We start from the raw sequence: 72,089 nt of genomic DNA, 5'->3' as shown, positions 1-72,089 counted from the left end.
TAGGGTACACCATCCTGGGTATCGTGTCGCTGTTCTTCCAACTCGTGGATTACAACGACGTCCCCAGGGTGGTCTTCGAGGACTTTTTGGAGTTCCTCGTTTTCCCCCTGGACGACGCCGTTGAGGAGGCCCTCAACACCATCCTCCTCGCCTATTACAGGGTGGAATGGGAGGGCAGGGGTCTACATCGCCACCCGTTATACCAGAACCTTGTGTCAGTGCCCAGGAGCCTGGTGGATGACCTCACCGACCTCGATGTCGATGAGGCCATCCCCCTATCCACTGGAATGATCGAGGAGATTATGCACTCACTGATCTTCCAGTGGAATACCTGCGCGCACAGGCGAAGCGGACCCCAATTCGTAATCCAGTAAGCTCTTTATTATTTTATTTTTGACAAGATAATCACTCTCGTGATTCTATATTAGCAGGTTGATAGTGCACGACCCGGAGGATGATGCGGGGGACGTAGGGCGAGGACGCTAGGTTAGGATACTCGTTAAAGAAAAGTTGTCTTCCTAACGGTGCTTTTGATTTCATCCTAGACCCTCCCTTCTTTTTTTTTTTTTTTTTGCACGTGGTAACGTGCTTCGAAACAACGGTTACAACAACCACAAGCAACGTGATGAAAACAGGAGGCTGGACACGAACCCTCATCTTCTGTGTTCCAGCCTGAGAACATCAATTGCCTTCATGTACAAGCAACGAGCTTCGAAACAATGGTTACGGTGACAACAACAACAACAAGACAACAAAAATCAAGGAGCATCGAAACGACGGTTACGACAGAAAAAAAAAAAGGTGGAGCTTGGAACGCAAGTGTCGATTTCACTCCGGTAAGACTGAGAGGGGGAGAGAAAGAGGAGAGCGGTGTCAACTATAAAAAGACAGTCTTCGCAGGAATTATTGCAAGCCCGCAAGGGCCATCCCTCAACGACGTGGACCGTTTCGTTGAAAACAAACATGTAAGTCGAATGTGTTTGATGATTGCTCTGTTTGTTCTAAATTTTGTACTTTTAGGGGATGATAGTCGCTGACACAATCTTTCATCACGCACAAGTTCTACAGGGGCACCGTTAACTGTGTCCATCCTTTCCCCAACAACCACAACATCAACAGAAACAACTACTACCTCAAGTGTTTCTTATCAAGAAGGAAGAGTGAGTATTTTTTTTTTTTTTTTTTAGAGGGGGAATCTCGTATTGATTGTGCTTGGTCGCAGTGCCACGCTGTCTCGTATGCCAGTACGACCCCATCGACGCCATGCTCGTGGCCGTAGAAAGAGAACACGAGGATAGAATAGAGAATCTCGGTAACAGCCCGATAGTCATTTCAGATGATAATGATGATGATGATGATGATGATGACGAAACACTTATCAGTCCGTCTTTTGTAATGAATCAAACAGATGATGAAAACGACGACGACGACGACGACGAGCCCCTAGATGGGCACGACAATGCAGACGAACTACTCATGTGGGAAGGGGATCAGTCGTATGCAGATTTCATTCCTCTGTCTGGGTGGGTGGGAGTTGAAACACCAGATGCAAGCCCAGAATTTCGATGGGAAGATGTCCCCGTGGAGGGTCGCAGAATCGTAGAATTACGAGAACACGTCGTAGAGAATCATCCCTCCGTCACGGAGAGACGATTCCTTCCTTTTTTTGTCACAGATGAGGCATTTGACGGAACGGCTACTAGGTACACGCTTCTCTGTTCCCCGCACGACGACAACGTTGACGATTTGCGACTCTATCTACCGAGCATAGCTCCTGTAATCATGCGCGTCCTGGAAGCTTATCCCATGCCTTTCAAATTTTGTCTGTGCTCGAAGGCGCTCATGGTTAAGGACGGAGCCGACGGGATAACTTCGCACCTCCTTCACGTAAATCTTCACATGAGAGTGGTTTATAACCGTCAAGAAATCGAAGGCGCGTTAAATGCTGCCATCGCAGAGTCCTCGCAGCGCGTCGAAAACTATTCGAGAGAAGGGTCGGGCTTCACTTCCAGAGACGTTCAATGTGTCGACCTAAAAATAATACGTTTGAAACCGAAGCGGATTGGGTGCACTATCGAACTTCCCGCGTCCTTAAAGAAAAAAAGAAGGATCCTGACAAACGTCAAGCTACCGTGGAACCACGAAAATGAGTGTTTCAAGTATAGCGTGCTGGCGCTCTTACATCCGCTAAAAAATAACCCCAACGATTTCGTCAGATACAGAAAATACACGGATCCTACGAATCCGGAGACGCGCGTAACGTACTGGCCGCCCTGCTTCCCAGTCACTTACGAAGACATTTCCCTGTGGGAGAGAAAAAACAAAATCTCCGTGTACATCTACGTGTTCGACGAGCAAACGTCGACGGTGAGCACGGGGAGGGTTCCCTCTATGCTGTATACGGATAAAGTACATTTGCTCGAGGTTAGGGGTCATTTCTATGGAATCAGAAAATTTAGCACTTTCATGGGACGAAGTGACTATTTTTATTGCGAGAAATGCACCAAGGGGCATCTAACGAGAGAGGCGTTGGAGCGCCACGAACGCCTATGCCGGGACCTAAATGAAACGATTTTGGAAATGCCAAAAGCGGGAGAAAGCGTCTCCTTCACCAAGATACAGCACATGCATCCCTACCCCTATTTCGCGGTACTGGACACGGAAAGCGTTTTGGAAAAGGATGCGCTCGTTAAGGACGCAGTGAGTGTGCACAGGATGAGCTCGTACTGCATCGTTCTAGTGCGAAGTTGCGATGGAAAAATAATGGACGCAGATGGGTATTTGGGACCTAACGCGCCAGAAAAATGCTTGCTCGCACTCAAGGGATTTAGCGAACAAATTGATAGGTTGAACCGCCTCCCCTCTCCGTTGGTCATGAGTCCGGAAGACCACCTTTGTCACCAATGCGCAACACACTGTAAATATTGTGGGGTAGAATTTAACCGTGACACGCGGAAGGTGTCGCACCATGACCACACCCGTTTCGTAGAGCCCGGATCCTCGAATTTTGTCGCGACGCTGTGTGATACGTGTAACCTTACGTGTCGTAACACCAAAGAACTCGTCGTGTTAGTGCACAACCTGCAATACGATTTGAGCTCCCTTCTCCGCCACATGCACGTTCTAAATCTGGGTGAACCGTGGATCTTAGCGTCTACCACAGAAAAAATACGAGGGTTCAGCATTGGCGATCTCCATTTCCGCGATACCACTCAGTTTTTCAACCTCTCCTTGTCGAACCTGGTGGAAACGCTACTTACGAGCGGTGGCGAAAGCGCCTTCCTTTGTACGCGCCAAATGTTTGATGAGCGTTTCCGCTGTCTCCTAAGGAAAGGCGTTTATCCGTACACCTTCGTCGACAGTTTCGAAGCGTACGATTTGCCCGCGCTACCGCCAAAGGAAGCTTTCAAAAATGACCTGAACGATGAAGATATCTCGGACGAGGACTATCAGTACGCCCGTGATATTTTTGAATATTTTGAATGTAGCAACCTTGGCGATTACACGCGTCTCTACGTCACGCTCGACACCTGTCAGCTCTGCGACGTCGTGCTGTATTTCAGGAAGATTACGCTAGAGACGGATGGGATAGATATCTTACGCACCGTATCCCTCGCCAGTTACGCGTGGAGCAGCGCACTGAAGCTCACCAAAGTCAAACTCGAGCTCATGAGCGATCGTGAGATGTACGAAACGATCGAGAAGGGAATCAGGGGAGGCATTTGTAACAGCTTCCACAGATATTGTCGGGCTAATCACGAGGGATGCGACGATTACGACCCTCAACAAGAGAAAAAATTTATTCAGTACTTAGATGTAAACAGTTTGTACGCTTATGCCATGACTTTCCATCTTCCGACAGGTGGTTTTGAGTGGGTCGATCCTTCCAGCTGGGGCGATATCGATTTTCTCAAAATTCCTCACGATTCAGAAGTGGGATACGTGTACGTGGTAGACCTGTCCTATCCCGAAGAACTGCACGCGCTCACGAGGGACTTCCCTCTGGCACCCGAACACAGAACCGTGGACGAGGGTCAACTATCCCCCTACCAAAGGAACTTGAAGGAGGCATTGGCACTGAACGCGCCACCCACGAGGAAATTGTTACTGACATGTTACGACAAAGAAAGTTACGTCGTGCACTATTATCTGCTCGCTCTCTACGTGAGGTTGGGCATGAAAATAAAACACATTCACGCCATCCTCTCGTTCCGCCAAGACAATTTTTTGTCCGCCTTCGTGCATAGAAACCTCGCATTGAGGAATGCCTCAACCACGAAATTCGAGCGTTTACTGTATAAGACCATAACAAATAGCACGTTCGGGAAAACGATTCAAAATGTGAGACGCATGAAGAGGTACACCATAGCCTACGACAAAGAAAGCGCGCTCAGAAAAGCTAGTTCCGTCGACTTCCAGCATTTCCACATCCTGAGTGACAAGTGCATCTTGTACGAGATGAAACAGCGTCGTATCAAATGCACGCACCCCCTTTACGTGGGCTTTGCCATTTTAGAGATATCCAAAGTCCGAATGTACAGCTTCATTTACGAGTCGCTCTTTTCTCGCTTAACCTGTCCAGTGCAGTTGATCTATGGAGATACGGACAGTATAATTTTTGCTCTCACGTGCGAGAGCCTCGTAGAGCAGCTGATGAAAATTCAGCACGAGCTAGATCTCTCCTCCTATCCACCGGACCATCCACTTTTCAACGCCGAGCACGCGAACCAGATGGGGTACTTCAAAGACGAAACGGGAGGAGGAGTTATTCAGGAAGTCGTAGCCATCCGAGCCAAAATGTACAGCATTCTCTTGGCCGGAACACACAAACAGATCGCGAGAGCGAAAGGAGTTAAGAAAGACGTGGTGAGGAGACACTTATTGCACGAAGTGTACCGAGATTCTCTGTTCAATGAAAGGACAGTCTCTCAGAAGCAGTGCACCATCCAGAGCATAAAGCAAACAATGTACACCATTTCGAGAGTCAAGAAGAGCTTGGTCCCCTACGATGACAAGCGCTATCTGGTCGACGCCGTACGTTCCTTTCCTTACGGCAGCTGCGAATACGAGGGTAATTTCCGCTCTGTGTGTCTCAATGCATTGTAACAAAACACTCTCGTTTTTTGCAGCACCGGAAAACCCGGAAGAGAGCCCTCGAACGTCATCGGGGATTGAGTAATACAACAAAGGACCAAGTCTGTGCACGCGTTGTCATAATAATCGAGAGAGTCTAAAAAATAATAAAATTGTAGCTCAGAAATATAGCTTCTGTCTTTCGCGCGACGCAGGAAGAGAAGGTGGTTGGTCATCGTGCTAGCACGATGGTGAAATTGACGTATAAACGACTGTCTATTGCACCATCCCTCTAGCCCGGTAGTCAAGCGTAAAGTCGACACTGCGATAAAAAGACGAAGACGGGAGGAGCACGGGTCATCGTGGCAGTGTGGTGGCGGAATGGATGTATAAAAAGAATGACCATTCCGACATCGTGCTGGTTCAGTGACCCGCGCAATGACGTCGCTGCGATGAAGATTACCCGTACCTTTTTTGGCATGTCCGATCTTCTCGTAATGTTCTGTTCGTGTGGATCGAGCAAGTCAGGGAGAGTGCGAGCATCTATCGACGTGCTCAAGGGAAGAGTATATGTTTAGATTCAATAAAGATGTTTCCATGAAAAAAACAACAGAGTCTCGTCAAAGTTATTCAGACTGTTTAATGCGTTCCATTTCGATGACTAAACGGTATTTCAATAAATCAGTGACAAAATTGACAATGTAGACTGCTTGCAGATGATGTTGGTTCCGCAGTGAATACTTAATATGAGCAACGGCGCGAGCGAGGAGGTCCACGATGTCTGCAGACACGTAGTTGAATTCGGTGTTCGTCGACTTCAAAAATTCACTGATCACTCCGAAGGGTCCATCCAGAACGCTTATAGAGACGTTCTTGTAACGGGCGTATATCCGACGCACCATTTCCTGTAGGGGGCCTGGGGATATCTTTCCTATATTGCCAAAAGCCACCATGTCTATGACGTAGCGAAAAGCAGAGATGACAAGCTCGTTTCGGGGACTCTCCTTGCTGAAACAGTCATTCTCCAGCTCTTCCCAAGAAGCGTGGATACGAGGACAAGTTTGCAAAGCGTGGTAACTGAACATTTCCAAGTATTGGTCTGAATGATAACGCGCGGATAGCGCGCTCTCCCTTTATACGGCGCTTCCAAATAAAAAACGTAAAGAAATGGGCGTCAGAACGAAAGCGAATCCTCCACCACCACCCACCACCGTGCTCGAAGCGCATGCGCGAGACGTGAAGGGCGACGAGACCAAAACCGAAACGTCCGACGGCAGACGTGGTGGCGCTGCGAGCGCGCGAGACGTGAAGGGCGACGAGACCAAAACCGAAACGTCCGACGGCAGACGTGGTGGCGCTGCGAGCGCGCGAGACGTGAAGGGCGACGAGACCAAAACCGAAACGTCCGACGGCAGACGTGGTGGCGCTGCGAGCGCGCGCGCGCGCGTGTGACGTATGCTCCGCGGAGAGGGCGCCAGATTCAGTTTTCTGTTTGCCTCTCGTCGGGTGCGGACGTCTGGCGCGTCGCTCGTATCGTGACCGTTGATGTGCTGGTGAACTCTTTAGTCATGTAAAGAAGATGGAGGGCGGTGTGTGTGCACACAGATATGCTTGGATGTCGGTGAGTTGTCGTTTTAATACTTCCTCTTCTGTTGACGCGTTTACCTACCCCCTAACTGCGATTACTTGTCAGCGTGTATTGGAGTAGTGTATGTTTGTCGATTTACCTTGTTGCGATTAGCAGAAAGTCTTCCCCTTGTTGTTATTATTCTTGTCCGTGCATGCCCAAACATGTTCGCAATTCCCTTGTACGCCATTCTGTCAATGACCCTTGTTGCTATACTCGTCGGTGCATGCCCGCACATATTCGCGATGGTGAAAATTTTGTGTGTGTGTGTGCCTGTTTTCGCGCGTGTTTTCCCCTCGTTAGCACTTTTTTTGTTTTGTTTCTTTCTGCATTCCACGGAAGTCCCCATGATGACAGCGGTGCTGCCACCTGACGTGATGCTTTCCGACCTGCCTGGTGTGACGCTTTGCAAATGGCGGCGCCCATGGGCTGATGCTGTTACCGAACCTGGACTGACACATTAATGAATTGAATGTGTATAGTAATGACTTGAATTATTAAATGAGTTTAGAAAGTGCATTTATGCGTATGTGCGCTTCTTTTCGTGTGTCTCATTATAGAATAACACGACTTAACGATAATTTGATATTTTCCTCCTCTCTCTCTCTCTCGTTGGAATGAATAGTAATTGAATTTATTAATTGAAAATTATATTCTACGCTCTATTATCACATTCTTATGCGTGTATGAGCGATTTTAAGTGAAAAAATTGAAAAAAAAATTTTAAAAAAATTTGGTGGGCGTGCAAATTGCAAAATTGGGGGTAACAGGGGGGGTGAGAGAGGAGGAAGGTGTCATGTTGCTCGTTAAGTCGTGTTTATCCAATACTACTATTAATACCTGAAGACAATTATGATACAGCTATAGGATGTCAGGCTTCCTCGCGAACGCAGGAGCCTCTCTCTAGGGAGGAAAGCGCAATTGTAAAAGGCAGTCACGTGTTCCGTTTGTATTATAACACATTACTCTGCTCCCTTTTGATCACAGTAATGCTCGTTGCCTTGTCAATGTCATCTGCATTTTTTAGATACTGTAGATATGTCGTTCACCTCGAAACTGCAAAAAAAGTTAAGAAGTCACGACTTCTGTTGTTCGAGTTTCATTTGCGATTTTGTGGCGACTTTCGGTTCTATCTATCAAAATGAGCACAATTTCAGACAACGAAAAAAAAAAACGTATCGTGCTGCGTTCCTGTCTTTTATTTTCCATACTTAATACAGCTAACGCCGTAGTGGCTCAAACCCATCCCTATTGCAGCCTAATGCCGGGTGCTTTTCGACAGGCGTACTATGGTGGGCTAGAAAGACTGGTGTGCTTACCGCCATACTCAATACATGGAATGCGCGATGCCCCTGTTTTGAAGCCAAGCTCCTGAGCTCCGGCGCTATGCGCTCGCTGCGAACCAAGCGGGTTCTCGTTGAACTAGTCCAACATGTGCCGTGTGTGGCGGTGTATGTGTGCTCGACTATTTTTATAGTGAATATATTTGGACCAGCACTGCGTTGGTTTGCCGCACTGACTGTTTACTAGCATCCGCAGTTCTTTGCAACTAAACCACGTGACTTTTGCTACCATCACGTCTGCCTAGCCGACGATCCCTGCAAGCGAAAGATATCGGAATGTTGCGAAACACGTGGCCGCATGTCTTATCTTCCTTGGATGACAGACGGGTCGAAAAACAAAATAAAGATCGGCTACTGCGTCCGAGAGCTCGCCTCCTTGATGGTTTCTTTCTCTTCACTCTTTCTTGTCAGCCTAGATTATCGAGTTGCTGTGTACAGGAAGCTGGGAACACTTTGTCACGGAACATAGGCCGATGGTAGATTGTTCAACTAAATTGTCATTTAGCTAAACTATGGCGCTTTCTATACAGTGTACCTCACCGCACATCTTAGTTATGTAATTCTTTTGCTCCCTATGTAACTATAAAGGAACATGGTATCGGCCATAAAAAACGAAATTGTAGCACCGCAGTAGTATTCTCTCTGCACACACGGTTTTACTGTTGACCAGTAGAACGACCGAGTCATATATATATATATGTAACATAGCCATCCCCAAAACCTCATCATCTCCACCCCACAGCTGTGTCACACGAAGGGCGACCCCTCAGTTCCAAGAAATGGGGGAGAGGACTCCTTCCAAGAACAATTTGGGAGCGACGCTTCGACTGTCCCAAGCAGTCCGGACTCAGCCATCGTCCCAGCCAGTTCATTTCCGTTATAGCTTGTATCCATTGTAAATAGTAATGTAAATAAACCTGCAGTGCCCTCATCATCCAATCACTCATCATCTCACCCCTTCCATACCAAGCCACCGCCACGCGAGAGTTACACGAGTCGACAGGATATACCTTCAATCAGTGCCGCAATGCCGGGAAAGAAGCATCTCAACATCGCCAAGTTCTCTGGGTCACCGGACGACGTCCCAATCGAAAAATGGCTTCGTCTATTTCAAAAGAAGACAACAGAGCTCGAGTGGTCACATCAAGACAGACATATGGGCCTTCAGTCACAAGAGCGAAACATCGGACGCATACGTGTCATGCATCCAACAAATAATGACAGTCGGGAAACCAAACAAGTTTCTATCAGACAGAGGTACCGGATTCCTTGGCAGTAGATTCAAACGATTTTTGAAAAACAACGGCATTCATCAACTGACAACGTCCACACAACGACCACAGTGCAACGGAATGAACGAAAGAACCAATCAGACCATCATGACAAGACTAAAATGCAAAATGGATGAAAATCCTCGAACTCCATGGCCAAAACTTTTGGAACAAGTTGTGTGTGAGTACAACAACACACCCCATGAAGTTACCGGCTATTCTCCATCGTTTCTCCTCTTTGGGAAACTTCCATATCCAGACCTGATTAACAACCCGAGACCCAGCCTAGAAGAAGCACGACGGGAAGCGCTTGAAAACACAGAGAGCTACCACACCAAAAACAAGATCGCCTACGACAAAAGATTTGTGCAAGGAGAATTTTCCCCCGGCGAGCGAGTTCTTCTCGAGACAATGTGGCACCCCAATAAAGGGAAGCTCTCCCCTGTCATGGAGGGTCCTTTTACAATCCTACGGAAAGTGTCAAACGTCAATTACGAGATTGACCGACCTGTGCTTCCCCTCAACCGCTCAACGGACATAGTGCATATTAGCAAGCTTCGACGGTACTTCGACCCCCGTAACTGCAGTTTGGCGGCGGGGGACGTGTAACATAGCCATCCCCAAAACCTCATCATCTCCACCCCACAGCTGTGTCACACGAAGGGCGACCCCTCAGTTCCAAGAAATGGGGGAGAGGACTCCTTCCAAGAACAATTTGGGAGCGACGCTTCGACTGTCCCAAGCAGTCCGGACTCAGCCATCGTCCCAGCCAGTTCATTTCCGTTATAGCTTGTATCCATTGTAAATAGTAATGTAAATAAACCTGTAGTGCCCTCATCATCCAATCACTCATCATCTCACCCCTTCCATACCAAGCCACCGCCACGCGAGAGTTATATATATACATATAGCGTGAAAAATATATTCCTTATTTCCTTGCTCCTTCTTCCTTGCTCTTTATTTTGTCGCCACACTTGTATTATTAACCGGAAATGCTTGAATGGAATTGATGTTATACAGAGGGCTCCTAGAACATCATGTTAAACTCACTTTATCCACTGATTGAGCGGCCTAAGAGCGCTGCTAGCGTGACATTATACAATAACAACGAATGGGGAAATTCGCCTCCTGGGTTTGTGGCCCACAACCGACAGCCTTAATGTCGTCATTATAGATTATAAAGATTCAAGTTGAAAAGCGTAATATACATCTGCCCTATCACTTGCGAAGTGCCCGCTTGGTGTGCCCCCCCCCCCCCCACCGCCATATCACTTGTGTCATACTATCCTCACTCGTTCTAAGACCTTTGTCCTACATTTTGTAATTGATCCGTTCACCGTATGTGCATCTGTTTGCATTTTCGTCGCTTGTAGGCGTCTTGGGGTGGCCCCGACTCTGTCGCGACTCATATCCCCATCTTTTTCTGTTACCTCACCACCGCCATCATCAGGTTATATTAAAAAGGGTGTAACATAGTTACAAATGAAACCTATTGACATTGAACACGGTTAAGGATATAATGTCATGATTGTTCAGTATATGGTCCCATGTTGAAGTGTAAATTAGGAAACCCCAACCGGAGTTTGAGACTTCATAAATGAAAATGCACTACTTGATATTGCCTTTTGCTATGAGGTACACTAGAAGTCAAGAGTCTTCTCCTTCAATACGTGATCTGTTCCTGGTGCCTAACACCCTTCACTGGAAATGGGACTGCCAAGTACTTGGTTGACATTCGGATCACAAGATGGTTCTTGAGATGCACCATATAAAATTTAAGCATGACAGACCTAAAATCCAGATATTCCACGATATTCCTTGGACAGATCCTTGTACAAATTTTAACTGGATCTGTAGCATCCCGAGAAATGTTAATATGGCCTGAAAATTTTTCAAGGCCACTGTACACATGTCCACAAGAAAGTTCGTGTCCAAGAAGCCTTACAGTGGGAGGGGGGTAATATGTTTATTAAGAAGAGAAAAAGAAGGAAAGGCTAGCCATGCGAAGAGCCGGCTTGCTATTCCAAAAAAAATGGGAAAAACGAAAAGAGTAGGAAGGAAAGATAAAGGAAAAAACGGGGAAAACGAAAAAGACAAGGTTTACACTCAAAGACCATGGCTGACACGCGAAGCTTAGCATCTTAAACGTCGCATAAACAAAATTAGACGGCGATGGAAACTAACCCTCGTTTCAGGTTTGACGAAGGCACTGAAGGAGGAAATGAGGAAATTAAGTGAGACTAAAAAGAAATATTATAGCTACGTCTTTGTTGCGTACTCCCAGCAAATTTGTCATATGACTACTCAAAGCATCGAGCAAAAGAGGAACAAAATGACGCACAGCAGAGAACAGATTATATAGAAGATGTGGGAAACTCCTAATAGATGTATCACCGTTGTCGCACAACTTAAACTCCCGAATTATTATTATTATGACATTACTTTAAAGCAGCACTTGTATATCTATTTCTTATTATGCCACTGTGAGAGGTAAATATGAAGAAGTCCTCTGCGGGTAGATTGGCAAAGGAAAAAAGTGGATACGCTAGTCCAAAAAGTCTCGGGACTGATTACTTGAGGACGCGATATTGTGGTCTTCTGGGCAAGACAATATTCCGAATGATTTTCTTAGAAGGTACGCCGAGTAAGCTGCGCAATTCCTCAAAATTATTTTCCAGATATCGCTGGACGAAGGGACTGTCCCGAACGAATGGAAATGCGCTCGTATAAAACCGATACGTAAGGCAGGAGTCCCGACTTTGGTATCGAATTTTCTCTTCTTTCCAGCTTTTGTGAATTGCTAAAGCACATCTTTTCCAAACAATTAACATCATGATCAAGTAACAGCATTCCTTGCAGCATATCTTTCGTGGGGGCTACTCCGCTGTCATGGCCCTGTTTGATTTCATCCACGACTTTGCATTTGCTTTATATAATAACCTACAAATTGAAATATTGGTTTTGCATCTCTCCAAGGCATTTGACCGTGTACGTACCCTATAGAAAGCTGACACATAATACCAAGATCATGGATTGGCTTCGGGACTGATTCCCTGTCTGATCGAACCCCATACACCTGGGGTATACGACAGGAGTCAGTCTTGAGACTTTTGCTGTTTCTTGCCTATATGCGCGATATGTTAAGTAACATTAATTGTAAAGCATGTTTATTCGCTGATGACTGCGTAACATATCGCGCGATATATGCCGAAAAATATAGGGATGTCTGAACGTGCGTTCTCAATATGCCGATCGTTCTCTCTCTCTCTCTCTCTCTTTCTTTTTTTTTTCTGTGTGCTTTGCTTATGGCTCACCTTGCTCGCCTTATATTACGCACCTTTGCAAAGCAGTTCAGAACACATCAACGAGTGGTGTTACAAATTGCAAATCAATTTGAACACCGACAAAACTGTGTCTATGCTGTTATATGTAGAACAAAGGCTTTGCCAACATCATAGTATACTTGCAAGGGAGCTTAGTACAAATATTTTGAGGTCGCCGTCCCGTCCGATTTTAGATGGAATTTTCACGTGCGCTTAAGAGGCATCACAGTCAAGAGAATGCCTCTTTTATCTCAGAACACTTCATTATGCTACTGCTTAGGTCAAACTACCGGAATATAGAACACTCGTGTTACCGATTGTCACGTTCGCGAAGGTAAGTTGGGACCCCTTTGCTGCGCCTCTTTTGCGGGTTTCTTTCGGATTGTCGCCACTATACGAGTGTATTATGTGTATATATTATATAATGAATGTACGTTCCCTACTCCTTCCCAGGTTCCTTCTGGGACCAGTATTCGGAAATAAGTGTATAAATCGTTATATTTTCGTGTCGTCCCCTATGTCTTCCGGATTCCTTCCCTCTACTGACTGCTCATATGCAGACTGTAATGAGCAATTCTATCGCTTCCGTTGGTTAGCTGGAGTTAACGTATATCTCACGCTTATAGCCCACCACCGACTTAAACATTTCTATCACAATCCCTCGTCACCGAAGCTCGCAACCTGGAAGGTAAAGGTCGCTCAGATGAAGGGAACGATGAGCACATATCACGAATATCACTACCCAAAGCCAGAACCGGCTGCTCGAACACGTCTTTATCGTTATCAAAGTACACGTGTCCCAGACCCGAGGGCTGGTAGGGACCCAAGCCGCACAATGTACTGAATGTTGAGTGCAATAGGGGTGGACGGTATGTGTCTTATCAATATTCTTTAGTTTCACGGGTCTGTTCAAGGCCTTCCACCTACCCGTCCACCCCTATTGCACTCGACTTTCAGTACATTTTGCTACTTGGGGACGCGCCGACGAATGTCAGCACTGATGTCTGGGTGTGCCATTCGTTTGCTCCTTGCAGGTGACACTGAAGGGGCACTTTGCATGCAGAGCAAAGAAAAGGCACGCTCATGGGTTAACGGCAGGTGTGTAATCACGTGACGAGTAGCACTGAAATAAGCCGCGAGAGGCGATTAGATCGCATAGCGCCGAGATACGCTTGGCGCCATCTCTCGGCAGGAACATCGGCGGGTACATATGACAACCGCCGAACGGCTCACCAGTCCTTCTAGCCCACCATAGCCGTACTCCTGGCTTTTCTTTTCGTCAGTGGAGAGGGTTCTAGCGGGTGTGCTGTCTCATCAGCGTATTTCTTCTGAAGATTTACTATCTTGATCCAGCCGTCGTACATGCTCGCGCTTTCAGCAGACTGCTTGGGGCTGTGTTGTTCGCTGTCGCGTCTTTTTTCATTCGATCATCTTTGTTTCTGTAGGTGTGAAGAAAAATTTATTAACTAGTTGATAAGCAACTGCGTGCACCACGTACAAGTCAGTTGTGTAGCATCGATTGCTAGCACGTATGAGTTGAATAAATATGAATGAAGCACTTGATTTACACATAAGAGTTAGTGACGTCTTCATGTTGGGAAAAACTTCGCATGGCTGCATATGCGATCACAATGTCCTCCTTTTAACGTTGAAGCCAAAATAATCGGGGGCACTTCAAACCATGTTACTGAAGCTGTGACGCAACATTTGCCTCAGCTTGCCGTCGTCTGGATCTTTGGACGTCGTTCCCGATTTCCGTTCTTAGCACACCTCGCGTCATAGAGTCCACATCTAACATGCGTGACACGCGCTGGTTGAGTTCGACACTTAAACCTGGCCTCTTTCCTCTTGGATGCCATCTTCTTCCCAGTACATGACGTCACGTTTCTGATATCTCCGAGCCTGTAGCGCAGACGAATTTTCTTCCAACTTTAACATATTTTCGCCCATCCCATGCTGCGTCCCATTTGTTTGTTCGCCGATGATGTAGGTTCTCTAAGACGCAATTTATCTTTTCTAGTCCTTGGCTAGAAGGCCATCCTAGTCAGCGCTGCTGCATGTGGGTCATCGCGGCGTGATGCGAAAAAACATGTATATACGGTGTCACGCCCTACTGTCCGACCTCTTGCATTTGTTTCCCAGATCTAGAAACATAGTTAGGACGTTTAACGTCTCCTGACGCAGATCCTTCCCTGCAGTATATTGCTCAATTCTTTTACCACACCTCTGAAAAGACCCCATAACTGTGCTAGCTCATCTCTGGTGTCCGAGGACTGGGCTGGGGTCGCAAGGCGTAGTAGATTCTCAAGAAGTAAATCGTCATTCTTCCCTGTTAATGATGTGAATTTAGCAACTTCCGTTTTGCTGTCAGTGAGCAGTCTGACGTTCGCACCGGATCCCTTTATAATCTCTGCCAGCTTTCTCACGGACGTGTAATATATTCCTTGTATATTCCCTTACAGATTATTGAATACCCTTTTAGCAATTATTCGTTCTATGGCGTACAGGCAGTCTGAAGACATATAGGAAGGCCCATCTGTTCGTACTCCCGTCGCAGACTCCCAGAATTCTCAGCCGCAGAAAATAGGGGCACAAAAGCTCTTGCATACAGGAACAATAGCAAGAACGCGCGCAGAGCGAATAGGCTTTGGCAACGTCCTAGCATACTTCCTACTCAAGACAAGACCGCAGTGCTATCAGGTCCAGTAGATATCTTGATGAACAAGGAATGATTTCATTAGATGAAGTATGGAAGGGAAAAAAAAGTCACTAAAATCAAAGAAAACAATAAATCGGTCGTTATACTTTTGTGCACGGGTTTCGTTGATAACTGCTGTAATCGCCCTCGCCTTTCTGTCTGTCGTGTGGTTAATGCAGAAGTCGTGATGAAGCGGGCAACTCAACAAGATACAGATAAAATAATAATTCCGCACTTGATGCCCCGGTACGAGTACATCATGAGCCATGCAGCAGTGGCCGGTCCGCAACCGCTGTAAGAAATAAAAGAAAAGAAAAAAAAACAAAGAGAGAGAGAGAAACTTCAGCGAGTCCCGCAAAAGAAGCTGATTATCGCTCTCAAAGCATGTACGCGGAAGGTGGACGGTTGTTTTGCTGTGAGAACTACAGACTCTTGTATTTATTTCCCCTGGCGGCCATGGAGGCAATACAACCGGGAGGTTAGCATTTCGTAGCATAATGTTAACATAGCAGCATACAACCACATGAACAAAATGTGCAGATACGTGGAGGTAAATAAAGAAGTACATGAAACATTTTGGTCAACTGGAGCAAAGAATGACAACACGTACAAAGTGGAGATTGAAAAACGGCAATGCAGCGCAATGGTCATGCCAGCCAGACACGTGAGCCTTCCTCTTCATCTCCCCCTCTTCGTCCCTTCACCGAGCAAAGTGCCGGCAGTGTAGGCATGCAGATCGCTCCAATTTCCACGTCACCCCTCCGCCCGCAATGGTCGCATAAGCATTTCTTAAATTGTTTGGCATCGGTAATGGAATGCATATAAGCTCTTGAATTAACGATACTCTTAGGTATTATTATGATAATCAATTTTGTGAAACAAACACTCACAAGTTATTATTCCGCCAATGGAAAGCAGACGGAGATGTACGGCAACATGAAAAACTCAATGCGGCACCCCTAATTGTTCTCTATAGAACTCCGCTTCATTGTCCCTGATGTTTCGCACATGAAGATACGAATAGTCGAGCAGCTTCTTGAAAACCTGCTCTGGAAATGCAGGACGCAGACACTGCTAATAGAGTGCGCGATCGAAAAGGAAAAGACACGTCCGTGAGAAAACTGGTGGACATTATAAAGGAAACTGGCGCGAACGTCAGACTGGTCACTGACAGCAAAACGGAAGTTGCTAAATTCACATCATTAACAGGAAAGGATGTCGATTTACTTCTTGATAATCTACCACGCCTTGTGACTCCAGTCTTTTCCTCAGACACCAGAGATGAACTAGTACAGTTATGGGATCTTTTTAGACGTGTGGTAAAAGAATTTGAGCAAGATACTGCAGGGAAAGATCTGCGTCAGGAGACGTTAAACGTGCTAACTATGTTTCTATATCTGGGAAACAAATGCAAGGGGTACGGACAGTAGAGCGTGACCCCGTATATACATGTTTTTTCGCATCACGCCGCGATAAGCCACATGCAGCAGCGCTGACTAGGATGGCATTCCAGCCAAGGACTAATAAAGAAAAAAATGTGTCTTAGAGAACCTACATCATCGGCGAACAAACAAATGGGACGCAGCATGGGATGGGCTAAAATATGTTAAAGGATAGAAGAAAATTCATCTGCGCTACAGGCTAGGAGATATCAGAAACGTGACGTCATGTACTGGGAAGAAGATGGCATCCAAGAGGAAAGAGGCCACGTATAAGTATCGAACTCAACCAGCGTGTGTCACGCATGTTAGATGTGGACTCTATGACGCGAGGTGAGCTAAGAACGGAAATCGGGAACGACGTCCAAAGATCCAGACGACGGCAAGCTGAGGCAAATCTTGCGTCACAGCTTGAGTAACGTGGTTTGGACTGCCCCCGATTATTTTGGCTTCGACGTTAAAAGGAGGACATTGTGGTCGCATATGCACCCATGCGAAGTTTTTCCCAACATGAAGACGTCACTAACTCTTATGTGTAAATCAATTGTTCGTCGTGCTTCATTCGTATTTATTCACCTTATACGTATTAGCTATCGATGCTACACAACTGACTTTTACGTGTTGCACGCAGTTGCTTATCAACCGGTCAATAAACTTTTCTTCACGCCTACAGAAACAAAGATGATCGAAAGAAAGAAGACGAGATAGTGAACAACACAGTCCCAAGCAGTCTGCTGAAAGCGCGAGCAAGTACGTCTGGATCAAGATTGTAAATCTTCAGAAGAACTACGCTGATAAGACCCTTAGAATATTGTAGCGCGGTGTGGGATCCCACTGAAATAAATCTTCGGAAAAAACTAGAAAAACTACAAAACCAAGCGGCTAGATTTGTTTGTAATAATTACTCTCCTCAGGTTAGATCAGCATATCTGAGATCCATGCTGGGATGGCCTTCACTAGAATGCCGTAGGAGGCAATCTCGATTAAAACTTTTTTATCACATATATCACGGACATACAGGCATTCCTCGAGGGCATTATCTTTTCCCACCGAGTTACATTTCAGAACGTGTAGACCATGAGTATAAGGTTGAACCCTATCGTTTTCATATGTCCATTTTTAGAAATTCTTTTTTTCCTAAAACAGTTGAGGAATGGAATAGACTTCCACGAGATCTTGTTTCTTCCCCAAGTGCCACTTTTGGTGAAAAGTTATCCATGTACGTGTTAGAGTAATTGAACTTTTTGTGATTGTGTTGTTAAGTTGTCTCCTCTCCCCTACACAATGCCACTTAGGTGGAGCAGTAGGGTAGTGTAAATAAATAAATCAATAAATAAGACAGCACACCTGCTAGAACCCTCTCCACTGACGAAAAGAAAAGCCAGGAATACGGCTGTCGAAAAGCACGCGGCATTAGGCTGCAGTAGGGATAGATTTGAGCCACTACGGCTTTTGCTGTGTTAAGTATGGAAAATAAAAGACAGGAAAGCAGAATGATATATTTTCTTTACTATTTTGAGAGATTTTGAGAGATGACGACAACAGAAAGTCGCCAGATAATCGCAAATCAAACAAAAACAGCAGAAAGTCGTGGTTTCTTAAGTTTTTTTGTAGTTTCGAGGTGAACGACATATCTACAGTGTCTAAAAAATGCAGATGACATTGACAAGGCAACGAGCATTATTGTGGTCAAAAGAGAGCAGAGTAATCTGTTGTAATACAAACCGACCACGTGACCGCCTTTGCGCTTTCCTCGCTAGAGAGGCTCCTGCGTTAGCGAGCACCCTGACATCCTATTGCTGTATCATAAATTGTCTTCAGGTATTAATAAGCCCCCCACCCCCACCCCCAAAAAAAAACAAAAAAAGGAAAAAGGAGAGAGCGAGAAAGAAGAAACGAAACCGGCAGTCTATACAAACGGTGTGTTCAGCCACTCGGAGTTTCGGAATATATAGATCGGTTTTATAGTTCAGCGTCATGCGCGTGCGTGCATGGTTGTCCTACTTCCCTCATCTTACATGCGTATCCGTAGGTTCTCTGCACTGCCGCGCCTTCAGCCTTCAGCATTTTTTTCGTCTACACGACACCATCTACGTCACCGCGACATATCCACGCCAACATTCACTCAACTTATAGATCTATCGTGCCTCAAAATACCTTGTTTCTACAATCAAACTGAATGTTGGTTCGTTAGTCAATTTTAGTCAAATCTTTTATTTGTGTATGTCTCAAATTTTACAACCATGTCATTTTTTCAGTTTCCTTTTTTTGTGCGCTATTTCATAAATACGATTGTACATTCGGTCTACTCGAACGAGCCTCGAATTCTTCCGGGAGTCAGTATGGAAACACATGAGGATATACAGGTTGTCCTTTGTTAGGTGCCACAGTTGTTATTAAAAATTTATGAGAGCCCCGGACGTGCCGTTTGGGCGCCTAACGTACTTGACCTCACGGATATCTTTCCTAGCCGGTCGCATCAGTGTTCGATGGCTAACTGAAATGGTATGCTTAATTAGCTTCACTAATTTTCAAAGATAAGAGATTGACCGAATGACAGCATCGAATCCCTTGGAGTCATTGTACATTCTCTATGACCGACGCATTGGTGTCTATAATTATTAACCTATCCTCGATAAACTTGGTTTGACAACCCTAGCATATCGTAGAACCTCAGATATCACATTTTCCTGTGCAAAGTAGTACATGTCGTCTTAAGCTGTCGTTGGTTCATTTTCTGCTGTTCATTTTAGTTCTTTCTCGTGTTTTCATCCTTCCTTCATCATCTTCACATAATGTTCCACGTGCAGTGGAGTAGGGTACGCACCTCCGCGGTGAAACACACCATCTCATCGTCATCATTTATTGTTGTCTTTGTTGTGCCGTTCACTCCGACCACACCTGTATTTTATGTTTTGTTTGATTTCTCACAGTTTAGCAGATACCAACAGACTTCGTAACAGCCATAATGTACACACGTTTGCTCTTTATAACCTCAACGATGTTAGTTCTCCTAACCGCTGTCAAGTTTTTAGCTTTTTATATCCTGTACCTTTACCACGTGAAGTAACACACAAATCTTTGCTCCTCGTATTGTTACTTATTGTTTGTGTTCTTTATCTGTTGTAGTCTCTTCTGCAGCGAGCCATTTCCCAAACCTGTGGTTGCGCGTGGCCTTGAACGTAGGCTTCGCCGCTACGCGTTCATGCGGCGATTGAAGGCTCCTTTACATGTTCAAAATTTGGAACCCGAATGGAACCTTGAAGATGCCACTATTCATGCCCAAAAGAACGCTCAAAAGTTTTGTCTTGGCAGAGGCAACATGCCATTAGAGAACGAATGCAAAGCGCTGCCAGAAGAATATGCAGCACGCGCTTTTCGTTCCAGAATACACAGGCTCTATGGAAGCCGTTTAAGGTGAAGCCTGCTTTACGTTTTGTCCCTAATTCCTGGGCATGAATAAACCATAAGTTGTACTGTATATGTGTTGCTGAACTTTCTCGATGGCTGTGGGGGGTAGAGTACATAACATTGTGTTAGTATAGTGGTTTGGTATTCAGTGTTGCATGAGAGGGAGAATGCAGTATGCCGCAAATAGTCGCACTTTGCTACTCCGGCAATGAGGGTTCGCAGGTTATAATAGGCCGTACAGACCCACCAATTTCCACATAATTACGAGCACACGCACAAAGCCACACGTTTTTTCACGTAAAGTCAGAGATAACAGAACTGCAGATAGCAATCAGTATTTCAGATCTAACGCTGCCATCTGTTAGTTTACATGAATGTATTACAATGTCGAAAGCAATGTTGGAAGCACATATATTCCACCACCACATTCTCTCTCTTTATGTGTGTGTGTCAAAGTTCATTTCCTTACTCACGATAACCAAAAAAGAAGAAACCACACCCAGTTACTCTGGGAAGAAAAGGTCACTCGGGAAAAGGCCCCTGAAGGAAACGCCGCACGAAACCTAGCGATCGGCACGAATATCAAATGCTTGCATTATGCAAGATGTTCGGAACCTAACCTCAGTATCTTATTTGCATGATGCGCAGCAATGTGATGTATCATTTGTGAGAAATCATAATCAATAAGCATTTTCCAATGCCTGATACGCCAAAGCTTGCTGTTAACTATTCTTTTATTAGTGTATATTATTTTACTGTTTGTTACAATTTTCGTCTAATCACCTTATTTTTAACCACGGGTTGAATTGTCCAATGAACAACCGTCCGCACCACCACTGACGATCCCACTTTCATTTACGATTTGCACTTCTGGATTAGAAATTAATCGTCCAACTTGGGAACGTGTTACTATGCACAATACGGTACAAAATTTCGATTATGCCCTTCGATTTTGCGCGATCTCAGTCCGCTAACAAAGAAAAAACGGAAATGTTAGCCTCCAAATGAGGGACTAACACACAAAGCCCTGGACCGATAATCCAGAAAATGTGGGTTCGGGTCCTAGAGCTGGCTAACCTTTTCAGTGACTCCCTTCTCTCAAAGGTTAGCCTGCGCTACGGCGGCTTGCTATTCCCGGCAAAGGAACAATGAAAAAGGAAGGAAGAAACAAATAAATAGGAGAAAAAGGAAATATAACAAACACAGAAGGAAAATAAACACGAAATTGGTCACGGTTCATCCAGAATGCCACAGACTCGCACGAACACAACAAGTGCCTTTGTCACTTCACTGTGTTGTGTAGAGCCTAGCAACGTTGCTGGCTCATGACAAGACCGACGGGAACCACGCACATCTCCAGTATTTTCTCCATTATACAGCCTCGAGGATCGTGGGCCACGTGCATGCTCGTACTATTACACACGATAAGCCTACGCTACTTATAAGAATGATAGGAAGATGATACTCATAAGAAATAGCCAGATAACATTTATTTACTGTAGTTTATTTTTCAATGATGACTTCGATCACGTTATTTTGAGATACGGCCAATTTTTCGATACCGGTTCCCTGGATTTTCCATCTTTCGACAATCCTTGCTAGTTGCACGTTGGTGACCCAAAACCTGTACCCGTCTGTCTTTGCACGGCGAACAAAGGGAGGCCTTCTGAGGAAGATAAGGAAAAGCTCATCTTCCCCAGAATCCCCAGTGACCCGGCACTGGGGATTCTATAGTGTCTACGCTGAACGAAAGGTCTGGTGTAATGTGAAGTACCCTGTGAAAACCAAGGAGTGTCTAAAAATATAGTACTGAAGTTTCCGGGTAATAATCACCGCAACTATGAGACGGAAATCGTGCTCCGAGACCTCGTCGCGCGTCAAGTTCCTCTGATTTATCTTGTTCATTTATGCATAAAGATGGAGTTCAAGGAGTTATTCCGAAATCCTAAGCTGTTTGGAGAAGGCGTTTGATCGAAAGCCGGTTGATCGACGCCGTTTGTTCGAAAGACGTTTTTTCGAAGGGAGTTCGAAGCTCGCAGCGTGTCCTTAGCACCTCTTTTTCTGTAACTTTTGACTCGAACATGTGGAGCATGAGGCAATCAGTAATCAGTGTCCTATCCTTTTTGTTCAGCTAAAGAGGGGAGACCACTGGTTATTTGCAGACCTTTGTCATTCACGAACAGCACAGTCTTCTGGCTTTTTACTCTCTCCATCCGAAAGGAAATAAAATCGAATAAAATTGAATTGAATTGAATAGAACAATGCGGAAGTATCCCGCGTAGCAGTAGGACACATATCGAAGAAAATGTCTTCAAGTTGGGAGCAGCCAATAGTCTGTGCTTCTTCTGGGCACCCTTTTCATTGCTGGGATGCGAAATGGGACAGTGATATGTGCACGAAAGGCACTCGAAGTTTGAATGCTAAGAAGGAAATTTCGCCATAGTCTAAAATACAGATATTGTATTAATAGCCATATAAAACTTTAGTTCAATCTTGTATAGAGTATGCATCTGCTCCAAACGAAGCAATAAAAAAATCAATCAAACGACCGCTGCCGTTTCGATCAAACGGTGTTCGATCAAATGACGTTCGACCAAATGTCCCGCGTTCGATCAAACGGCTTTCGTTCTTGCGGAGGCGATTTCTCCGGGGGACATTTTTCCCTGGGACGGTCCTTCCTGAGGACATTTTTTTGGGGGGGAGGAAAATCGGGCGAGCTTTGATTATATGAAACAACTTCTCCGTGATCATTCCTTCCTTTGGCAACGAGCGCTCACATTCATCTCTGGAAACCCCAATTTTGTAATTGCATCTGTGTTGCCCTTCAATAATAGTGATTTTCCTAAAATACGCATAAATTTGGCTCACATGGTGTCCAGTTCTTCAGCTTTTCCACGACCGAATTTCACGTTTTCAAGTTTGGATTGAATTAACTGAGACCTCAGCATCCAACACAACGAAATCTGGAGTAAAAATTTACGCTTCAGAAGTTCTTCTAAAAAAATAAAAGAAATCATATATTATCCTGTCCACATAATAAGGAGGCCGAACTGCACGTTTTTGCAACACTCAAACAAAAACCTGTTATGTTGTCAGGTGACCATTGTTATTACTCTTCTACTCTGTGTCATTCTATTTTTTTGTCGAATCGTTCCTCTTGGCGTCCAGAAAAAAAAGAAAAAAAAAAAAGACTGCGTTGGGAATATCGCGACTCCCGCTGCGAGGCCTTGCCGCTCGACCATTCCATATCTTCTTTGGTTGGTTTCCGTGTGTGGACCCGAAGCCTTTATCGCCCTTCACCTCCTTTGTACGGTTTTGCAAACTGGCCCACCAGAAGAAAGGGAGTCCCCTGTCACTGGGGTTGTCGACTGACATCACTTTTCTGAGCGGGTGTAAGGTGAAAGAAAAAGAAGGGACAACATGAGGGAAAGGAGCCTTTCAAATATATTACTGAAATTTCCGGGTAATAATAAGAAGTCTGTTCTACGACGGAAATTTTGAAAAGTCTTTTGCACCAACGCCTTGTAAACGAATTCAGATATTTGATAATGCTTACTCACCAGAAATATACATATCAAAACGTCATTTTTGCATGAATAGTAGAGTTATTATCAAGTAGAGTTATTATCAATGTAAATTGCATGTAAGCGAGTGCAGAAAAAAAAAAAGAATACCGTTTCGAGCACTAGATTTTCCGGACAGGCATTGTAAGCGCTGTGTGCAGGCAATGTTTATCGCCTAATTTACAGCCGCTGGTAGATCCAGTTGAGAGCCTCCGAGATACCGGCATCCGTACTATCCGATCACACTTGTACGTCAGCATACAGTAAGTATGCACTAGTAAAACAATACGAAGAGCAACTAAAAATTCCATAGTCAGTCAGTACCGGCGCCAGTAACTTGTGAAAACAATAATTGTAGCATAAATATATAACAACAAAGTAAAAATAAAGTACTCATATAGCAATAGGAGACAAGCAAAAAGACATGAATGTCTGGAATCGAACTGCGGACCTTTCGTGGCAAAGTCCGACACTTTACCCTAGACAAACAGCGCAGATGGCGCGGGCCGCCTTATACCCGCGAGGTCAACCATGCACAATGGGGATTATTTCGGGAGTCGGAGGCGAACGGCGTGATAAGGGCGGCGAGCGTGGCGCCATCTAGAATCGGGAAAATCGTGAATCGGAGTTGCTCCCCGACTGGCATGGCCTCTTAAGTGCTTTTGGGAGTAACTTGGTATCTTACAAATACTTTTAAAAGGCAGTATTTAGTATCTTGACTTGAATACTTTTTTAGTATCTTCAACAAGCTTGCAGCAGTGAAAGTCCACTCCATTCCTCCCTTCTATTTATTTATTTATTTTTTTCCCTTGAGTCATATATGGCTAGGCGAACACCCTCCCGAAGAAAGTATGTAAGTACAAGGTCACTAATTACCTAAAATTTATTAATTAACCTGTTTAATTAGGGATTTCGCGCAGAAGCGATGTAGCAGAACCAGAGATATTCCTTATCCCCCGAAGAAAATTATCTCCCGATTATCCCAAGAAGGAATCGAAAGGCATTGAAACACTGCTTTTACCACAACATTCCAAAACGCGAATTCCTCCGTCCGTCGTAATCATATCTCTGAAGTGTGACTTATCAGCACGCCCACATTTTTTTCTCTCTCCCCCTGTACCTGCCAGATTGCTTAAATTTCGGCCATCCCGGGAGCTCCCTGGCGCTCCCAGGTGCTCTTTGCGCATGCGGTCACGTGGCCTTGAAGGCGCAGGAAGCGGCAGCGGGCCGAGCCCTCGGTAGCCACCTATCGGCAGGCCCGTCGTCACGACCCGGTTTCAGTCGCCGTTCAGCACACCATTCATTCTAGCTCACCATAGCTGAACGAAAGAGCGCATTGGTACGCTGCTCCGCGCAACAAATATGTAAACGCATACCAATTCATTACTCTTTTACTTCTGGTGTTCTTTTTTTTTCTTGAACATTTTGCGGTGAAGGTGGTGGTCGTAAAAACAAATGTTCCGAAAGAGTCCAAAGTAAACTTTAGAAAAGCAATGAGGTGACATTTAACGTCGCTCAAAATACTGCCTCATCTATCAACCTGTCCACCAAGTGTAACCATGCAAAAGATGTTCGCTCTGCGGCGCCTTATAGCTGTGCAATCGAATTTGCAAAGAAAAAAAAAAACTGTGAGAGAAAGCAGCCGCAGACGGCAGACACGATTCTCGCGTGACGTGATGATAGGATGAAAAAAAAGAAAAAGAAAGATGTGAGCCAGCTTACTGCGGGACAAGCTACTCTCGCGTGACGTATTGGAGGCTCCGTGCCTTGTCTCTTTATTTTTTCGTCGCAGCTCGTGTATACATGCTTGAGCTGTGCCACTGTACGTCACTCACAGTAGGGGAGTAGAATACGTCACGACGTCCTCTCGTTCTGCGATGCGCTCTTTTCAGGAGGAGAATAATTTTTCAAAGGTGAGGTGAACAGAGCCCTTGGGCTCGCTCTGTAGGTCACCTACGCTCATTGTTCTTTCGCAGGAACTCATTTCATTCGTTTGAGAACACTCTGCACCGAAAACCGAAAAACAATTTTGGGGTTCACCTCAGTACCCTTTTAAAGGTTGGAAGTTTGATTGATTTAGTTAATGAGCGTATGCAAATGAGCCCCTGACTGCACAGTTGTTGTCCGATGTCTCAGGGATGCTCAGTGAAAAGAACGCTTTTCAATAGCGGCACCTGTTTACAAATTGTTCTGCCGGGCGGCCTTCGTGAAACACCCGGGAGAAGCTGATCTGCATTATTCATTTTTGTTCTTCGATGAGCCATCGTGTTTGAGCTAAGAGAATCTGTTTTTGACCCAGAAGAGCCCTGGTGTGGGCGAGTCGGTTAGGATCTACAAAAATCGTGGCGAAAGAGAGGGAAGAAACGCCTTTTTAGTGAGGCATCAAGAAAGGAAATATAATTTATAGGTCAGGTCAGAGCTGCGTATAAAAAGGGGAATTTTGCCATTAATGAAACATGCCTACACCTGAAGCTCCACCCACTTTTTGAGCTCTCTGTTCAATTTCACCTGTATTCACTGAATGCCACTGGACTGGGTAGTATTGAAATGGATATCCCCAGCGTCCTACCAACACAATGCATTTTGCTGACACTTTTATCGCTGCCATTTGGATGGAGAGGGGCATGTTGGGAAGACGCTGAATGGCAGAAGCGCTCGATTGCAGAACTGACTGGCCGACACAAGCGTTTTTCGGGACAGGCACGGTTGCCGGAATGACCTTTAAATTGCGAATCACAGGTATATGAGATAAACGACGGGCAACGATGTATCGTATATCGATAAAATTCAGTAATGCAAAGCGAAATTTTACGCACCAGTGGGCTTTTTCTTGCGATTTTCCTGACATCGCCGGTCATGGTGGGTATAACAACGACACGAAACATTGTTTTCACGTAAATATCCACACTGGGGCGTAATGCTTAGGTAATTTTCAAGATAGTTACAAAATAGCCTCTACTCGCAGAAGAAAATTAAAGTAATCTAAAAAAATGTCATAAAATTCTCCAAACTCGTCCGCCATTTTGGGGAATTTTGGTGTTATGGCAGACCCCATAGAAAACAGCCATGCATGGAACGTGCTCAATTAAGTTTCCATCAGATGGCAAGATCTCCTTGATTTTGACGAGAAACTTACACACACGGAAGGAAGAAAAAACAGGAGAGATGAACGTTTAGTTTACAGACTAAGCCTTTTTTTTATGCTTCTCCAAATAGCCAGACTTCCGTTTCTATACAGGGTTCTGGTTCATATGGGGTTACAGCGCCTCTGACATCACTCGAAACTCGGACCAATTAAAGCCAGTTGTTAGAAGGTGATGATTGTCTTGCCTGTGTCATCCATGTTTTTTCCTGCTTTTCGCAGTTACATTTATTGTTTGAGAGTTTTTTTTTTTTTCCTACTGCTGTCTTTCCGCTGCAGAAGTAGTGTCCTCACCGCTGATAGAACATGTCGTTTTACAGTTCACAGCTTTTTCTCTGAACTTCGGATATTAACAGAGATATGATAAATACAAGACGAAAAACTCCGAATCTTCGGAACACAACGAACTCCGAGAAACGTCTTCCAAATATAGCAAAAACAAAAACAGAAAAAAAGAAACCGACAACCGAAATCCGAAAACCCGAAACCCATCCCATGAAGCAAAAAGAGAGAACAAGTAGGTCTATGGACACCATGCTGGTTCTCTTGCGTTCGCCACGCAGTCGAACAGAGCAATAAAAGGATGAATATATACGACTGCAATATCTACATATAGTGAACATAGCAATGGGAACCTATTCTGTATGATGGCCAACGACTCTCTTTTTAACCGACCACAATAGCACTAGTCTATAATAAGTAATGTGTAATGAATTACCTTACTGTATTGCCTCACCTGTTCACAGTGCAGAGCAAGTCGAATAGTGATTCATAGTACTCCGTTTCCCACACAATAACGGGTTCTTCTTCGTGAACACTTATGTTGATATTCTTGAAAACGTTCTTTACGATATCCTGCAATGGAAACTAAATTAATGAAATCATACAAATGAAGAGTGGTCTCCTCTCGCGATTACCGAGAAAGAGCATTGATTATACAGCATTGATCGAAAACTCTTTGGCGCCGTACAAGAAGCATAGGTTGAGCAACTGGATGAGAGATATACAGGGTGTTTCACGAAAATCCCCCGGCTGAATAATTCGTGAACAGGGGGCGCCATCGAAGAAATTTCTTTTTGGTAGAGACCCTTGGGACATCGACCATGAACTCAGTAGTGAGCGGCTCATTTGCATACGCTCACTAATTAAACAAACATGCTAACTTTTAACTTTTACTTCGCACGCTTACGGAACTTCTGTTTTACGCATCGGGACCTTCGGCGAAAAATATTCCAAGAAAGAAACCGCATCGACACTTAGTGATTTTTCCGAGTAATTAATCAGTTTCGGTTTACATATTTCTTGCGCGGAGCAGTGCACCAATGCGATCTTTGGATCGGCTATCCGGCTGTCAATTTCGTGTTCATCCGCCTGGTTGACACACGGGGTTGACGGAAGGTTAGGAACAGCCGCAAGGGACACGTTGATATTCCTTCTCAAAGCGATTGACAAACAGCGCTGCCGGTTCTGTCGTTCCGTAGGTTAGATAGCAGGCTGTTATCATGGATGATGACGAATGCGCCGCGAGCGCTGTGAGCTAGTCGGTACACTCTTAACAATTAACCACACCACATAGCACCCTCCTAGCAACCATCATCCCGAATAGCAACGTTCTCTCCCTTGATACAAATGACACAAATACACACACCTGACATACATACGTACACATACTTGACACAAATACAACACCCTGTATATGCAGAGAATGACATGCAAGTGATGTACTAAAGATTAATTCAAATAGAAAACTGAAGTAAATGTGATCGTATATAAGTTGCCTTACCTTCGAATTGTTCTGATTGTTCTGCAGTTCACCCACAGTTACTTTATTGTACCTAGCCATATAATTACGCCTCTTTTCTTGTGATCGGGTTCTCTGTAAACACACATGCTCTGCTATCGAGATCACTTTACCATAACTCAAGTACACTTTTCTTTCTTATGGAGGCGTTTTTGTCTTACGTTTGCAATCTGTACTTCGAAGTCAACCATTTCGTCTGCCAAAGCACTAGGATCCTTCTGGTCCGTGTTGCCGCCTCTCATTATTGTTGTTATATTCATGATGTACTGTTTATATGCTTCGATTATTTTGCGGTTGTGCTCATTAGACTGATTCAGAAGCTGGTTTCGGCCAACAGTGCCAAAAACGTGCTGGGCCATCTGAAAAGTGTTTCATAACGCTATTTTCATCAGGTCATGCTTATATGGGAGATGAGTGTCTATGAAAAGGGAAGATGATGATTCGGCCCTTGACTATTAAACCCTGTCTTCTATTTTTACGATGCAGTCCAAATGTTTAACGTTTGTTACACTAACCCTGCAAAGTAGTCTCCAACATGTGTTGGTAAGTTTGAGGAAGTAATATTCAAATTCCATTACGCCTACATAACAAAGGGGACACAATTACGTAACTACAATAGTATATGCTGTGTAAGCGCAACTGCGGCGTTCCGTGACGAGCAGCACCAGGTGATCAACAAGGGAGTATGTTCTGGAGAGCTTTTGGCGCAAGGGAACTCTCAGGTCACTTCGGCGAGAACAATCGAGAAAGATGTAGGAGAGGGTTGCTGCACAATCCTTGTTTGGAAGTGGCTTTTTGTTTTGTCTAGTGTGTTCTTGATGCACTCACATGTAATTGGAATTTCGATGTAACGGGTTGGCATATTGACCCTGCTCCACCTTGGCGCACGGCACCACTTGATGATAGGTATCCTGTAGCCTAAACGGACTCCACCATGGGCAGGGGCGAATGCTCCCATACAACAAGACACCGTTCCTCCCTGAGATTCACTTACCTGTAGCGCATAGTTGGTGACATTTCGCAGGTCCTGTAACACATACAAGTTGACTACTGGCGTTAGACCAAGTTTGAGCACGAGTTTATTGAACGTCTTATTCCAGTCAGGGATGTCGGTATCTGTATATGAGACGGGCCATTTTGCGATGCCCACATTGCTCATTATTTCTCGTAGCGCCTTCATGCTTTCCTCTTCCGATATATCTGCAACGGGAGTAACGAAATGCCTTTTTGGCACACAGATAGGTGTACAGATATGTTCATTCGTTTCGTAAGCTCTCGCTCTGACTAGAGCGAAGCATAGTTTATGCGCTGAACTCTCATTTAAGGGCAGCTTGGCATGTACAGAAATTATAGATCGTCAGTAGCGAGCGCCACAGCTCTTTCTCGTGTTTATGGGACTCAGATGGTCTAACACAGTGGTCGCCAAAGTGTGGTCCGCGGACCCCTCTGGGTCCCCGAGAGTGTTCGAGTGTTCGTGGGGGTCCGCGATGATCGAAGACAACCCGAAGACGTGTCTTGGCGACTGCCAGTTTTTCAGGTGAGACACGCTAAAGAAGGCAGAAATATAGTACCTTCTCATTTCCTGCCTGGCGGTGCCTTGCTTGTTTGTTGGTTTTTACTTGTTCTTTCTTCACGTCCCTTATTTATGTCAAATGAGTCGTACTTAACGGGGATCCTTGGATGGATTCTAAATGGCTGTGGGGGTTCAACACAAAGAGAAGTTTGGGAAACGCTGGTCTAACAGACAGCAAATGAGGAATAGACAGTTGCACTTGCGTATGTTTCTGCCAAGCTTAAATTTCTATGACATTTGGTACGGAGTCAATATTGGAAAGGGATTATGCTACCGAAGAAATTGGTCACAACACAGAGAACGCTGTAAGCCTACACTTGTGTGAGCTGTAATCGTTTACAATGAACTAATAATTGTCTCGCTTTCATTTAAGTTTGTAATACATACTGAAACCCAATACGCACTCTCATTCGTGCACGACTGGTACGCTTGCAGTATCTTGTGCGTTATGTTGACGTTTCCCGTGGGCTTGAAAGACAACGTCGCGTTCCCAAGGGTATCTGTAACAGAATTAACATAGAACTTTTTGTGAGTCCTCGTAATATAGCAAATGACCCTGCTTTGACAATTCCAGCCATTACTACAACGCACTTTTATAACAAAGAAGATATCCATTTCGCTACATAGAGAAACTTCTATTCAACTATGTTCCGTGATCCGGGCCTTCTGAGTTTTCTTCGAGGCATCTCAGTCTTCCAGCAGACATTTCGGGTACAAAGGCTTCGCGAAAGGTCTTCGCTCTCCCGTTCTTACGTACATTGTACAAGTCTATCTTATTGTAACAATCATCCCTACGCTTATGCTGCTCCGACATACAGGGTGTCCCAAAAAACGTGTCATTGAATTCTAAAAAAAAAAAAAAAAAAACTACGCCACCTAGAATCATGCGGTCAACGGCATTTGTTCTTACTAAGTTTTTGTCACCTCCTGATGTGCATGTTATGTAACCTAAGCTTAATTATGTACATTTTTGTGAACTGAACTCGGAAATTTGCCAAGTAAAGGTTACCTTTTTACCCCACCATTGTGAAGAGCGTGCCAAATTTACTCACATTCATGATAATTGACAGGAATATTGAGGAGCTATCGTAACGGAAAAAACAGCCGAAAATCGTGCTCTACGGAGCTCGCACAGGATATCGCGCGACGAATTTTTCAGCGAAATCATTGTCAGCCTGACGAAAGGAGGTTGGAAACCCAGCCCACACCGGCACGGCAGAGTGAAATAACACAGACATAGCTTATCGCGTGCGGACTCGGCTGTGACCATACCTTCCGTTTCCCAATTTCAAGAGCTGTCACTTCTTCTACTATCACTCTGTGGGCTGGGTTTCCAATCTTTCGTCGGACTGACAGCGATTGTGCTCAAAAAGTCCTCGCGCGTTATACTGAAATGCCCCGAGAAGCGTCATCTTCGGCTATTTTTCCCTATAGGATTGATCCTGAATATCACTGTGAATTATCATGAATTAGAGTAAAATCGGCACGCTCTTCATGTTGGTGAGGTAAAAAAAGTGACCTTTATTTGGCTAATATCCGAGTTGACTTCACAAAAATTTATATAATTAAACTTAGGTTACATGACATGCACATCAGAAGGTGGCAAAAACCTAGTAAGAACAAATGGCGTTAACCGCATGATCCTAGGTGACGTCGTTTTTTTTAAATTATAATTTAATGACACGTTCTCTGGGACACCCTGCAGATATCGTTAGGACTAGCGCATTTTAGATTTCGTTTTTTTTTAGCAGAACAGTTTCTAAATGCTGCATGGGACACACAGTGGGTCCTTGTTCAATTCATTTAGCGGTGCTACACTATCTTGAACGGGTCGTGTTCATACCTCTTTTCTAAATTAGTCAGCCTCTAATCACCCTAGCTACGTACCTTTCAGTTCTGTTTCGAGATCTGATTTAAGTTGAGTAAACACTCCATAAGAACTCTGGTCGGCAGGAATGGGATGCGCGGCAAGCCACTTCCTACACACGTACTGGTCGAAGTCGTTGCATGGATCAGAGCTGTTATCGAGAATACTCAGGAGAAATTCCGCTGAAAATGTAAGCGATCAGTAATATAGATTTGCAAGAATGAAACATACATTTTTATTGATAATTATTTACCACACTTATATTAGATACACTACATTATGTACAGTCGGGTGGGGTGGATGGACGAAAAATAAGATGGAGATGGTGGTTCCACAGACGCCAAGCTCAAAACTACGCAATGCTGACTAGAGCCCGACCCGGCCCGGACGCATTGAAAAATGGCCCGGCGCGACCAGGGCCCGGACCTCCATATTTTTGTGCGGCCCAGCTCGGACCGGCCCGGTGACTCGGCGAGTAGATCCCGGCCTAGTATTTCCAGCCGTGACGTACGCGTTTCTGGCGCTTAACAAACAAATTTATAAGAAGGGAAAACAAGGTCACAAACATACAAGAGCTGGCGGTTTAACACCGTAACAGCACGAGACCAAATTAAATCCAGAACGCACGCGGGCATGGCCGTTATCGTTACATTGTCATGTTTTGCGGAGGTAGAGGATGCTGTCGACAAACTCTTTCTTCCAGTCCCTACCCCTCTCTCCAAGCTTTGCCAACGTGATTGTGTAATACGTGAGGAGTGATACGTGAGGGCAATGTGAAATGACCTTGAGAATGTTTTAGAGGGTCGGATCATACGCATAATGCAGTGTCCTTTGCTTGTCTTTCCAACATATGCACAGCAATGACGCTAGTGCGTGATGATATGAACTCCTCCATTGTGTGGAATTAGCTGCGTGACCCGGCCGAGTCTGACTCTCGGAAACACGTTTGTCGGCCCGGACCGCGGGGGTGGCGTATTTTGACGGCCCGGGCCCAACATGACCCGCAGTGCCACCGCGTTTTGTCGGCCCAGGCTCGGCTCGGCCCGGCCCGCGGGCCAGGTCGTGCCGGGGCCTGTGCAGGGCTCTAATGCTGACTGCTCAGAGGGGTTGTGGGTTTGGGTAAACGAAGGAACCACAGGGGAGAAAATGAGAAAGCGAAAACGGTCAAAGAATGATGAACTAGCTTATTAAATTTGTGAGGCTACAAAGCGAGTTCGGTAAGTTTCAATTCCTTCTCGTTGTACAGCACAAGTCAAGACTTCCAGTTTCCCGGGATGTCTTGGAAATATGGTAGAAAAGCACACTCTTAGAAGAAAAGAAAAAGGTCCAGCATTACACCTTTTAAGAGGTAACCGTTCTCGCATATGTTGTGCCTAAAATGTTGGGAGGTTCTACCTGCTACCTCACTCTCAAAACAGAATTTCACCGCATGGCACGTTGTCCGCTAACCATTGACACGAATGATAGGGTTATACCCAGACAACCATCAACGTCCCGAGGACATCCATGTTTTGTCATAACGTCCAGATCCATGATGGATGTCCAGGTGACATTCCATGGATATCCAAAAATATCCATAAATTTCCTACATTCATCCAGGGGTGACGTGGCAAGAGGGACGTCCCCTGGATGTCCTGTAGATATATATTTTGGACGTGTCCTGAAATTGACAACGAGGCTAACAGTTTTATGTTATGTATGCTAACAGTTAACAGTGGTGCATTCTGGTCACAGCTAATATTAACTACATGCCTGAAATTACATAATGTAACATTTTGTTGCCCATATTAGCAGCTATGTTCAGCTTGGATTGGCGTCGTGCGAGAAATATTACTCCAGCTTCATTTATTCAATACCTCCATAAATGAATGTGCATATAACTGCGACAGTATCAAATCGGAATACACGCTAGGTTCGCTGGAATCAAAGAGCAAGAAATGTTGCCTGCTGTCCACTGCTGAGCGTCGTCTGCTATACTAACTGCACCGCCGCGACCGAGGCAGAAAGCGCCATGGATATCGACAATAGCGCCTACATTCATCATCATCATCCGCTCGCCTGTGCCGGCGTGCTTTCTCCAGTAGCTCTTTCCGTTGTGCTGTTCCAAGTTTGAAGGTGGGCTTATTAAATGTGCACGAAGTTGCCGTGATGAAAGTTAAGGGTAAAAGGTGTGTGTACATGAAGGCACTATACGGGCTGAAAAAAAAAAGGCTCCATGCGATTTCGGCTGACGCCCTGAATACGCTACGCGAGCAACACAAGTGTCGTGCGTCTTGTTCACGGGATCAAGATCAAGACCTTTGTGTACATGGTGATTGAAAGTGATGAGAATTGTGTTCTCAGCAGTCCCTCCAGTCGCCAAGGAGATTGAGGAAACTTATTCGTCGACGTCAGAGAGTGCTGAACAACAACTTGATTGTGAGATGATGAATGGCGTCCGAACAGTTTGCTGTTCAACAGTTTGAAACACAAAGTACTCAATGTGATTTCCAAGGCAGAAGAGAATCGAGCCCGGCTGTACATGGTACGTTCACGCCAAATGTAAATGAAAAACCGCATATTTTGACTTCTTTGAGGAAGTGGGCCGTTGAGTGTATAGCAACATGCTTTACATTAAAGGGACTATCGCATCCGGGAACGTGTGTATGAGACCCATACCATAATGTTCGGTATCATTTCACAATCTACTTGGCCAAATTTCTCTTTCGAGAACGCCGTACATATTGAGTAAACGAATTTTAAATATTCCCGCCGCCTCTGAAGCTAAGGAAGCCCAGCGATAGTAACATCATGATGACGTAACGCAGCCGCACGAATGGGAGGGCTGCGCAGACGACAGTCTCCGAGCTCGTCTGCTTCGGGTTTGAGTCGCCATCGTCGCCATTTACCTCGCGAAAAGTCATCGATAAATACGCCGACTTCCGCTTGTGATTGCGAGTTCTGACGCGACCATGTCGCGTGAAACACGGTGTTACGTTCCTGGGTGTACGAACACTTCGGGCTCTAACCCAGAAGTGACATTCCACAAGCCGAGGGACAGTGACACGAAGCGAAAATGGGAGGCAGTAGTCGCCAGCAGACATCCTGACGTACAAGGAGAAATACATGTGTCCCGCGTTTGTTCTTCACACTTTGCGGAGGATGCGTACATGGAAACGGATGTTCTACAAATCCGACTTGGAGTTCCGAAACGAAAGCGGCTGAAGGCTGACGCCGTGCCCACAATATTTCCGGAACCAACTCGGCCGCGGTCTGCTGAGGTGGGTCACAGTTCTCGTATATGTCAAATGGGACCCCGCAAAAGGACATAATAATTGATAGGATCTAGCCCTGAAAAGCGTGCCTGCAACGCAGTTTACACGCTTTTCTCGGCATTGGCACAGCCGGCGAAGTTCGATCCCTAAAACTAAGCAATGTGGGTTTTGCAAGGGAAACCCATGAGCTGAGATTGCCATTCTCGTAGTGCTTGCTGGAAATGTCGCTTACCGATGGGATGGATTATTATGAGGACATATATAATGAAGGGGCGTATGCACGTTTTCATTTAGCCGCGCGTCATATACGAACACGAACGGTACTTTGTCCATTTGTGGGCTCCCATTCAGCGAGCAAATTTGCGCGTGAGGTTTCATTTTCTCTACTGCATTAATGCATGCTGGAAATACAGGTTGCATGTTCGAAAAACAAGTGACAACTTTATTTTGAGATTGTGAATGGGGAGTTTGTCGCCATGGGCGATACTCTACCCCATTGCTTCTGGTAATGTGGGGTATGGAACAATACGAGTCCATTTTCATAAGAGGTATCTGTACAAGGAATGGTTTTTCTAGGCAGATTTGTGAAAACCAATCTATTACATATCTTATGAGATGTTGACTTATGAATTGGACCCACAAGTAAATAGTTTCGTTTACAGGTCCAGTCCACCAGCTTCACTGAAGCCAGTGCAAGTGGTACGTTCCGTAGAAAGCTCTTATTAGGCATTGCTGCACACTCATGCTCCCGCCTATCTGTTCCAGTTTAAGATGTTTTTGTCGTACTTGTCCTGTACCAGCCTGTTACAGTGATAGGTGTGATAATGTGTTTGTATTGTAGACGTGGAAAGGATGGAATCAGCAAGCGATGCGGGTGAATGTTTCAGCCTACAACAATCCATGTCATCAGCGGGTCCGGAAAATGGTACATGCCCAATTCATTTATGCTCACTCTCGATAAAATCCATGGTGGTTAAAATGAATGCATAGGCAATTACTCTTGAGATTCATAGCTCCTCCTTGTAAACACAGGAGAGCAGTAATCACATTATATCCCATATTGTTTTTTCATAGCTGTATTGCATAATTGCCTTTCTGCATTTTTTGTATGTGTCATGTTGGTATTGCTCTATTTCTTCAGTGCTAGTGCTGGATGGACTGCCCCTTGAACCATTTGTGCCCTACCAGATAGTCAGCCAATATGGGTTCCATTACACATTAGTACCGCACAAGCCAGAATCTGTAGCGGAAAGGGTTCAGGACAAGCAAACACAAACAGCTATTCCGACATCCACGCTTGGTAATATTGTAATATCATTTACAGGGAACAGACCTTTTACACACGTAGCCTACTACCAATTTGGTTTGCAGGCACTCAAACTGGGTTCCACATGCAAAGTAGGGAAAGCCAGACAGGCATGAGCCTTCCCCCTTCCAGCTCCCTTCTGTTGACATCATCTGAACTAGCAACTTGGTGTCCAGAAGACAGCAACATTGAAAGCGTGGAGGTCTCTGCAGGACAGGCTTCCATGCAGCATATAGGTGCACCAGCATTTGAGGAACTGATGCCAACAGATATGCTTTACATGCCTCTTTCGCCCGTCCACTGCTCCACCCCAGCTAGAGAAGAACTTGATACAACCTTGGGATCTACATGGTATGCCATAGTACAAGTGTATTATATTTACACAAAATTGTTAATAGCTCTGGTGTTCTAGTGATTACAAAAAGGAAAGCTATGACGTCCATTTAAGTTAATGTGAATTACATTCTGACCGTTGTGAGGCAAGTGTGACAGAGTTACAGCATATTTGTCTACCCACAGATTAATATTGCCCCTTGATGTGTTTTACTATCCATGTGGGTGGTGAGCCTAAACAGCTTGTACCCTATCATGAAGTTGCTACTATCTGTGTCGGGTCTGAACCCATGATAATTGGGTCAGTAGGTGAACATGCTAACAATCAATTGATAGGAGCCACCTTGAAATGAATACCACAGATGCTAACAGCATATGTTACAACAGCAGTCAAGGTGGTGGACAAAGCTTGAAGATAAAAAAGCTTTGGAAGAACAACAGACATACACACGGATAGCTCATAGCAGCAATATATAACACGTAACACAGACATGACAGAAGTTATAACAACAAAATACATGGGAACAGAAGGGGTAAGGAAGCTGTGGCCAACAAACTAGGCCACCATGACCACGCTGGGGAACAGGTCATTTTAACCTTGGTGAAACAGACCTACAGGGAAGGATGTACAGGGATTTTATGAAAAAGTCATCCTAGAAACAGCACCGCAAAGTGTGCTGCCCTGACGAATAGGCCGTGCATTCCAAGACATAGATGCCTTCCTAGACTGAATAGCAAAGGCTTTCTACTTCACACGCAGCATTGTATTACACATATACGTTTCGCAAAGGTGAATAACTTCTTTTCTTTCTCGATGTAGCCAGCCTGATCCGAAGGACGTGACGGTCCACTCATCTGAATTAACAGAGGGATCAGAGACTGAAGAGTAAGCTTTGCACTTGAAAGCCGTGGGAATTCTTACATTGCAACTATTTTTTTCCTAGTGACGAATATGAGAAGGAACATGAGGGACATCATTCTAAATCCCATGTGCATCGAACGTAAGTACAGCATGCTCCAGTATGCTGTGTTTTAAGACATAGAAATATGTGATTGCTTTTCAGGCTAAATCCAGAGGAACGTCTCTTCCTGGTGGCGGAGTCAAGTCTGCGAGAGCTCCTGTCACAGTGTCCTTGTGGCAGCAGCGATGCTGAAACAGACATCTCAACAAGGGGCACATGGCTGAGAGCAGCAACAGCTTGCAGCTGTGGGAAACTGCGTACATGGTCCAGCCAGCCTTGGGTGGAAGACAGGCCACTCGGAAACATTCTGCTCTGTAGTGCGATTCTGTTTTCCGGCGTGAACATAACCAAGGCATTTCGTATGTTTGCCATGATGAAGGTACAAATACTGGCACTTTTCTAGTGTTAATGTAACCAAGGCATTTTGTACATGTTCCATACGATGCAGGTGCCAACACTGACTTTGTCGCAGTACTTCAGAACACAGAAACAGCACCTCTTTCCTGCCGTGAATGATGTGAGTACATTTATAAAGTATGTGCCTATTATCGTTCAAGAACACAAGTAACATATCCTAGCGGTAGCTCGAAAGTCACAGAATGTTTTCACCCAATGTTCCTTTTAGTATGTGATCTTATCTTATCTACAACTGTTGTAGGTCTTCCTGAGCAGACAAGCTGAGCTACTGGACCGGCTCCGCCCAGTGCCCCTGACCCTTGCGGGAGATGGCAGATGTGATTCGCCAGGGCACACAGCCCTCTATGGCACTTACACACTGCTTGAGACAGTTGCCAATAGGATCATCCACTTTGAATTGGTCAAGGTATCTCATACCAAATCTTTCTGTAACAGTATCGTAAACATTGCATCATGCAATTCATACTTTTTCGGGTAATACCCGATATTTACCCTCAAGCTTCCAATTTTCAGCCTTAATCCAGTTTCTCCCTTAAAAAAATGTGGTTCTAATTTATTAGATTTTGTCATTGCGGAACTGGCAGAGCTTACTCACAATGTTGTACTAAAATCCTTAACACTACGAGCTCAGGACTAATTGCTGCTATTCAGAGAGTGGAAGAAGTGTTGACGCTGTACAGGCCTACAAGTGTTGAAGTTCCACAGCCTAATTGAGCACATCAAAACATAGCTCTGTTGTTTCTGTTGTCAAATGACCATACCTCTAGGGGGCAACACTACCCTGTATATGGGTATCACATGTCTAATACGTCGATCTTGGTGTTTTATGTAACAGTCAACAGAAGTCTCAAGCAGCAATGCCATGGAGGTACATGGTCTAAAGAACTGCCTTGCCTACCTTGAAGCACATGACATGGTTGTGGACACCATAGTGACTGACCGCCACACTGCAATAAAGTCTGTGTTAAGGGAATTGTGTCCACACATCAAACACCGTTTTGACGTGTGGCACGTTGCGAAAGGTGAGCACTCTCAACAAGCATGGAAAGTTGCTTTCGGTATTGAAACTCATGTGGTAACTTTGAACAGGGATCAAGAAAAAGCTTGTGTCTCTCAGCCGCTCCACAAAGCACCACGTTGTGAAGTTCTGGATAGAGAGCCTTATCCGACACATATACTGGTGTCCAAAGTACAGTGGGGAAAGTGGTGACCTTTGTCTGGCGAAGTGGGTATCGGCAGTGAACCACATTGTCGATGTCCATGAGCATGACAACCCACTGTACCCAGTTTGTTATCATGGCCCAGTTTCAGAACCACGAGAATGGCTCAAAGAAGGTAAGTACAAATAGATAAACCAATGGGTGCAGTCAGGCGATAAGTCAAGAAATCTCTGAGAAAACTTTAAATGAATATTTGGTAAAGTAATTGCATCTGGGTTTTCTGGAGTAACACAAATGCAAAATGTGTGACATATATGCGTGTGTCTACTCTACATGCATGCCCTGTTATCATTGTTTTCGGAAGTGTCATTTTTAGCTGTAACTGAACAAAATTCAGGAAAACTGCTTAACCCTTTCTTAAATATAGCACTGCATGTAAATGGTTTTGGTGCTTAAAAAATACAGTTCTCACAACTCGGACCTCAGTGGCTGAACGATGGTGATGACAGGCAGGGTGAAGTGACCCGACGAGACTGATTGTGGCATTAAACCAGCACACTCTTGAAAATGGTGTCCTAAGATTAACTGTACAGTATGACTTTAATAAGTCACACTGTGCAGTTAATCTTAGGACACCATTTTCAAGAGTGTGCCTGTTTATGAATGCATTCTTTTAAATTATATACAGTGCTTATTAGCACTGCTGACACAATCACGTGAGGTAGGTTTTTTGAGTGGAAGCTGAAGTTAATTTCCGCGTTGTATCAAAATTTAAGCTACACCATTTTTATGCGTGTGTAGGAAAGGAGCCTTATTGGACTGTTCATCCCATTGACACACATGGATTTTTCATTGCTTGCCCTCCTGTAGAGGGCCCAATAAATAGCACTATGGTCCTAAATTTTCTTTGGCAGGCATGTACTAGTACGTAGACGTAGCAACAAAAATACTAAAGAGTGGACAAGTTGATTTATCCCTGTCTTACACCCACGAGTTCTGTCGTTTGCTATGTCGTGGTTGCATCTCCAAGCATCGAGCTTATAGGTAATTTTACATAATAAGTGGTCGGGCTGGTGGATGAACTCCAATGTCAGGAAGCCTGACCAGCGAGTGACAAGGGAAAGCAAGCACAACACAAGTGGCTTGTTGTGTCTGTTTTTTTTTGTTTTTTTTTTCTGTTGTCGGTCGCTCACGCTTTCTCAAGATGGAGTAGTAGTTTTGTTAACTTTATTGACAGAGCTAGAATTAAGCTTATCATTTACAATTACAGACAGCACCCGCACTGCTCAGGGATGTCCCTATGCTTTCTACAAAACAACAGACATATGGCCTGGAGTCATACCACAGTGTCCTGAACCACTTCGTTCCGAAATCCTATTCGTTTTCTGACGAGGGGATGGTGGCCAGGTATTAAACCTTCATAAAATCATGTCACACATACAGAACTTGTACCATCTACATTACAAAACTGGGTTTTAGGACACAGTTGGCAATACTCCATTACAACGAGAATGCTGACCGTGTGCAAGTGGAAAGAGAGGGCTCCAAGCAGTTCCGACTGAAGCCATCCAAGCTGAAAAAGACGTGGGTGGCCGTACCCCTCAAAGAAAATGCTACCTATGGTATATTTTCACCACTGCGTGCATCATGTTCTGTGTCAATACATGGATGTAGTTATTGTGGCTAGTTTGAAGATAGCACTAGTTATAGTGTTTTATCCTTTGCAGAATTTTTTTATTGAAAAGCTATGAGAGCAGCATATATAGATCTCATTTTTGCCTGATTACTTTAAAAAATTTAATTAGGTGATTCCAGACAAAAGCAAGCGGAATGAGGGTATCCTTGTTTAGAGCTATTTCAGGTCTAACAAATCCTAAAATACACATGTGCCTTAAAATATCCATCCTTGAATATTGATATGAAAATGAGCTGAAACCACGCTGGCGGGGAATGCAGGAAGCACAGCGCTCACTTCATGCAAGAGCTCAACATAATTTGAAGTAATGGAAATCATCAGAGTAGGTGCTGATCTACTGGCTAAATAAACCACTTCTGTTGCCGTAGATGGCTCTTGAGGAGCACTTTTTCAGTCTCTCATCATCTGCATACCAAAATTCAGCAATAGATATTTCACGGCATGCTTTTAAGGATTTTTAAAAGATAGAATGGCTTTCAATGTGGATTTTCTCCTGTTCTGCTTGCTTTTGCTCAAAGGTCACATATACCCCCTTCCAAATGATGTCCGCCTTGCAGTATAACTCAATTGAAAAAGTGATGTCTGTGCTGCTCCCATAGCTTTTTCATAAAAACACCCAGTATTAAGCATAGTCCTTCAAGTTCACCTAACACATTCATTGTCAACCTATGCTTATCCATCAACAGATTATGCGGCAACACTGATTGCAGAGGTTCTGACTCGCATTCAAGAACACCAAACGCAGTCAGCAGCTGCAGAAACTCGGCCAGCTCGTTCAGCAACATATGGCGAGAAGCCAACTCTTAGGCAAGCTGTGGAACAACACCAAACACGGTACGCAAAATATTGGTTCTACCAAGTTGCACCCACCCTGCGTGATGTCGCTCAAATGAACACGCTCTCAGTCAATTCGACCGATTGCCATTGGCATCGCGAAGCAAGATGGCGGCTGTTTGCAGCAACTGGAAAGTTGAGTTGTTGAGTTCCACAGTGAATGTTACAGTGGGATTGCCATGTATGGTGTCTGTGTCGAACAATGTGTATCGTCTGCGGGAAGTTGTTGGATGTAACGAGGTATTGAATTAGGCATTTCACACGCTGCCGTGCTGTTTGTGCATTTGTACAACACTGGTACGTTCCATTTTCCGCATTTCCATTCAATGTGGAGCGTACACGGGCAGTATGGGGCCCATATTGCCGGGATTTTCCCCATATTGGTTCAAACTGGGCAATACGGGGAAAATCCTGGCAAAACGGGTCCCATATTGGACCCGTATCGCCAATGACCAGGCAATATGGATCCAATATTGTGTGCTGCGTGGCTAAGCACAATGCACCACTGTAGAACCTGAGACGTACGGCAAGTAAGATAATTTGAAATGTGAAGCTGCCCAATATTAAGATGCTTCATCTCCCGGCGCAACGCATCGCAAGCTATCGTACAACCAACAAACGAAAATGCCCAAGCAGCACGTCAATATGGGTCCAATATTGGACCCATACGGGCTTCCAAGATTGCCAATATGGGCTACCAATATGGGGAGTGCAACCAGGCTTCATATTGGACCAAGATCGGCTGCCCATATTGGCAAGCCCATTTTGCCCATATTGCGCCAATATTTCGCGGTAACGCTAATGGGGAATCCGTGTAATAATTAAGCACTATCCGGTTTAATATACACCAATGATATTACTTCTCCCTTTTTTCTGCTTTTTCATTTCTGCATATCTTATTGATCCACCTTACATAGCATTACAAAAACAACACCGCCTCGCCGCAAAAACGAAGAACAGGTGCTATGTCCGTCTTGCTCAAGGACCCAGGCAGTCCAACGGGACTACCACTGCCAAACATCCCTCAGGAGCCTTCATTGGGATCGCAATAGTGCACGCACCAAAAATTTCCAACACGCTCTGAGAGTACAAAGGAGCGAAACACTTTCGTGACGCTGACGGACGTATGCCTCAGCAACTCACACTGCCTGCAGTAAAGTGAAAGCACATAGCTTTACAGAATCACCATCCCTTCCTATCAAACATTATATTTTTTACTTGACCTGCCGCAATTCCGTTATCGTTAGAGGAACCAGGGACATTTGAGCCCGTATGAAACGTCCGATCCCACTGTCGCGAATGCGCGTTAGTTGCAGCACGCGTTATTTCGCTCAAACGACCACGCTAAGCACTCAATCGGTTCGACCGATCGGCATCGGCATCGCAAAGCAAAATGGCGGCTACGTCCAGAAAGTGGAACGTTAAGTTGTTGAGTTCTAGTGAATGTTATAATTTGATTGCCACGTATGTTGACTGTATAGAACAATGTGTATCATCTGCGGGAATTGTTGGATATAACAACGTATTGAATTAGGCATTTCACACGCTTCAACGTACAATCTTGCCGTGCTGTTTGTGCATTTGTACAACACGGGTACGTTCCATTTTCCGCATTTCCATTCAATATGGGGCGTACACGGGCAATATGGGCCCATATTGCCGGAATTTTCCCCATATTGGTTCAAACTGGGCAACATGGGGCTCATATTGCGCAGTTTGAGCCTATATGGGGAAATCTTGGCGAAACGGGTCCCATATTCGACCCGTATCGCCAATGACCAGCCAATATGGGCCCAATATTGTGTGCGGCTTGGGTGGGAACACTTCCAGCGCGTTCCTGGAATACAATCCTCACAAGTGTGGGGAAAGCAGGATGAACAGGTAATGGCGTTCGTGAAGTGCATGGAGGAAAGTAGCCTTCCACTGCTAGACTTTGTCCCCTTTTCTGTTATTCAATTCAATTATGCACCGTACGTGCTTTCAATTTGTGTTTTGCGCGTATGGACAATGTTCGTGCCGACCTACGGAGCGTAACCCCTGTCTTTGTAGATTGATATTTGAACTTGGTGTCGTAACCAAGGTGTCGAACCGAACACGCACCCTATCCGAAAACCGTACCCGATCCGTTATTTTTGCCGGAACCGAACCCGAACCCAAACCGAAATTGTCATGACACTGTTGAACCCGAACCGGAGCAGAACCGCAAACAATAACAGGTTCGAAACAAAACAAGTCAGCATAAGAGTTCAAGTGCCTTCCAATCCCCGAACGAGGACACATTGGCCTCCATACCATGGATTTCACAAATTTTCACCTAGCAGTCAAACGAGCAGGTATAATAAATACACTTTCAGCTTTTTTTAACACCTTAAAGCGCAGTTGTCCTTGTGAGCGCCGCGCCTAGCACCCCACACAGTAAATCATTTTACACCTTTATTTGCTCAAAAAGAAAATAAACACCATTTTCTATTCCGCAAAGGGTGCAAGAAGAGCATTACTAAAGGTGTAATATCGACATACACCACGTTTTATCCAACGTCGATCATTAAGGCTGTAAAGTGGGGTGTTGAAACAGGTGTCTACCGTCTAATATACCTTTTTTCACCCCATTTGGATTGGGAATATTGTGTTAAAAATTGTGTTTTATTTCTTGAGAAAAAAATTATGTTGGTTTCACAGCTCCGCTCAGCAAGTAATCACATTATCGACGATAACCTGTGTTAAAAACACAGTATTTGACAGGGAGGGACGTTAGAAATTTAGCTGATATCTTTGACCCGTTGCAAACGTAGGTGTTGGTTGCAAAAACGGATTCCCGTCACCGTTACGAACGTTTCCCGCCTCACCACATGTAACGAACGTGCCCCAACAAATAGTATTTCAGTATATGATCCATCCGACACGCCAATATAGGCTACTGAGGGTGCCCGATGTCTCTTTAAGCCTCGGCACTCACGTTGTTACCACAGTGTTACCAAGCTAACGAGGCGTGCCAGCGACGCATTGCGCTCCGGTTTAGGGTCAACGATGGAACCACGGCTGGAAGTCTGCCATGTTCACGGTGCTGCTTCCCAAAGAAGCAAGAACGTCGAATTGTATGTCTCGGCATGCTGTCGCGGAAGCTTTTATTAGACAATTTGCGAAGGAATATTTGCTAGCAAATAATTCCATCATGAAAGGTGTTTTCAATAGAATACTCCACTTTAAGGGTGTTTTTGTTTTTAAACGCCCATTATAACAGTGTTTTATTAGGAATACACTTAACTAAATGGTGTATTAGAAAACACCCATCATTTGAGTGTAAGGCAACACCAAAAAGGTGTGCGCCATGGGACAAGCCATTTACACCAAAAAAGTGTAAAAAAGTTTACTGTGCACGAACGCGCTACGGCGTCAGCTCTTCCGAGAGGATGAGCCACGCGGACGAATGAAGCAGGAAGTGTGAGGAATATGAACCACGTCACAAGTGGGCCAATATGGAAAATATGCAACCGAAGTTGCGCGTTCTTTTCTCACCACCCCTTATTAAAAGGTATGGTATTAGGAAGTATGAACTGAACGAAGAAAGAAGGAAATCACTTAAAAGGTTAGCCAGCTGCAGGACTCGTACCCACATCTCCTGCATTACCCGGTTTTGGGTTGGAATCCTGCAGCTGGCTAGCCTTATCACTGACTTCCTTCTTTCTTCCATCATTGTTCTTATGCACTGTTTCCTTTCTTTTGTGTCCTAGCCTCGGAACATCAATTTATGAAGTATGTCCGATATTTTCCAACAATCTCTTTTATATGTATTATATATATATATATAAATATATACTTCTTTTTGCAAATGAGGCGAGTATTTATCTGGACACCTGCAGAACTTCGAACCTCAAAGATACAACAGTACAGCAGCACATAGGCAATAATTGTGGAAGAAATTAACTACATGACGTTAATGGTTACGAAGATACGAGGTCTGGAAATCGCGAGGAACCGCAGTGTTCGAAATGGTTAGTCTTGAAGATTTTTTTAAGCAACTAAAACATATTTTCATCTATTTCCTCCACCAATTGACTTCCTAAGCACAAGGCTTCAATATATATTGGAACTAAATAAATCTGAGAGGTCGATCGGACCACCCTATCTGACTCTGCTTGAAATCACCCTGTAGTTCGTTAGTGGGACGCTACATGTTACCTAAAATAATAGGATAAAAATTAAAACAAATAACAAACGCTTTCACGCGAAAAAAGAACGAAATACAGCAAAACTTGCGTAAACGCGCGAGGCAAATGCCGCGGAAGCACGTGAACCTCGACATGGTAAATATCATGAAGCTCGGAGTTTTACTCGAAACAGTTTCAGAGTTTCAAACTGGCTGATGTGAATATTGAAGCTTGCATGTATTAGGCATCATAAACTATCCAGATCCGCGCTGACAATACTTTTCCGGTGTTTCAATGATGGACAAAACCTCTAGGGAAACATTTACAGATGCACACCCTACGTTAACTGAGATACACAATCCATATTCTACACAAACTGACTGACCCTTCAACGTAGTGGAATACATAAAAACTTAACCTAGCCTAACCTTGGTCAATCTCGACGTGTGTGCATATTCTACACGAACTGGCTGGCCCTCCAACGTGTGAAATACGTAAAAACCTAAACTGACCTAACCTTGGTCAGTCAAGACGTGTGCATATTCTACACAAACTGACTGACCCTCCAACGTGTGAAATACGTAAAAGTCAAACCTAATCTAACCTTGGTCAGTCTCGACGTCTGCATAATCTACATGAACTCAGTGACTCTCCTGTGATGTACGTAAAAAGCACTCCTGACCTAACCTTAGTCAGTCTCGACATGTGCATATTCTACACAGTTTCCACGATCCGTGCTCTGCATATCAGTCTGACATTCGCACCATGATATCTTGCCTTGGGCACTGCTAGCGCAAGTCCATTTTCCCCTTTGGCCAAGTATAGGGATCAGACATTATCTTCTACTGTCTTGACAAATCCCAAAGAGATTAATAGAATATCTTTTAGTCTGGCATATTCACGCAAATCACCAGCTGGCCCTGCGTACGAGGCTATTCATTTTAAGTGGCACAGGAGATGGCTATCTCGTAGAACCTGTAGCACAAAAGGACATTTTCCGTTGTTCCGTGTTGGTAGACGCAAACGCTGTTAGAACGGGTGTCGTCCTTTTGCCGTCCTTTAGGGTGGCGTTGTGTCAGAAGTATGAGGAGATCAAGCTTAAGGGTCGAACGCCTTCTTCTCATGAATTCTTGCTGTAAGGATGACCCTTGTTCGAACCTTTTCCCTTATATTAATCAAGACTTTATAAGGAGCCATGAACGAAATTCTTACCTTACACAACGTTTCGGCAGTTGACTGGTTTGCACACCGCCTTTGTGAACTTGTGCAGCGTTCCGTTCGTAGAGGAATGCTGTAAGTTATTGCATTAGCGGAAAACGATAAGATCAGGTGTCAGTCTACACGTAGGAGAAGGGGAGTTCCTTGAAAATGCACCTTCACAACTAGCACAGGTTACGAATGAGTTGGATTTCTGTAAGGCCTCTTCCATTGTAGCACCCTGACATTAAGGGACCACAGGAAACAGGTGGTGGGCATAGACTCTCGGGAAAAAGAGACTAGGTTTTCTTAAGAACAAATGCGTTTCAAAGCTGCGAAACTGTGGGGCACCTTTATGCACGCTGGATGAAATTCCCGTGCTACGCGGTGTTAAATTTAATTGTATGCAATTAACAACTTTTAACTGCATCTAATAATGTTATTGGGAGTCACAACAGACCAGATAACAAGGCGATGTCAACATCAGCGTTTCTATCTAAAATACAACAATAATGGGAAGATGGTTAGGAGCGACTTTTATTGAAAACGTTAAAAACAAGGATTTCGTGCAGAGCTTTGTATTTAAAGTTTTAAATAAAAATTGCTCCTAACTGTCTCCTCAATAATGTTATTGGGAGTGTCAGAATCAGATTATGTGTCGTTGTCTGGCTCACTGACGTTGCACGGGTGTGGGTGCCGTATATTCTACCAAAATAAGATTTGAAATATTGTGTCAAGTCAGGGGGCGCCCTCCGAAAGCCAATCGTGAAGGGACTGAACCTATGCAGTCAATAATGCTGCAATCAATAATGCAATCAATAGTGCTGGCGCACAATAATGTATCAACGACTGGCAACGGTGGTTATTTACGATGTCATACATGTAGTATTCACCAAGTAAACAGATGATAACTTATTGTTCCTCAACATGAGATGAACAACAACAACAACTTTATTTTGGCTTTGGAGAGTGGGGAGTTTAATCGCCACAGGCGATACTCTACTCCATTGCTGGTGGGAATGTGGGGAATAAAATAACGAACCCCTTCACAATAACGATCGAAGTCCGATGGTGTTTCAAAAAGTTTCAAATTTGATGTGGAGTGTCTCGATGCGCTAATGAATTTCGAGCAATATCGACACTTTGCTCTGAGTCTGGCGCCTTCATTATATGGCTCAGTTTAGACGACAAAAAATCGGCGGTTCAAACTCGTACGACTACCTACACTACTGACTGGAATCACTGGATGGACACGCACTGCTGCAGATGACAAAAACCTTGTAAATGCAAAGACTAATCCTTAGGGACGCTGACCTATGAGGAATGCGTGAAGGTCTGCAGTAACCTCTGGCCCTGAGGTCATTCCCTTCAGGGGAATATTGGGTAGGCGCATAGCTGGTAATTGTGTGTGACCAAACATTTTTAGAGCACAGGAAAATTACCGATAAAGTGCACTGGTGACACACGAAAGGCAAAATTCTGAACAAGTATTACACCTTTTACACCCGGTTGCTCCAACGACGCTCAACGCAGAGCCGAGTTAACACAGTTAGCTGACCCAGGCAGCACACTATCCTGGTCCATTATTGTCGAGACACTGGAACTACCGGTCCTATATAAGACCACGTTTATCATTATTGTTACAATGATCGTTGTTACATGGGAACGTTGGTCCAAGTGCCACCAACCGGTCAATGTTCGATGGTCACTGGAAATATGGTCATCATATATACATGAAACTGGCGATATTGACTGAACACGGGCTACGTGGTCTACATACAACGTGTCCCAGAAAACGTGTCATTGAATTATAATAAAAAACTACATCACCTAGAGTCATGCGGTCAAAGGCATTTGTTCTTACTATGTTTTTGCCACCTCCTGACGTGAATGTTGTGTAACGTAAATTTAATTACGTAAATTTTTGCGAGCTTAAGTCGGAAATTTCCCAAGCAAAGGTCACTTTTTTACCCTACCAATGTGAAGAGCGTGTCTAATTTAGTCAAATTAATGTTAACTGACAGGGATATTCAGGAGCTATCCCATCGGAAAAAATAGCCGAACATCATGCTCTGCGGAGGTCGCGCAGAATAGCGCACGATGAATTTTTCAGTGCAATCTTTGTCAGTCCGACGAAAGGAGGTTGGAAACCCAGCCCTCCCCGACATCGCAGAAAGAGATAAAACAGGAACGGCTTATCACGTCCGACTTTTGCTGGGATAATGCTTTCCCTCTCCCAATTTTAGGAACTGTTACTTTTTCTACTATCACTCTGTGGGCTGGCTTCGGAACCTCCTCTCGTCGCACTGAGGGTGCGTTCCAAAACCTACTCGAGTTAACTCAGGAGTAGCTCTCTACCCGAAGCGCCGTTCCAAAGCCGGGTCGAGTAACTCGATGACGTCACTACCCGCGTTCCAAAACAAGGGGGAGTAACCAGAGAGTTAACCCTATTCAACTCTCCTCGGAAGGCCGGTTAGGGAAGGTTCGCTCGAGTAATGACCTCATGCTTTTGTCGTCTGCTCTTTCCAGCGAAAGCGCGGTATCGAAACCATTATCCCTTTAGCATATGTTCACTAACAGCCCCCTTGCAATGTTTATTTGTTTCACTGCCTTGTAGCCACGTGGTCCTTGTAAAGGCACAGCTCTATGTGAAACGTTCAAAACTATATTAGGAGCAAGGGCTATTACTGACCAGCATTATTATTATTATTACTTTTGTGTGCGTGTGTCCGAAATGGGATTTTAAATGGAATATTACTTTTCTTCCTTCACCTTCACAGTTGTCAGATGGTTTGTCGGCACGTTGGTGTGAACAGGTTTCAGATAAAATATGTACCATAGGCGCAGGCTAGCTGTTGGATAAATGCCTGGGTGGAACTTAAATAAATTGTGAGCTGTGGAAGGAAGGGACAACACAAACAACAGAACTCTGTCACGAATTTCCCGTCTTTTCGCCCAAGCTCAGGCTTCTTTCAAGGTGAATGAAACAGGAGGCTTCTGCGCGCTTCGCGATACGTGGACTATCAGAACCGCTTCATCGCGCTCTGATTACCTGTTTTGTTTCAGCCGTTCAGCTCACATTCGACTCCGAATCCCGCGGACATTTCCATGACCCAAACCACGCCCGCACCACTACCTCAGGTCCAGGATTCCAACCAGCAGCTTCACCTTTTGTATTTTTCATCTTCTGTCGTCATGATATTAACATTTTTCTTTTTTATTTCGTTTGACTACCAAATGCAACGGGATGTATCCACTTCATGCATTTGGGGTAGCTAATGGTACGTGAAGTCTTCCATCCCACAAACAATTAACAAATAAATGGCGACAATGTCAGCTGCTTTTCCCTTTCATTCTCCAATAGAGGGGCTTAAGAATAATTCTGCAATGTCTTGGAAGAAATACTACGAGACAAGCAATCTCTGAATGTAACTGTCCAGCAAGTAACTACATACACAAAGTGCTGAAAAAGCCAAATGCCCACTGGGCCGACAAGACAGAGTTCAACTATGTCCGATGGGGCATGATGACTCCCGTAAACAGCTCACAATACATTTCCAGTCGTCGTTATCGTCGTCTCTGTAAAATAAATCTGACGCGCGCGAGGTGAGAGCGGTGATGACACCGGCCTCCATCTTAACTCGGCCGGAGTCCCCCATGCGTTCCCAAAGCTACTCGACCGGGCGCGTACTCTGTGGTCACATGGTACAACTCGTTCATGTGACCTACTCGACTCGCGGGTTTGTTTTGGAACGCACCCTGAGAGTGGTTGCGCTCAAAAAGTCATCGCGCGCTACAGTCCGGTGCTCCGAAAAGCATGATATTCGGCTATTTTTTCCGATGGGATAGCTCGTGAATACCACTGTGAATTATCATGAATTTGAGTGAATTCGGCACGCTCTTCATATTGGTGGGGTAAAAAAGTCACCTTTACTTGTCAAATTTTCGAGTTCAGTTTGCAAATGTTTACATAATTAAACTTGGAGTACATGACATTCACATTAGGTGGTGGCAAAAATCTAATAAGAACAAATGCTGTTGACCGCATGATTTTAGGTGGCATAGTTTTTTAATTATAATTCAATGACACGTTTTCTGCGACACCCTGTATAGCCGAGGAGCAAACCATATCGGATGGAAGCGGACAATGCGGTCCGAATATAGCCGGTGACCAAACAACATTGGCTCAAAGTGGTCTACATATAGCCGCCAGCCAAGGAATATTGGCCGAAAACTGGAAATATTGTTTACATATAATCGGCGGCCAAACAATATTCCGTGAAAGTTGGAAATATGGTCTACATATTGCCGGCGCCCGAACAATATTGAATGAAAATGGGTAATATGATCTACATACAGCCACCGACCAACGAATATTGGCTGAAAACTGGTAATACGGTCTACATATTGCCGACGACGAAATAATATTGGATGCACCTGGACAATATGGTCTACATGTAGCCGTAGAACAAATAACATGGAATGAAAGTGGACATTGTTTACATATAGCCGTCGACCAAATAATATTGGATACAACTTGGCAACATGGCCTACATATAGCCGTCGACCAACGAATATTGGCTGCAAACAGCTAATATTGTTTACATGTATCCGTCAACCAAATAATGTTGGATGTAACTGAACAATATTGTGTACACATAGCCGTCGACCAAATAATATTGGATGAAAGCTGGAAATATGATCTACATATTGCCGTCGACGAGATAATATTGGGTGCAACTGGGCAATATCGCGCAATCGAAAAATACACTAGGCTGGGTCTAGTGTGTTTTTGTCTTTCAAACTATTGTGGGAATTCAGACACTGGCCTGGTGTGTCCGGTTCTGGTGTGTTCCCGTAGTGGCGTGTTCCCGCCAGTGTGTAGCTCATGTGAGTGCCAGAGAAATTGAAGACAACGTGTAGACTTGATGTATATGTTTGGCGACTTAGCTGTTTATTCAGCTCTCCTCTGTTACAGCGTCTGGCAAGTCGGGCAGCAGTTCACGTACTGTGCCGGTTCTGGTCTTCGACCCGTTGCGTCGCAGCTCAGAGATTGTTTACGACAGCCAAAGCCTGATGTCTTCCTCTGATCTTTTTTAAGACCTTCGCTATGTATTCTTCCGAGTACCCACGGACTTCGGCGTAATGCTTGCAAAAAAACTGCGAGAACCATTCTCTCATGAGTGTAAGACAGACGAATGGAAATTGCAATTGTCACATGGGATACTTTCTGACTGCCATTCTGTAACAATTATATTCTCAAAGAACTAGAAATGCAACCATTATACTCGTTCCGTATGGATGTAAGAAAGACGTAGTTTACCTGTATTTTCGTGGCTGTTTGCTTGACGCGAGAAGTAGACGCATGCTTCAACAGGCAAATACAGCTGCACGAACTTGAAAGTTGGTTGAGGTCCTCACCTACAACTCGTACACCAGCCTTTCAAAGCAACGACAGAGTCTTCTTGCACGCCACTCCAAAGTCGAAATGTCCGTTAGTTGCAACTACACAGACACAGCACGGCGTGACGTGCGTGCACTTCCGACTTACGGTTGCAGACTGCGCAGTTGTTCTTGCTGTCGATGGGATGACCGTGTCAGCCGCCGGCTCCAACGCGAAACGCACCGCCTCGAAAATATTGTCGCCACCGCCGCGCGTACGCGGAAGATCTCTGATTGGCTGCGCAATATATGTATAAATATTTGGATGCTCATTGGTCTAAAAAACTGGCGTCAGTTTCCTTCGCGCTGATTGGGCGAGAGTCATTTGACTGAGGAGCGAGCATCCGAACGCGCGAACCGCTCAACGGAAGCAGTCGAACGGAGGAAAAAGAAAAACGACAGAGGAGACATCGCGTCTGTCCGGTCCGGCCACGCGTGTTCTCTCGGACTGCAACCGTTGTGCACGCAGACGCCAGGGGGTACTTTAAGGGTTTTGAATGCTTTAGATTTAGATTGTGGCGAACTGCTAATGTGAGAACGGAATGGCAGATCCACCTCGTCATCGCAACAGCGAGTAGACGAACATGACATGGAATCCCTGCACATCCAAAGGACGCAGAAATCGTCAGAGGAAGTCTGCACTCTTTCCGACGTACTGCAGGTGAACGGTAAGACAAGTTTGATTACTTTTTTGTGAATGAAGGAAGTAACGCAGGTTTATCACGTTAAGTGTATTACGTACAACATTTACGAGTCACTCGGTACGTTAGCGGCGTTTCATTGTGCAGTGCATTGCCGTAACTCGTACGTTTCTGATATGCCGTTAATCAAATTATGTGTGGTTATGCTAGTTGCCCCTCATGCGCGTCGCAGTCGTTCATTCACTGTGATCTACGAACATTCGTGTCAAATGCCTTGGTGTTCAAATACGAAATCAAGATCGATTGCCTATCATAGCAGTGATTTTCGTGCAGAGTTACGGATCATCAATATATTTTTTTGTTTTGTTTTAGTTCTCCCGCAGCCATCGGCAACAACGACGCACATAGCTCAGCATTCGCTTTTGAACTGCCCTTCGATGTCGAAGCACCTAAGCTCCAGTGAAGCCTGTTAAAAGACGTAAAAAGATATGTACTGTAGCTTTTTCGAGGCAGTTCCCGAGGACAAATAAAGTTGATTTGTCATACACCATCGCTTTTTGATTGTCTGATTTGGGACAGCATGATCGTTGCTCTACAGCAAGACAGCAAGCGCCGAAGGCAAACGGACGAGGCTGGGGGGGTAGGGAGGACGAGAGAACAGACGAAAAACCCGAGGAGAGACGGGGAAGGATGTTGGGAAAGCAGGTCGGTCTGCGCATGCGCACTGGGCCCCAGCTTTTTTCCCGTGCTGGCCAGCGGAGACGCTGTGAGTGGCTCCTGGGGATCACGTGGTTTGGGCGCCCGCCATTTTCCCTGGACCATTGCGTAAACGGCAGCTTCCGGCGGATGACCGTGTTACGTGAGTGGAGCAGCGGACGCCGGTTCGTCGTCAAAAGTTTCGGTTTTAAATGCGTTGCAGTATTGCTCTCGTGTTTGTGTTGAGTGATCATATGGAGTCTTATGGTGTTTCGCAATAATGTGATAAGGCATATGGATTCCCACATCAGTTGCATATATTAAAATATGATATATAGCTACACCCCATCAGACTATAGTGCTGGTGTGAGCGCTAGGGGACACCACACCAGGCTGGTCCAGGACACACCACAACGGTGCCACAGCACAACATTCTAAATGCGTCGCACACCACAACGGTTTGCATGTGTTGCAATATTGCAGGCGTAGTTCTGTTGAGTGGTTATATGGAGCCTTATAGCGTTCCGTAATGATGTGGTAAGGCATATGGATTCCAATATCAGTCGCATACAATAAAATTGGATATATAGCTATATCCCACTGGACTAGTGCTGCTGTGCACGCCAGACACATACACGAGGCTGGTGTGTACTACAGGGCACACCATAACAGTCTGGTGTGCACACCAGGACACACCACGACAGTCTGGTGTGTACACCAGGAAACACTAGAAAACACCAGACCAGCTTGGTGGTTTTTTCAACTGGGCGTCTACATATGGCCGTAGAATAAATCATATCCGGGAGGGCATACAATATTGGGCCCATATTGGCTGAGGATTGGCGCTACGGGTCTAATATAGGACCGGTTTTGGCATGACTTTTCTCATATTGGCTCAAACTTGGCAATATGGGCCCGTATGGCAAAGTTTGAGCCAATATGGGGTAAATATCGGCAATGTGAGCCCGATATTGCCCATGTGCACTTCATATAGGCTGAAAATGCGGAAAATGGGACGAATCCGTATTGGATACTTCTACCAAATGCCAAGCAGCACGGCAAGATTGGACGTTGAAGCGTGTGAAATGCCCTACTAATACGTGGTTACATCCAACAGCTGCCCGCGGACGATACACATTGTTCGAAACAGTCAACATCTGGCAATCCCACTGTAACATGCTCTGTAACTCGTCTGGTACAACTGATGCAAACAGCCGTTATCTTGCTTCGCGATGCTAATCGGGCGCAGCTGCGGAATAAAACGAAACGACTCAGAGCGTGTGGTTGTTTCACCGATATCACGCGTCCTACAACTCGTAATGCACGTGCGCGACACTTGGATCGGTCGTTTCATGCGAGGGAAAATGTCGGTGGTCGTAGTCTCTCATGACAATGGAAGCTGCAGGTCAAGTAAAAAACGCAATGTTTGATAGAAAGGGATATCCGTTCTGAAACGCTAGGTGCTTTGAAGTTACTGCAGATGCATGTGAGATGCTGAGGCGTATGTCCGTCACCCTCGCGAAAGTGTTTTGCTGCTTTGAACAGGTTGTAAGTTTTTGGGTCATATAGTACTGAAGTCCCAACGAAGGCTTTTGAGGGATGTTTCGTATGGGTCTCCCTTCAAATCCGCGTATTGATCTTTCGCCTTTAGGGCCAGGATCTTTCATGGTGGAGGGAGGCGAAAGAGAGCAGGTCCTTCATATTTGGAGAAGGGCCCCTTGATAACGCGGTCCGCCCCTGGGTGGGCCGTGTCTTTGAACGCGCGGCCGATAACAAGGTTGTCGGGCAGTACCGCTTGCGGTGCTGTTCGGGGAAGATCTTTTCTTGATCTTTCGTCTGGGACTACGTCGATCATTCAGCAAGATGGGCAGTGCACGTGTTCTTTCTTTTTGTAAAGTGATGGAACGTGGATCAGTTAGATCCGCAGAAAAATGAAAAGAAAAGCGAACAAAGTAATATCACATTTAGTGGTCGATATTATACCGGATAATGCATTATTATTACACGGACTTATCATCGGCATTATGACGGATGAATTGGGATAATTCGTGCAAAATATTTGAGTTGCCAATATAGGCAGCCCATATTGGTCCAAGAGCCTGGTTGCACTTTTCATGTGGGACTAATATTGGCATCCCACATGGGGCCGATATTGGCGAACGCGGTAGCCCACATTGGGCCAATATTGGTCTGCCGCCTGGGTTATGGTCCACTTGTCCACTTTCAAATGCAATATTGGCACAACATTTTCAGGCGCGACGAAAGTAATATGGGCTGCTGAACTGCTGAGAAGCAATTCCAGACAACCGTGTCGCGAGCACTGCCTTGGTGGGGCCTATATCAACTTCCCATTTACCCAATATTTTAATTTTAATTTATTTTATTTACATAATACTACCAGTCCTTGACGGGTCGAAGCAGGGTGGTCCAAGATAAGAAGAGAAATACAACACAAGTTATAAGAAAAGAGGGGAAAAAAGTGTTTCTATCTAATCTAATACTCCGATCTAATCACATATACGTAGATTCACTGCACGAACTACAGCAACTCAGGTCGTTATAACGACCCTTCGGAGAAGCAGTATCGCTAATTTATCCGTCCAAATGTATAGGTTTCAACCAAGTAAGCTAGGGAAAAGAACAACAAGCACCGAACTAGGTCACGACTTCACTACAAATCGCACAAACACGGCAGTGGCCCCTCTGGGTAAGACTTATTGTACCAGATGGTCAATCACAGACTGAACAAATCCCTCTAATGAACTACAATTGATTACATATTCTGGAAGCCCATTCCAATCAATGATACTTCTAGGCAAAAAGGAAAACTTAAAAAGTTTGTGAAGAGATTGGCGTTACGTACAGTGTTTTTTTTTTTTTCGCTGAGGGCGCGAGGAAGACCGCATAATACCTAATAATAGGGTGAATTGTGCATTAGTTGAAAAAAGCACTTCAAACGGTTGATAGTAATGCGCTTTTTCAAGAGACAGCATGTGTGCGTGACACCTCACTGCCAAAACAGATTGAGTATAACTATAACAATTATAAGCGGACCTGAGAGCCTTACTTTGGATGTGCTCTAGAGTTTGAATATTGTATTTTGTAACTGGAGCCCAAACGGGGGAAGCATAGTTAAGGATAGAACGCACAAGAGTCCTATAGGCCAGTATCTTAACATCGGGGGGGGGGGGGGTGCTTGCCTTAGGGTTCTTTTTAATTTCCACAACTTAAGTGAAGCCTTGTTGCAGGTTGCTTGAATGTGTTTATTCCACGAGATAAAGTGGAATTAATGTGCACTCACAGGTACTTATACTCATTAACTGCTTGCAAAGGACAACCGTCTATGCTATACACATGGGAGCAACAAGTCCTTTCCTTATTCACGTACATGCACACAGTCTTGGACTTATTTATTTCCATTTCCCAATATTCACACCATTTAAAAACGTTCTCAAAATGATTCTTTCATAAGATTTGGTCTTCTGTACTATTCATTTCTGAGTAGATCACCCTGTCATCAGCGAAATGTTTTATCCTAACTGGGCTGTCAAAGTAATCGCCCATATCATTGATAAAATGGTACCATTGTACTCAAATATGGGACCAGTGTGATGCCAATATTGAGCTGCTGGCTGGGCAGTATGGAATGTACATTGGCAATACTGGAGCTGAATATGGGCTGCTAGTGTTAGGCCTCCCTTGGGTAGGGTTGTACTTATAAAATTCGGCCAACATTGGGAATCCGAGATAGCATATATATTTGTTCCGCCTGGGTCCCACATGGGGTGCTGCCCTGGGACCTCGGTTACAGTTTCCGAACCTTGCACCAAACGCGCTCAACACGAGCGCCGCCTTTAAACACGTGTCAAACCTCCGGTAACACCTCATTACGGACGAAGTCTCATTACGGCCAAAGTCTCATTACGGTCAAAAATCTCATTACGAATGAAAATCCTTTAATCCCAAGCAGGGAAAGGTAACAGAAACGGAAACGGATATCGCACAATTAGAATACCTGAAACAGAAACAGAAATGACAATAAAATACGGTAATAATTCGGGTACCACCACATGATACCATATGATATCATCATATCATGTAGATAAATTTATGAAATAAACCTCAATGAAGCAAACTAACATTAGATGAAGAACTAAAACTAAAATGAGCTATCAAACAGGAGCATATAACTAAGTAGTATACAGTAAATACAAGAAGCATAGTTCTTATACCCTTATGGTGACCTGGAAGTTGCAAGCGTGAGTAACATACCTGGAAACCATGTTCACATTAGCGGTTCGCAGAAATCACGTACCTATATGTATATTTTGAATAAACGTTGTTTCTTGTATGCATGTATCCCGGGTGTCCTCAAAATAGACTTCTGAACGCAGGGGGATTAAGTTTTGTCACGGCCTCAATTGTCTTTTTTTTTAATGGAAAGAAAATAAAGAAGGAAAACAAAAAGCGCTGCAGGTGAGGCGGTACCGAAACGCAAACTTAACGGGAACGAAAGCAACAATGGTGGTAAGCGAAACAGAGAAAAATAAGGGCCAGTAACGGAGGTAGTGACAGAAACGAAAAAGATTCCGTTACCTTTCCCTGTCCCGAAATGTCCCATTACGACCGAAGGTACTCTCATTTCGGCTGCAGATGTTTCATCACGGCCGAAAAAAGAAAAGAAGCATCCACCATATTAGCAATCGCTGTGTTGTATGCTTCCCAAAGTGTCGGGTAAGCCACGGCTTGTGTCACACACAATGGATCATGCACAAAATACTGCGACAGTGTTTCGTGCATCCCTCGTGAAAAATGTTTTTATTGCCATACTGTGTCGTACAATATTTGCATCTATTCTCCATTTTCTCTTGGTATTCACGCAACATCCCACTCATTGGTTCTGTGAGCAAACTGTTTGTTTGTGTTCTAAAAAGGTTACTCCACAGGGGCATGTACCAGGGCCCACATGACCAATGACCATGATCTTTTCCCCCACTAGTTGCCCTTTACAATTTAAGTCCACCTGAAATTAAAAAAAAAGATACATAAGGTGCTGTACAAAATGACATATGCTCTTGTTTGATGATGACCATAAGAAGTATGTTGTCAACCAGACATTTTTTTCATACATTCAAGACATATTCAAGAAATTATGGACAACAATGACAATTCCGTCACAATGATGCAGTTGCATAGCCACAAAAATATTTCAGGAGGTGTTTTATGAGGCCTTTACATGGAGTGGAGGAGTCCCCTCGTTCAAACGTATACAAAGAGCTATACAGCGTCATCTGCAGAAACTCGCACGGGACCGCTGGCGTCGATTTACGTCGTCCCTTTCGCACCGTACCCCCTGTCTCGGATACGAGGCGTGGTTAAGGTACTCTCGACTGCTGTAGTGCAACGTCACCCATTCCGCTCCCTCTCCTTGGCCATGTCGCGCACGGAACTACAAATTGCGGAGGACCTCTCTGCCCCCCTCACCGCTTTGCCTGCGTCAAGCCAAGCTGTTCCTGAAGTCGTGCAATGTACGAGCAACGCTGCCCTAGACCTGCCTTTTACTCTCATGGAGCTGGATGCTGCAATAGGCGCATCACCCCAGCATACCTCACCAGGGCGAATCAGATCTCGTACAAAGCACTTCAGCATCTTCTCTATGTGGGGCGACTATGTCTCCTACGCATATTTAATGACAGCCGGCGGCAAGGGCGATTTCCCGAGGAATGGAAAGCCGCAATGTTCCCTGCTCAAACCCGGCCAATCCCCTCACCACCTGAACTCGTTCCGCCCGATAGCCCTACGGACGCACTACGGACGGGGATACTGCTTCGCATCACGTCCAACGAGGTGTCCCTCAGGGTAGCGTACTCAGCCCCCTGTTGTTTAATCACGTCATGGCCTCCCTTTCAGCACAGCTACCAAAACACACTCACGTTACACTCTATGCGGACGATATTTGTATTTCGACATCTGCCCTTCGTCGTGATGTGATCCAACGTCGTCTGCAAGGCTCCTTGGACACAATATGTCAGTATCTCGCCGACCGAAGCCTAACGATCTCACTTTCCAAGACTGTAGCCATGGCCTGGTCGTTTCACAAGTACCCATTATCCCTTGCTGGGTCGCCCATCGTATTTGTCTCAACCTGCCGTTACTTCGGTTTTACCGTTGACCGCGGCTTGACATGGTTTCCTGACGTGAAGACACTTGTTGCAAAAGCTTCAAGCCTGGTTAACGTCCTTAAGCGTGTCGCAGGTGCGTCCTGGGGCCCCTCCTACCGTGACCTCCCCCTAGTTCATACGTTTCTTCTCTTGGACACGCTACGGTATAGTCTCCCTATCCTCCACTGAATGAGCTCCCCCACCCAAGACTGAGAGTTTCTCAACCTTCAAGCCCGCAGCCTCCGTGTTTGCCTAGGGATCCCTCGGACAACGGAGAGCTACTCCGTCCTCGCAGAAGCTAGAGAACACCCTATTCCTGCTCTACGAGACTTAACCACCGTGCGCGTATACGCCCACTGTCTCACTCACCCTTCCCATCCCATTTGTCAGATTGCAGAAAGCTGCCCTGCTTCCGGCTTCGGTACTGCGATTGCACGCCTAAGGGATTATCTCCCGCCAACGACATTTACTCCCTCCTTTGCGCCAGCTATGTGGACTCTTGAACGCCCCGTCATTCAACCTGCCATCCCGGACCTTCCTCGAAAACACGAAGCTCCTTCAGTAGTAGCCCATCAGCTGTCCTTGGCACATATCAACTCCACCTACCCTTGCTGTCATAAAATCGTCACAGATGCATCTGTGATGCGGGACACATCAGGGGCAGCCTTTTACGTCACAGATACGGACCACGAACAAGCCTACACGTTGCTCTATACTGTGTCCTCTACTGAGGCGGAACTGTATGCCATCTTCGCAGCCCTACAGTACATTGCTGGCCTGCCACCTGAGAAGTCCTGGGTTGTCCTCACTGACAGTAGGGCGTCCCTCCTCCTTTTGCTGTCTTCCCACCCCAGCATGATCATCCACGCATACAATCGGCTCTGTGCAAGTGGTCACGCTCTTTCTCTCCAGTGGATTCCCGGTCATGTAGGCTTATCCGGTAATTCACGCGCAGATACGGCTGCACGACATGCTGCACAAGTTATGACTCATGCTACGGTACGTCTTCCTTTTACTGTTTCTGCTTCTTGTATGTCTATACGCCGCCGGTGTGCTGCTCGGGCCCAAGCGTTCAGAGCTGAGGCTGCCTCATACAACAGTCGCATGCAATCAATAGACCCCGCAATGGACTTCCTTATTACGTGTCGCTGCACTCGTCACGAGGAATCGCTCCTGCACCGTCTACGTCTAAACGTCGCCCGCACACCGCTGCAACTGTTCAAAATGGGTCAACCTAGCAGTCCCCTCTGCAGTAGCTGTGGCGTGGTGGGTGATATTTCCCACTGCATCCTGCACTGCCGGCAACACCTTCTGCACCGTGAGGCCCTGTGTCGTCGTCTATCCCAACTTGGCTACGGCACTTTGACACTGACTACCTTACTAGGTCCCATTCGTCAGTCGTCCCAGTGGGCAGTCACCACTGCGCTCCTCCGCTTTCTCCACGCTTCGAACCTTGTCAACGCCTTGTGATTGCGTGACCGTGTGTGTGACTTTTCAGTTTTAGTTTTCCTTTCCCTTTCTTTTCCTCTTTGTATTTTCCTTTCTTTTCTTCTTTGTCTTTTCCTTTTCTTCTCTTCTTTGTCTTCCCCTTTTATTTTCGTTTCTTTTCTTCTTTTCTTTTCCTCTTTGTCTTTTCCTTTTCTTTCATTCTTTTTCTTTTCTTCTCTTTTCTTCTTCCTCTTTTCCTCTTTTCTTCCCCCATTTACAATTTTTTAATAACAAGCCGACCTCCGTCTGACTGACCTTTCCTTTCTTTTTTCTTAATAAACATATCTCCCCCCCCTCGTTTATTTTTTGGGGCACTACATTAGAGGTTATGCCACTACACTGATGTCACAATGTTGTAAGCGTGTGTCATCCTGGGCATTCAGAATTACTCTAAGCTACAAAATATGTAACTTCAGAATCAGTATATCAGAAGGGTAAGCAGCAGAAGTTACCTGCAGGCTTCATGCTGAAACGTATCTGCGCAAAACACTTCCGCTGTGTTGGGCGACGTCGTTGGTTTAATCATACACGCAGGACCATTGCGGGCACATGGAATATGGAGCAGTGGCAGCAAGCTGAAAACGATACATTTTCCCGTTATATATGAGTAATCAAAAACAGACCGCTATTTACCATCGACACATGTTTGGTTTTACCGTTCGTAGGAAGCGCTAGTAGGGACACAGCACTTGGTTGGTCACATGTAAGCCACAACGCGAGAGGTGCCGATATCCCGATTACGCGATCAAAATAAAAAGTCTAGAACCATTCACAATTCCCCATGCAAATACGTCAACATCGCGAGACTCCATCCCCATGTGTTCACGTACTGTGTAATGTGTAGGAATGAAAAAAGATGCCAGCATAACTCGAATCCAGTATCTCATAAGTTTGCTTCGATTTTCTGGCAGCTACAATGGAGCGCAATGCACCAGTTCCGTTTCGCCATTCCCAAAGCTGCCCATTTCGCAAACGTCATGCAATGTGACATGACCTCCTGTTGATCAGTGAAAATTGCTCCCGTCATGGACACATATGTTCATCTCAGCGCTAATCACGTTTTGCATGCTATAGAAGGAGAGGGGATCAATACGCTCCCTTTCGTGTTTTGATCTTGTTGTTTTGCTACTCTCACTTCGGATGGCGATGGTGTCTAGCAACGTTGGGTATCTCGTTTCTTGTGCGAGCAGGCAGTTGCGGTTTACGATGTGTTTTTCTATCGAATATCGGTGCTATAATATGCAAATTAGCGAACTTTGGCGTGCTCTTTAGTTTCCATCGTTGTGTTTCGGGCAGCGCCTGTTGTTCCAGTGGAAATTTATTGAAGGAATCGTTACAGTACCAACGTATATCGCGCAGTGTTGACCAAGACCAAGCCAACCAATAATTCTGGTGAGTTATGCTTCCGTAGACTGTCTGCTATCCACACATAATTGCATTCTCATACGAGTAATTTGACTGAATCAAAACAGCCGAAGTGCCTGTAATACGTATATGTAGCTCGGTATGTGTAAGTAGGATTGCACCGTTTGTAGTTCGATCGTTGCGCCTTTAGTAACAACGAATGTATTCGAAGTTAATACGTTAAGATACCGATAATGCATCACCGTACACTGCAGTGTTGTACCCGTTACCGAAATATGGTATCGCGATACCGGTACCTACTTGAGTAGAAAGTAGCGGAATACCGATATCGATACTTCTTACTAAGAGTAATGAAGTACCGCTACCATTACTAAAAAAAGTAACGCGATACTGTGCCGGATACTTTTGCTGGGAATACGAATAATTTGCATAAAATTTGCAACGTCGGAAACTCGCTTATGTGGACACTATTTGTATAATAGCGAGGGAGAACAAAAGCAGAACAAAAAAGCAGAATATTAAACAGACATCTTAGACACTTTTGTTGAATTTAAGCAATAGCTGGCTTTCGAAGTTTTCGTCTGTCATCCTTGTGCGTTTTCTTGTAAGCGTGTCTGCACAGACACTGAACACAAATTCCGCCGAAGCACTAGAGCGAACTGCTGCGTTAACTTTTTGAAAACACGGTGAACGTTCGGAAAACTGTCCTTGAGAACGGCAAGCTTAAAATCTTCTGACACTAGAAGGACCAGTGAGAGATGTCCGTCGACGGACAAAGTACGGGGAACAGCGTTTCCGAATGTGAAGTAGTTTGCGGTCCCGTCTTGCACGTTTACTGGTTCCGTCTGGTGGCGTTCCAATGAGCTTCTCATCCTCTCTTTGACCAGTTCAATGGCGATCTTCCGTGTCTCTTCGCCCGTTATCCAAGCCACCTTGAAGCGCGGCAGCACCACAGACGCTACCAAAAGGTCATCATTATGCATCAGGTGGTCGAACCTGCAGAATTTGGGCATGACATGTTAACACATTGCGTTAAAGGACGACGGAAACGAAAATAGGCTGCAAAGCTATTTGCCTCATATTGCGATGTGTACCAAAACAATCCGGAATTCGACTTAGATTTGCGTATATTAGTTGAAACGCCGCCACAATCGCGGTATAAAATTCGGCCGTGGAGCAATCTGAGCCCCTGGTGAGCGTCGCCGCGCCGCCGTAGCAGACCACGGAAGTGACGCACGTTGGCTCTCCTGTTGGAGTTCCTGACTTTCATTTCGCTTCATTTCATTTGGTGTTTCGGCGTACGTCTAATTCCTGCTACGGGGAAAGAACGGAGACGAAGAAGCATGTACGAACCCATCTCTCATAGGATATATTGTCTTCAGACTTCCACGAGATCTCCGAATCAAACATCTTCAGGCGTTATTCAGAATTCGCCGTGTTTGTGCCGGGCAGCCGCACATGGAGCGCGAGAGATATTTGACGTCACGCGCTCCTCAGATTTTCCCGCAATGCTTGGCGCGCTCCAAGGGCGATCGTGTCGGGTGGGCGGCCCAGCGCTCTCGTAATCGTCAGAAATATGGCCATCCGCACAGCGTACTTGCAAAATACTAGTGGCACCATAATTTTACATAATATTTACACCTTGTTCGGTCCCCTTTTTGCAATGGACAAATTTCGTTTCCGTTGTCCTTTAATATTGAAGCAGGCTACATATATATCGGCTACACATATATCTATCGGCTACATATATACCAACCTTTTCTGAATACCCTCAAGAAGACCAGCAGCTAGAGGACTACAGAACCACAGTCCTTTCATGGCTTGGTATTCAAGCACTCGCCTCACGACAGCAATCGTTGGAAGGAGGTTCACTGTAAAAAATACTGTGATTTCTACGGGCGTTTAATGGTATCTGACGACGACGTGTTACCGTAAACACAAATACTGCGAAAACTATGTAAAACGGTGGCGCCATCATCATGCGCCAGTCAAGAACTTGAATGCGGAAGCAAGGCCAAGCCAAGTACGGCACATTGCCGTCATTCGCAACCGCCGGAAGCGGAACATCGTGCACGGACGATCGTTGATGAAGGAGGACGAAGTGGTCGTTGTAAATGTCGTGAATGCACATAGTCAGGTAAGCACATTTCTGTTCGCACATCCTGTTCTTTGCGATTTGAGCGTGGTGCACCATATGCCTGGTTTTTGTTCAACTTATGGGACACCAGTAAATCGTGGCTCGCGTTTGCTGTGAAGCGTCTCCCTAGTTCAGATCTCCGTGTGTCATGCGTCCTGGTTCGTAGGGTCATCAAGGCGCTCTTATTGTAATGTATCGTTGCGGAAGGTGCCCTAGCTTTGTTTTTAACACTCTTATGCGCTACGTTGACCACTGTACGGCGGCGAACTATGCAACACTCATATGTCACATTTTGGGACGTTACAAGAACACATCGGGACGGTCGCCTCGAATCGATTTGCTCTCCGAAACCACGAAAGTAGGTCACGTCCATTCGTGCTCCCGTCTGTTCACTACAAATATAGAGATACTGTAAGATATGAAGCAGCACATACGAGAGGGCCATGATCAGATATCCTTATGAACGCTGCCAGAAGCAGTGCCGCCTCCGCGTTTTGTGTGCACCTTCTTATGTTCTTCCTTTGAAAAAATAAAACTGTGAGTATAATTTCATTTCTCTTTGCAGGGTTTTGATGACTGTTGGGTTCACGTGGTTCCCTCGTATGTTCTTCCTTTGAAAAAATAAATGGTGAGTATAATTGCAGGTCAGTTGCTCGGCTCCCTGTAACAGTTCCCTTTCTCTTTGCAGGGTTTTCATGCCAGAGGTGACTGGCGCATTTTCATCACTATATACATAGAAAATAAATCCCAATGTGACAAACATCACAATCTGTTCCCAAGCAGCACAGAGACATCGGGCCGACATTGGACCGATGTCCACTTGCCGACACTCTGGATGTCGGCCCGATGTCACATCTGCAACATGCCCCGGAGTTGGGCCGACGTCGCGCACCGACATGATGCCGACAAAATCTGCCGCTTTGTAGCCGATGTCAAGCCGGATCAATTTGTATATTCATAACGAGAGACTTAGTCTTTGTTCGTTGTTTTTCGTCCCCTTGTCTCGCGTTAAGTTATGGTTGTCTATTCATATTTATGTGATGCTGGATAACTGTGTACTTTTCCTTGCTTCTAGAAAACACAACAAGCCAGTCATAAAGACAAAGATTGCACATTTATTTATCTTTTGTCGACCTCTCTTTTCTGCCTCCTTCCCTGTCTATGGCACACGTGAGGTATCTGCCGATTCTGGAGGTGATCTCCTTGTCAGTGACATCAATGCTGAGGATATTCATCCTCTTGTGGACGGCCGCTTTGAAAAAATAAAACAGCACAGATTAATTTACAGAAAATGTATATCACATTCACAAACAATCATCACAAAAAAGTTTTTCATCTATTAGAGTTGCAGTTTTCATGCTTCCATATAATCAATGGCACAACCACGAAACTATAATGAGGCTCTGTTACATTCCTAATGTAACACATGAGCAGCAGCGAAGGATAACTACCACTGAAATACCACTCACCAAACACACACGTGAAGTGATGTTTCTTGTGACATAGCATTGAAGGGTGTTTCAGGTGTACATGTCTTCATAATTTTTGCTGTTGCTATCATAGCAAGATACGACCATAAGGTGCAGCTCCTGCATTTCAATCAGCTCATACATGCCATTGGGATTCTTACTAATACCACACAAATAACGTGTTAAGGATAACCTTATCTTGAGAAAAGCTGTGAAAATTTCACCTATTCATGAGAAAAATGTTAGTCTTAATAATTTATGTGCACATATGAAGAAAATGCACTAGCCCAGTCTATTAGTTGAGCATACAGATCATGGGTTTCATTCTTCTCATGGAATCTTGCAGAAGTTTCCCAGGCGACTGCCAACAGCCGATTGATCTACATGTTCACGTTGAGTATCAGGATGAAACCACAGTAACAGGTTCCGAGAAAATAGACTGAAGGAACCTGATGAACTGCAAGATCAGTCTCATGTTCATCACTCAGCACAGCTTTCATTAGTAAGGAAAGATGGGCAATATAGTCAAAAACATGCAAAATGTGACTTACCAAGCACGCACGCGAATAATTGCGTACCCTTGAAGGCCCGTTTGCCATTACGGTCCTCAACCGTTACCTGCTGCTGCAGGGATTTTCGTGTGCAGGTCTCCACGATGAGGCGCACCACATCATTGAGGTTGCTTCCCCCTACAACAGCAAGTCGGCTCACCTAAACAATATGAAAATAGTTTGTTACATTTTACCACACAGAGGTCACTCACAATACAAAAGGGCAAAATGACATACTAACAATAGCGTAAGTAGTTGATACGCTGTGTAGACATCACAGTAATACTGATTCTACTACTACTACTACTAATAATAAGGGCAGATTGACAGAGCATACATGTAAGTGGCTGTGTAAGCAAAGTATTTCTGGCCTGTATTGCATAAATCGATCAGGTTACCTTGACAACTTTCAGCATATTGCTTTTCCTCAGAGTTTGGAAATGATAGCTTGGGAAACTCTCCCTCCCCAGTAATATTATTTCTATATTACTCTGATTGGCTAACAACAAAAACGGTTGTACACTACTGTAGTCTTCTATGTGACATCGTCACTTGTGTGTGTGCAGTAGGCGCAGTGACACTTGCTCAAGATATTATAAGTATGGTTGGGCTATGCCAAATAACATGAGGTTTACTTATTCGTGGCACTTACTACGGCCTTCCTTGTGGCGCTGTCTTGCAGTTCTTCTTCAAGGGCGTCCCACTCCTGGATGGTCGACAGTGGCTCCTTGAGAAGCTCCTCGAGGACACCATTGTGGTCCCCAAGAGCTTGCCCTGTGGCTCCCCCTTGCCCTTCAAGTGCAGCAACCCTCTGCGAGAGGTCCCTCAGGGCTCTCTTTATTTCAATGAGAAGCCTTAAGGATTTCCTCTCGTAAGCTGGAAACATGATATGAAAACGCATGATCTTGACATGCAATATTAAGCCAGTATGTGTTCAAAAAAGAGGTAAATGGAAAATACATCGAAAAGCAATCACTCTACATTATCATGCTGCAAACTATACTACTGCACTGTCTGCTTTTCATGTATGACTGTCCTTTGGACAGTTTTACAAGCCTCAGTGACGACTTCATCAATCCTGCTAGAGCTGCAGCAGACGAGGACACTGGGAGGCGACACACATACCAGCTGACTCACGACTAGTATATTAGGAGCACACAATAAACATTAAGCACTTAAAATTTTAGAGAAGCCTGCTTGCATTCTGAACACTGATACCAGGGGAATATTGTGTGAACGTCTTTACGGCATTGTACAAACCGTTGTTTACGTTTGACCCTGCACTCACCCTCTTGTGGCTCAGTGTCGACTCTTCTACAGAACTGGATGAGCTTAATGGGGACAGAAAGATGCACCACCATATTGTGTGTGAGGACTGAGTTCATTATTGTGTGCAATGCTATGCACATAGGAAGTATGGTCATTCTCCCCAAAGCATCCCTCTCTTTCCTGTCTTCAGGCTTTCTCAATTTCATCACAAGCCCTTTCGCAACTGCACGTATTACATTTGGTGATTTGTTAGAATAAAACAATGTTAAACTATAGGGAACCTTTTTGAATAAGGGCTTGATGAGTTTGCAGCACATCCTAGCCAGGTGAGAGACATGTCACGATGGCCGTCAGTCTTGTTCCAATAAACCGATGAACACATTTTACATTCATCCAAACTACCGAGTGTTTTCCTTTTCCTCCACTACAATATACATAGGGCCTGACTTTTTAGGGTTAAACCCGTATCCGCCCGATATTTACCCCCGAACGAAATCTGTAAAATTCGGGTTTAACCCGAATCTACCCGAAAACATCAGGGTCGCCTGGCACACTTGTAAGCGTGCAATAAAATAAAGTTTGATAATATTGCTAAACATTAGTTCCATGTTAAGACAAATTTTTATTAAACAAAAAAAAAATCACCCGAATTCCTGACGACAGAATATGCCGTAACGGGATTTAACCCGAATACACCCGAATTTTCAAATGAAAAATATCACCCGATATTTACCCCCCGAAATTGGCCAAAAATAAAACCCGAAAAAGTCAGGCCCTAAATATACATGGCTTTGCCAGGAGCTGAGCATCAGTTCGGATTATCCCTAAGTTTGAATTAAGTGGACTCAAATTAATGGGATTGCATTGCAATGCATCCGCATATACTACGCTTTCACTCAGCCACAGCACACAACCAAAACTTCTGTTCGGCTGTGTGCCCTAGACGTGTGTCGAGAGAAACATCTCGCTGTGTCCTGGTCTCCTGCAGCACTAGCATTGCAGGACAGATTTTTACCAATTACCCCACATGTCAAGTCCAGAGTTCAGAGTGACTTACGGGTGACACCATCTTCAGTGTCGTGAGCTGTGGTTGCCAGTCTGCTGCAACTGGGTGAAGAGTCTGAAATATACCCATAATACAGACATGTAGATTTTCTGAAGTGCAACTAGGATACTGCATGGTGAAAAAGAAAAAGAAACTAATGTCATGTAGGCTTACACTGTCCCTGGGAGTGTGTGTCCTGGTTGGACGAGACACTGCTGGGACCAAGTGGCATCACAGGCTCGCTGTTTGCATTGCTGGCCTCCCGCCGTGAAGTCACAAGGGCACTGCTCGATGGCCATTGTGTCTCGTGCACTATGTAATCAAAACAATGGAAAGGAGACCATCACGGAGAGGAGAGCTCCTGCAAAGGGTACCGGTTCTCATACCCTATATGCATAAATTGGCCCATAATTTAAAGAAACTTGCAACAGGCATTCTATTCCTGCAACAGTTTCTGCACCAGAAAAATTAGGAATATTTTGCAATATGAGCTGTCGGTCATACAGGTCATAAAAGGTCGTTCTTGTGGTCAGTGTACCAGAGAACCAATAGAGGCACTCCAAATAAGAAAAAAAATAAGAGCAACAGTGCATTGGTAATGCTCGTATCACTTTGTTTGATAACAAGGTGAAATTCCTAAAAATATGGGACAAGGCGAAGGATGTTGAGTGCGTGGATTATGATTACTAATATTAAAATTCTTGCACGTATTAGGTGCGTAAGAGTGATATTTAAAGACAGTATTATGTTGCCAATAAATTATGTTGTTGGAAGTGTAGCACCTGTACTGTCGTCACTTCTCTCTGTCCCGTTCCCATCCGCTAGTTCATTCATAATCCAATGCCACATTTTTGGGGGCAACCTGTATATGTGCATATACTTGTCACTGTACCTGCACACAGACAACTATTTTTTTATGATGCCACTGCGCTAAACATACTTACGAGGACTGCAAGCCAGGCCGTCTCTGTCACAGGCTGAAAAAAGAGGCACGGTTTTGTAGGTCAAGAAATTCGTATGGTGCACCATGTTTCTAACAGAAAACAATGAACTAATAAAAAGAATAATGCAAGTATTCCCTACGTGGTGATGGGAGCCTCAGCCGTTTCCTCGACGCAGGGTTCGGGTCAACTGAAGAGAAGACATTTCACGTAACATCGTGTTGACAACAGGCCGTTGAGGAATTTTGATGATAACAGAAGTCTTAAGGAAACCATGGGAATACCTGCACTAGATTCTTCCTCCTCGCTCGGTTCGGTATCCAAGTGGGACGTATATTCCGCGTCCCGCGCGTTCTTCTTGGCCTTTTTGTAGCTATCTAGGAATAGAACACAACAGTGCTTGAGAGAACTGATGTCCTGAGACTGGAACATAGAAAGGACAAGTACATACAAAGCCTCAATTTGCCTAAGAAATTAACGATGAAAGATGAAAGTCACTGAAAAGGTTAGCCAGCTGTAGGGCAACAGTGCTTTTCGCAGGAGTAATATCTGCGATGCTTCCAACGAAAACCTTCACACGTTTTACCGTGCACCTTCAAGAGAACAACATGTTGAGCTTAATAAAGAAGGAACATTAATTTAGCTTACTGAAGGACGCCATGCATACACAAGCGCACAGCTCCTAATCATCTTCGTGGCTGCAGCGCTCTCGGATTAACTGTGCAATCCGAGAGTTTGGCTTCCCTCCCGGCCAGAGGCACAACTTCCCCCCGATGATCCAGCTACTGGGAACGAACTCCACCGTGTCGTTTTTGAATTTCACGACTGTGTACATTCTGCAAAAGTACAGAGAAAGTTAAAATGATCAGCCTATAACAACTTTCGCGACAGCTCACCTCATTTTCCGTGTCTCCTGTTGCTTGGACAGTGTTGGTGCCATTGTCAAATTACTTGCCAAGGGAAATCCGAAGAATCAACGCAGAATGCAGAAGAATAAACAAGGTAACGGGGACGCGCAGAAACAAAAAGGGAAAACGTGCCAGAACAGGAAGCAGAAATGCAGCGATTGCGTTGCGGTGTTTAAAGTTTTGCTAACAAACAGGAAATATCTAACAGAAAATGCAAAATTTCGACATAAAGAAGGATAAGGTACACACATTTTGCGTGAAGCCCGGGGGATCGAAGCTCAGGCGCATGAAAGCGTAATCATCATCATCTAGTTTGTTTTGTATGCACTACAGCACAAATTTGCGGCTTATTTTCATGTTGTCACTGCCGTTTTCTCCCCAGTTCTGTGTTGAAAAGTACGGGGTGTTATACTTCTTCGGGTGACTCTCCTTTCACCACTGGTTTTATTTATCGAGTATTCTATGTGATTTTGCACGAATCATGTCGAGGTGGACTCGATACCGCGCAATACGAAAGGAGCTAGAGGAGACTCTTAGT

General features: G+C 44.9%; 3 long non-coding RNA genes across 3 annotated transcripts; all 3 read left to right on the top strand.

Annotated features, from left to right (window-relative positions):
• Positions 1–6,394: 6,394 nt before the first annotated feature.
• LOC135367458 (uncharacterized) lies at positions 6,395–7,219 on the top strand. Its single transcript, XR_010414469.1, has 2 exons — positions 6,395–6,694; positions 7,043–7,219. It is a non-coding gene; the product is annotated as an uncharacterized LOC135367458 (long non-coding RNA).
• A 31,503-nt stretch (positions 7,220–38,722) lies between these two features.
• On the top strand, positions 38,723–39,846 carry LOC135367452 (uncharacterized). Its single transcript, XR_010414467.1, has 3 exons — positions 38,723–38,809; positions 39,239–39,425; positions 39,493–39,846. It is a non-coding gene; the product is annotated as an uncharacterized LOC135367452 (long non-coding RNA).
• Positions 39,847–40,839: 993 nt separating this feature from the next.
• Positions 40,840–42,089, top strand: LOC135367444 (uncharacterized). Its single transcript, XR_010414466.1, has 3 exons — positions 40,840–40,970; positions 41,043–41,185; positions 41,946–42,089. It is a non-coding gene; the product is annotated as an uncharacterized LOC135367444 (long non-coding RNA).
• The last annotated feature ends 30,000 nt before the right edge of the window (positions 42,090–72,089 follow it).

This window comes from Ornithodoros turicata, chromosome 1 (assembly GCF_037126465.1).
Source record: "Ornithodoros turicata isolate Travis chromosome 1, ASM3712646v1, whole genome shotgun sequence".
In the NCBI taxonomy this organism is placed as follows: domain Eukaryota; kingdom Metazoa; phylum Arthropoda; class Arachnida; order Ixodida; family Argasidae; genus Ornithodoros; species Ornithodoros turicata.
The sequence above is the reverse complement of the archived record's forward strand: the minus strand, read 5'-3'. Positions and strand labels throughout refer to the sequence as shown.